The 50,741-nt window shown below is 45.7% G+C and overlaps 1 protein-coding gene across 2 annotated transcripts; it reads left to right on the top strand.

The window, feature by feature from the left end:
- The first annotated feature begins 17,137 nt into the window (after positions 1–17,137).
- Positions 17,138–45,212, top strand: LANCL1 (LanC like glutathione S-transferase 1). 2 transcript variants are annotated; one of them, XM_077829401.1, is made up of 10 exons: positions 17,138–17,191; positions 17,508–17,604; positions 21,132–21,249; positions 32,717–32,924; positions 37,227–37,362; positions 37,823–37,969; positions 39,974–40,156; positions 40,638–40,814; positions 41,338–41,410; positions 43,122–45,212. In XM_077829401.1, exons 2-10 carry the CDS (start codon positions 17,524–17,526, stop codon positions 43,196–43,198), a joined length of 1,200 nt encoding a protein of 399 aa, XP_077685527.1. In that variant the 5' UTR covers positions 17,138–17,191; positions 17,508–17,523; the 3' UTR covers positions 43,199–45,212. The 2 variants fall into 2 exon arrangements, with proteins under 2 accessions (XP_077685527.1, XP_077685526.1); XM_077829400.1 differs by having other exon boundaries at positions 17,163–17,243.
- The last annotated feature ends 5,529 nt before the right edge of the window (positions 45,213–50,741 follow it).

Genomic DNA, 50,741 nt, shown 5'->3' with positions numbered 1-50,741 from the left:
GACCAGGCCTAACAGAGTTTGCTAGTAGTGAGAGATATTATCAAGTGTTGTGAAAGAATAGGCCTTTCCAAAGATCTTCTGCTAAGTTCTCATGATTAACACACTGGTGGCGCAGGTAATGGCATGCAGCTGTGACTTAGTTTGTTTCAACCCTCCTTGCAGGTTTTCATCCATAATCTGATATTATAAAATGCCTGTGTAGGCAAGTAGTGTCACTGAATAAGAAAGATTCAACTGAATTAAACACAAAGCTTTTGCTGGGCTCTGAAATGACACAGGGATGCCCTTAACCACAAGGGTTGATTTTTCTAATGCTATTCATTTCTTTTCAGTTTTATGAGTTTCTGGACTTCAGCATGGAAAAGTCTCCTGTTGTGTACTCCAGTAATTTTGTTCTCTCTCTCTTTTGGACAGAATGCAGAATCCTCTCTCTCTCTCACCCTCTGTATCTCACATCAATCAGAGTTGCAGCCGTGGTGCACTGTACAGTGTTCTTTGCACCTTTTGGGGTAGATTAGTGCCCGCTCTTCCCTTCCAGTACCAATAGCCTATGGCACCTGCAATTCTGTTTTCCACCCCTCCAAGAATAATGAGCTTATGAACTCTTAAACTTCGTAAGGCTTTGCGGGATCTGATCCCACTCAGCTGAGTGGGTCTGTCATTTCTACCTGTGAACCCAGTGGCTGGAACTGCAGCACTAACAAGATTTGATTCCTCCTTCTTCCAGGCCAGTTTCCACCATTATCCTACTGAGGGCTCCCCACAGTTGGGATAGGGTGAGAGGCCTAGAGTATAGCAGGAGTCCGAAAATATTTATCTGAATAAGGAGAACAGCCACTGTTACAGTAACAAGGATTAAAAAAGTCTGAGAATTCTGGGAGACATAAATCCTCATGCGTATGGATAGAACACCTATTTGGTAATGTGCTTTACAAAAAATATTTCCCTGTAGACAGGTTCATCTACTGGCAGGTTTCTTGCTTCTTCACATGAGACAGGTGGTACTGGCCTCAGTTGGATATAGGATACTGGACTAGATATGCTCCTGGTTTGATCCAGTATGGGAATTCCTATATTCTTCTGCCTAGGGTTCAATCCAGCCTGATGGCACTCAGTGCAGGACCTCTAACAAGTAGTGTTTCCACTTCGGCTGCTCTGGAGAAATCAATGGGAGTTAAGAGACTAAATACCTTTAAGGATCTGAGCCTCAGTCTCCAAAACCATCAGTTTATAATCCTTGCACTGAGCTGCTGAGCAAGGGAAGGTGAGGATCTGAGCTGAAGTTAACCCCTTGTTCACTGGACACATGGTAGTACCACTAACCTTTGTCACATGACAATTAATTTTTAGCCAACAGAGCAAAAAGAACCTGTGAAGAATTCTTTATGCTTTGTTTTTAACTGCTGGAGGTTTTCCATTTCTTAACATTGGAAGTGGCAGTCTGTATCACTGCTCAATAGTAAGAGACACAGTAAACTCACACACATACCTGGGGTTTTTTGGTGGGCGAATCACAACTCAAAACTGTTAGCAGATGAATTAGTAAGAGTACCTTCTAATGCAGAGAATGTCCTTAATTACCACCACCATCTCCCATACCACATTTCATTAGCTCAGTCTCCTCTCCTGAACCAGACCTAGGTAAATACTGATGAAAGACTTGTTGTTTGCTCAGTTGGTTCCCCACCCCCACCAGCAATACCTTTGCACTCTAGTTTGAAAAACAGAGATAAATAACTAACCATACCGAAGCTGAATTAATCCCCAGAGCTCCCTCAACCAAGCATGTGTATTTTTAATATTGTATATAAACCTTGTGTTTAATATAGTGTATAATATTTTTAACTACTAGTATATAAACTTTCCCCGGCACTTACACATCCCAAAAGAACTGCCAGAAGACACACTTCCATAACGTTATTCCAGAACTGAGTGGTACGCAGCACTGCAGTAGCCTATGCGTTACTCAGTTATTCAAGAGGAGCCAGCACCAACAAGTCCATCCAAGACAGGTTCTTGACACTTCTGCAGTGGGAGCCATTTTAAGTGCTGGACCTTAAGTGCTCCTCCAAGAGTCCAATGGCCTTGTCTAGGCAGACTCCACTCCTGAGTAGGGGGGATTGCTCCTGGGAGGCCTAATCTGTCATTTTGTGGCTCCTAGAAAGGGGATGTAGGAACTAGACATGAGCCAAAGCTCGAAGCTGAACATCTTCATGTTTCAAGGAGAGGGGAATAGATGTGACTTTCTGGATCTGAACCTGTTTTGATTGTTCTGGTTCTAGGCCTGATCAGAAAGCCTTCAAGAGCCTGTTTTCTACTTCTGGTTCAGAGAAGACCAAAATCTTACTAGAACAGCTGATACCGAAAGATTCCCATGATTTGAAATGTCCATAATCTCAAGGGATCAGATGAGCAATCACGATACCCATCATTTGGCACCCATATCTCAAAGTAACTTTGAATGCCAACCTTAGACTGACTTCACTTTCAAACCAGATGCTAGCCTCGCTTTTAGCCCAGATATGGATCACACACTACCTCCTTTGCCCATTTCTAGTAGGCATCTTTATGACTACAGAGCCCAGGAATTTCACGAGGTCCTTAGGCATGAATTTTCAAAGCAGCACCGGAAACTATAGGCTTGCAGAATAATGCAATGGCAACAAATCTCAGCATCATGAAGCAGCAGACGATCTAACAAGAGGGAAACAAGAATTATTCCTCTCTTTGTGAAGAATTTTGTGCTGTGAGCAAGCATGTCCCCATCTTATTTTTCTCTTTCTCCATTCAGAAAGAAGGGGACTGTGCATCTTGTCCATCCTGTGTATAGCAGATGGAGGACACATCCACGTAACACGAGCCCTCCACTTTGGCCTTCTCAAACACGCTGAGTAACAAGGGTCAAAGGAACATTCACTAAAGAAAGTGAAAGTGAACTTGGATGAAACTCAGTAATTGCCAAGCGGAGAGATGTAAGGCAGAGAATGTAGCAAGGAAATCACTCGGATGGATTTGAATAGCACAGCTAGTTAACAGAATTTCCTCACTTTTCAATGGCTCAGCTTTCAGAAAGAAGATCTACACAATTCAAAATAAGATTTAAAAAATGCTAAAGAAATATCCTACTGCCCCTCCCCTCAAAAATACCACGGAAAGGGAGAGCAAGAAATCTTTTCACACGGAGAGCTTTGTTCCAGGCAGTGACCCATCAACAGATGTCACTCCCTGGAGAAGAAAGCAAGGCAGGATATCCTGGCACTGCAGCATGGCATGCGTCTGAATGATAGGCAGATGTACTGCATCAGGCCAGGAAGGGATGAGCAATCTCTTTGAAAATATCAGTACTACAACTTCAGTTTTAATAAAGGGGAGGGGGTAACACTGAGTGCTATTTATATAAGTAAGAGACAGTCTTTCCTGTTAGTGAGGAAAGTTACCCAGCCACGCATTCCTGTAGCACACTTGTAGCATGCTGTTGTCAATGCTGATTAAAACCCTGATCCTGCTTACACCTGTGCTTAACTTTATGCAGAAGAGTAGCCCACTGAAGTCAATAGGACTATTCACATTTCAAGTTTAGCATATGCTTAAGTCTCTGCAGGATCAGGGCCTAGTTGAAATTCTTTATTTTTGGGTTGATTCCATTTGTCATTAAAGTGAAACCTTATCATACAAAAAAGCAAGGGTCAAAGCCTGGCTAGTCATTACTGTTTGGTAGTGCTGTGTAGGCACTGTGGAAAAAACCAAATATGGCCCTGAGCCTGCAAACAGTTACACATGCACTTAACTTTACAGATGAGTTACACGCACGTTTAAAACTTCACACACACAAGTAGCCCCATTGATATCAATGGGACAAATCAATTGCTGGCACTGCTTGTGTTTGCCAGGTGTGCATGTGTAACTGCAAGACACTGGGCTGATTTTTGCAGGTGCTAGGCGACCACATCTCTCTTTGACTACAAAAGATGCTGCAAGAGCTTTGTATCTCCAGAAGAAAAAAAACCCACTTATTTAGATGCTGTCACCAAGCTTCCTGTTCTTCTCTTGGCCCATCCTGTGAGGCATGGCTGTTCATAATGTTGGAACCCACTGGGAGATGTGAATTGATTCTGGCTGACTCCCAGTAGCAGGTGTGGCTTGTTATCGCCACCCAAGGTGGAAATGGCTCTATAGGAAGAGTCATCTAGGACAGAACTGTGCTACAGGAGGATTTCTAAGAATACTAAGGGTATGTCTACACTACGAAATTAGGTCGATCTTATAGAAGTCGATTTTTAGAAATCGATTTTATACAGTCGATTGCATATGTCCACACTAAAAGCACATTGAGTCAGCCGAGTGCATTCACAGTACCGTGGCAAGTGTCGACATTCCGAGCAGTGCACTGTGGGTAGCTATCCCACAGTTCCTGCAGTCTCCACCACCCATTGGAATTCTGGGTTAAGCTCCCAATGCCTGATGGGGCAAAAACAGTGTCACGGGTGGTTTTGGGTACATGTCTTCAGTCGCCCCTCCCTCCGTGAAAGCAACGGCAGACAATCATTTCGCGCCTTTTTTCCGTGCAGACACCATACCACGGCAAGCATGGAGCCCGCTTAGCTCAGTTCACCATCACCGCTGCTGTTGTGTCCTGGGTGCTGCTGTCAACAGACGGTGCAGTAGGACTGCTAACCGTTGTCATACTCTGCTTCTGCTGCAATTCTGCTCTCCTGCTCCCCAGTGCCGAGCTTGGGGGATCCGTTCTGGTCCTCCTGGATGCTGTACGACTGCTAACCATCGTCATCCACCGCTTTCGCTGCAACTCTGCTCTCCTGCTCTCCTGCAGGTGCCATACCACGGCAAGCATGGAGCCCACTCAGCTCACCATCACCGCTGCTATTGTGAGCATTGTAAACACCTCACGTATTATCCTGGAGTATATGCAGAACCGAGCTAAGAGATGCCAGCACGAGGAGGATTATGTTGAGGACATGGACACAGATGTTCCTGAAAGCACGGGCTGTGGCAATTGGGACATCATGGCAGCAGTGGGGCTGGTTGATACAGTGGAATGCCGATTCTGGGCCCGGCAAACAAGCACAGACTGGTGGGACCACATAGTGTTGCAGGTATGGTATGATTCCCAGTGGCTGTGAAACTTTTGCATGCGTAAGGACACTTTCCTAGAACTCTATGAGTTGCTTTCCCCCACCCTGAAGCGCAGGAATACCAAGAGCTGCCCTGACAGTTGAGAGGTGAGTGGCGATAGCCCTGTGGAAGCTTGCAACACCTGACTGCTATTGGCCAGTCGGGAATCAATTTGGAGTGGGCAAGTCTACTGTGGGGGTTGCTGTGATCCAAGTAGCCAACGCAATCACTGAGCTGCTGCTATCGAGGGTAGTGACTCTGGGAAATGTGCAGGTCATACTGGATGGCTTTGCTGCAATGGGGTTCCCTAACTGTGGTGGGGCGATAGATGGAACCAATATCCCTATCTTGGCACCGGATCACCTTGACAACCAATACATAAACCACAAGGGGTACTTCTCAATGGTGCTGCAAGCACTGGTGGATCACAAGGGACGTTTCACCGACATCAGCGTGGGATGGCCTGGAAAGGTGCATGACACTCACATATTTAGGAACTCCGGGCTGTTTGAGGAGCTGCAAGAAGGGACTTACTTCCCAGACCAGAAAATTACCATTGGGGATGTTGAAATGCCAGTAGTTATCCCTGGGGACCCAGCCTACCTCTTGCTCCCATGGCTCATGAAGCCTTACACAGGCAGCCTGGACAGTAGTAAGGAGCAATTCAACTATAGTCTGAGCAAGTGCAGAATGGTGGTAGAATATGCCTTTGGATGTTTAAAAGCTCACTGGTGCTGTTTGCTGACTAGGTCAGACCTCATTCCCATTGTTATTGCTGCTTGCTGTGTGCTCCATAATATCTGTGAGAGTAAGGGGGAGATGTTTATGGTGGGGTGGGAGGTTGAGGCAAATCGCCTGGCATCTGATTTTGAGCAGCCAGACACCAGGGTGATTAGAAGAGCACAGCAAGGCACGCTGCGCATCAGAGAGGCTTTGAAAACCAGTTTCATGACTGGCCAGGCTTCAGTGTGACAGTTATGTGTGTTTCTCCTTGCTGCAAACCCACCCCCTTTGTTGATTTTAATTCCCTGTAAGCCAACCATCCTCCCCCCTTTGAAATAAAGTAACTTGTTTTCAAACCATGCATTCTTTCTATATTAATTAAAAAAAATAATGAGATAGCGGACAAGGTAGCCCAGGTGGGGTCGGGGAGGAGGGAAGGACAAAACCACATTGTTTATTGTAGCCATACTAAAAATCAAACTGTTTGAATGACAGCCTTCTGTTGCTTGGGCCATCCTCTGGAGTGGAGTGGCTGGGTGCCTGGAGCCTCCCCTCCACCCCCCAGAATTCTTGGGCGTCTGGGTGAGGAGGCTATGGAACATGGGGAGGAGGGTAGGCAGTTATACAGTGAATGCAGCAGGGGTCTGTGCTCTTGTTGGCTTTCCTGCAGCTCCAACAGACGCTTCATTGTGTCCGTTTGCTCCCCCAACAGATGCTTCATCATGTCTGTTTGCTCCCCCATTAGCCTCAGCATCACATCCTGCCTCCGCTCTTCGCGCTTTCCTTAATTCTTAAGGAAATTATTCTTTCCTGGCCTCTGCCACTGAATACCTCCAGGCATTAAGCTGTGCCCTATCAGTGCAGGAGGACTGCATGAGCTCGGAAAACATGTCATCGCAAGTGCATTTTTTTCACCTTCTAATCTGCGATAACCTCAGGGACGGAGATGATAGGGAGGGTGTAGAAACATTTGCACCTGGGGGGAGATAAAAAGGGAGAGTAAAATTGGGTTGGCTTCTTATGCCTTCATAACATGTGGGAATGTTTTCAAACTGCAGCACCCCCCTTTACCAGAGCAAGCAATGGGTTGGGTTTCACATTTAAAAGGAGGGGCTGCAGTATTCAGGTAGATGTGCAGCACACACCTACCCCCACCCCACCGCGTGGCTATTCTCCAGGATGATCCCTTCAACCTGCCTTCCCCCCCCACCACCATGTGGCTATTCTCTGGGATGATCCCTTTTAGCCAAGCGCAAACAGCCCAGCATGAACAGGGTCCTTTTACTGTTCCCTTACAAAAATTCCCCTATTTCAACCAGGTGACCATGAACACTATTGCTTTTAAACCCTGTACTGTAGTTACAAATGTGCACTCACCAGAGGTGCCTTCTCCGGCTTCAGGGTCGGGGATCCCACCCTGGGAGGGTATTGGCTCCAGGGTGATAGAAAGGACCTGGCTGCCGGGGAGAACAGATTCACCACTTGCCTGCTGCACATTCTCCCCCTCTTCATCCTCCTCCTCTTCCTCATCCACAAAATCCTCCTCCATGCAGCGTGAGACTCTCCCCTTGCAGGTGTCCACAGACAGTGGTGGGATAGTGGTAGGGTCCCCCCGTACAGCAATCAGACCCAGTGTCTCCCTTTTGGTCCATGCTGGAGCTCTTTTGCGATTCTGGGGGGACTGCATGGTCACCTGTGCTGCTGAGTGCTGCTGAGTTTGCCACACTGACCAAATAGGAAATGAAATTCAAAAGTTCACGGGGCTTTTCCTGTGTACCTGGCTAGTGCATCAGAGTTCAAAGTGCTGTCCAGAGCAGTCACAATGGAGCACTCTGGTATAGCTCCTGGAGGCCAATACCATCAATTTGTGTCCACACTACCCCAAATTCGACCCAGCAAGGTCGATTTTAGTGCTACTCCCCTCGTTGGGGAGGAGTACAGAAGTCGATTTTAAGAGCCCGTTAGGTCGACAGAATGGGGTTGGTTGTGTGGACACAGTCATTTTTAAATCGACCTAACGCAGCTAAATTCGACCTAACCCCATAGTGTAGACCAGGCCTAAGACTGTGGAGACAGCCTGGGCTGGAATTGATGCCATACATTTCTTTATTATTTAAGGCCAAACCACAATCAGTGGGGGAGTCTGACCCTCCACAGTGGGCCCAGACTTTGTTTGGAGAGGAGTGAGAAATCACAGGTGCCTAATTTCAGGCTCCCAAGTTTGAAAATGTTGGCCTTAGTATTCATGAAATATACCAGTTTCCATGTGATGTCCTTGGAAGAGGTCAGCTAAGCCCAGGGACAACCAAATAAGTGGCAGGGACAGAAGTAAGGGTACAGAGTCAAAACAAGGGATCCAAAGGGAGTCACTGGGTGGAGAACCCCAGACAACGCCCACAGCAAGAAGTCAAGGGGGGACAGAATATGCATGAAACACACCAGCCTATCTAAATGTTGAACTTGGAAACATGGAACCCACCAAACAACCAAAGCCTACTGTGACAGAATATACCCATGTGTTCACACCCTACACACTACTGTAATAATTTTTGTACATAGTATGCCTTATGAAGTATCATCCAAAAACTCATAATTTGCTCATCATTATTGTCCTGGTAAAATAGGTGTGGCAACATTGTATGTAAAGTTATAAGATTCCACTGCATGATATTACTAACACATGTTCCAAACTGAGATTAGTAAGCATGTCTGTCTTAAACAAAGGAATGGGTGCTCTGCTAAGTTGGCATATAAGCAGTAAACAGAGTCATCAAGCAGGAATGGAAACAAAGGAACCTCAAACTGGTGAGAAAAAAGCAGCAGGGAACAATCTTCCACATACACTTTTTGTGTCATGGTACCCAACTGGAAATGTTTTTCGTGTGAGGAACTGAAATTATAAAAAGGAGAAACAAACCCCCTAAGACTTGCCCCCCTGCTCTCTGCCCATGGATTCACTGCACCTGGAGGGATAAAAGAAGCAGCTGTTGGACTGGGGGAGGGGTCCTGACTTACAGAGTTTGGTCAATAAGACTACAGAAAGCATGTGGTAAAAAAACGTTGCTTTGAATTTAACAGTGTGTTGTTAGGCACCAGTAGGGTTGCCATTTGTTGTTGGACATATTCCTAGAGGTTTCATCACAAGACATAATCTTTAATTAAAGATGAATCTTTACTTCCTGGAGACTCCAGGACAATCCTGGAGGATTGGCAACCCTAGACACAAGTAGCATTTTATCATTATTTTTCTTGTAACCATTCCTGACCTTTATGCCTCATTACTTCTACTCACTTGAAATCTCTCTTTTTGTAGTTAATGAACTTGTTTTATTGTTTTATCTAATCCAGCGTATTTAAATGGAAGTGTCTGGGAAACTCCATTTGGAGTGGCAAGTCGTGCGCATATTATTTCTATTAAAGAAATAAACGACTTTATATAACTTGTATGGTCCAGGAGAGGGCTGGGCTGGACAGGACATACATTTCTGAGGGAAAGTCTGAGACTGGTGGGGGTGTTGGGGTCACCCTGCAGTGTAACTCAGGCTGGTGAGAGCCAGAGTGTAGCCCAAGCATGGCTGGCAGGTTGCAGTTACACATGGACACTCTGGGTACAGTTTGCCTGCTGGAAGGCTGTTTGTGAGTGCCCAGGCGGGAACTCCTTCAGCAAGGCATTGTAAGGCACCCAAGGTTGCAGGGCAGAGCTGATACAGCAGCTCATTAGTCTGGATTGTACCCTGGTATGTCACACCCACCCCCTTGGATGAGGGAGGAGCCAGGGGACCCCACACCAATGTCCCCTATAAGCTGCGTGGCCATGCAGCAATCTTGTATATAGGGTGCAGGCAGAGAAACTGTCACACGTCTCCAGCAGGGATGTGGGGTGTCCCTTTATGAACCTGCTCTGCTCACCCCCAGCTCCTGGGATGGGGCATGTGCAGCCCGGCTCCTCCCTGCGGCGGTGTGGAAGGACTTCCCATTCTGGGGAGGAACATGCCCGGCCTGGCCAGGAGCAGCAGCAGCAGCTCTGGGACGCTCCTTGCACAGGAGCTCGGGTGAGGGGCTGGACAGGGTCTGTGGTGCTGGCCTGGGGCAGCAGCGGCTCTGGAGCTGCGGCCTGACGGCCAAAGCACCAACCCCCAGCCTGGCAATTAGTGTTCAGAGACACAGCAGCTTCCACTGCCAAGAGGCAGTGTGGGAGGAAGCTATGGCCCAGGCCTCTTCCTGGGAATGCCTGGAGGGGGGTCTGAAACCCCTGGACTGGAGAGGTGTGGAGTGACCCCTCCCCCCAGCACAGACCCCTGGCCTGGCTCCTAAGACTGCTGCTGCAGAGCAAATCATCTCCCTCTGGCACCCCACAAATGGCAGGGACAGAGACTAGTATGTGATACTGAGGGGACCCACCCTGGTGCAGTCCTCTACACACCCCTCTTTTCCCCATACACAACTTCCCCTGCAAACCCCTCACCTCCACCACCTCAGTAGACCCGTCATCCCCCACACAACCTCCCCTGCTTACCCCTCACCTGCCCACACTCCCACCCCAGTTTACCCCTCACCCCCTCACAACCCGCTCTGCACACCCTTCACCTCCCCCCAACCCCAGTACACCCCTCATCCCCCTCACAACCCCCCCTGCATACCCTCACCTTCCTCACCACAGTACACCCCACATCCCCCTCACAACTCCCCCTGCATACCCCCATCTCCTCCTACCCACTATGCCCCTCATCCCCCTCACAATTCTCCCTGCATACTCCTCATCCCCCCTACACAGCTCTCCCTACACACAACCCTCTGTACGCACCCTTCAGTCCCCTTACACCCCTCACACACACACCACCCTCCCCCATAAGCAGCCCTCACTTACAAAGTATAAGCTTGCCCAAGGACAAAAATTAGTGCTCAGAGGAGTTTGTAGCCTGCTCAGTAAACAAGAAAAAAATTAGAGGGAACATTGCCCAGGACCTACCTAAATACAGGGAACAGCAAATGGTAAAAAACACGGATGGGAGAGAGGAGCAAAGGTTCAAAACAAGGATACCAGATGGGGGCATTGAGCCATGAACCCCAGACAGTGCCCACTGCTCTCAGAAAAGATCAAGGGAGTCAGTGACGCATGAAATCCACCAGACTGACAGCCCTGGAACTGAATGAAGCCCTCTCTTTACCCACTGAGAGTTACAGTGTAGGGTACTCATGTCCCATGGCTCTGGATGTGTCATAAATACCAAGGTGCAGTAACACACTCCAAGGTGTTGCTGCGAGTGCTGCAGAACACCAAGCCACTTGATATTTGGTAGCGTGCTGACTGTACCACGAGGCCAGGACTATAGGTGCTCCAAGCACTAAGTCCTTTGCAACCTATTCACTGGTGGGTTCCTCTGAGTAACATACACTCTGAGTAGCACAGAATTCCTTTATTAGGGCCAGCAGAAATAAAAGGTGTAAATGCCCTAAGCACAGTTGCTTTAATAATTACAAGAAAGCAAGAGAAACCTGGCCTTAGAGGCAGTCCTGATGTAACTCCTCTGCACAGTCCTCTGGGCTGCAGCCTTGCACCTTCACACTGTGCCTACGGGTGGCTCCTGGCAGCATTAGCGTGTGTCTTGACCCAGCTCTCAGGCCACCTGCTATCTCGGCTTCCCAGGCTGCTGCCTTTGACTTGTTGCTCCTGCTCACACATTGACCCCAGCTCCCAGGTTCCACTCTGGCATTTCTTCCCTTCTCTGTGCTGGAGGGAAGACAGAGTCCTCCACTGATGTTGCACGAGGTGCTAACACAGTGCTCAGTAAGAAGCCAGTATGATCATTAGCAATAAAGCACAAATGTTTAACAGCAAGGTGGTTAAATTAACCATTTGAACAATGTAAATTGTGTGGATTCTCCACCACCGCCAATGTTTAAATCACAATTGAATGTCGGTCTGAAAGACATGCTCTAGTTCAAACAGGGAAGTCCTATGACCTGTGTTATGCAGGAGAGCAGAGCAGATGATCACAATGGTCTCTTCTGGCCTTGGAATCTATGAATCTATGCATTACTATCTAGACAAAGCATAGCAAGGAGAGCAGCAATACAAGCTTCTCCAAACAGTCTCACCAAGATACATGACCTGGAGGGATCACCTCTGTCCCGATATCTGAAACCACAGACCTTCTTAAAAAAGACAAATTTATTTATTTATTTATTATTTTTCATCCTTTGAGATGGTTTAATATGAGAGAAAGTGAATCCACAATACAAAATTTAAAAACCAGCCCTTTGGTTTCCCCCCTTTTTTCTACCCATTTAGGAGATGACAAAAAATGAAATAAAATAAGGGAATGTGGCTGTCCAAAGCGCTGCATGGCAGTGGACAGGCCCCAGGTGGAACATCGGGATGACAGAAGGACTTCAGACAGAGAGAAGTGGCTTACAGAGACTTCTCCCATCCCGACAGTTTATCCGGATACACACATACAACACGATGCTGATACACAATTGGTCTTTTTATCTTTATCCCTTGTGATGTGGTCTGGATCCCAGCCCGGCCTGGTCCTGACATGCCCATCCTGGCCCAGGCGTGCAAGCTCACTTCTCTTTTTTATCTGTTTCCATCTTTGCGTCTTTGGAGTCCCCAGGCTCCTCCTTTGGTGTGGAATTCTCCTCATAGCTGAACATTTCAGTTACTTCTCCCTTCACCAAGGCCACGAGGAGAGGGAACCCAGTGCAGGCAGGGACCAGGTGCAGTAGGGCTGGCTGGACATGTTTGAAGATGTGCATGATGAAGATGGTCAGGTCCAGTCCAAAGATGTATTTATTAGGGAGTAGGGACCACAGTCACAAACGACAAACTAAGCAAACTGACTTCCGTTGCGGCGTGTGACGGGAAAGCACAGGTTATCTGGCATGCTCACTATAGCACAGTGACATCTAGAGGCTCAACTGGAAATCTGCAGGTAACTATTGCTACAACTGCCAGAGTCGTTCATTTTCACCCCCAATGGTTCAGTCATAGGAACAATAGACTGGAAGGCACCTCCTAAGTCCTTCAATCCAGTTCCCTGCTATCACAGAAAATTCACTCACATAATACCCTTTATAATCCTTGGCCGCTGTGCTGAGACTGCTAACTATTTATGCAGCTAGAGGTTTTTGTGCTGTCATCTCCTTCCCATTGGAAATCGGAGTGAGGCTGCTAATGAAGGACCTGATTTTCTCAACTTGGCGGTTTTCCTTTAAAACGAAAGGTTTTATCACTGCAAGGCCAATTATGATGCTCGCCTTGCCTGAAAACCTTCTGTTTTGCTTCAGAACTGCACTATGATTTCCAGTGTCTTACTATGTCAAGTTTTGACCAAGATCAGATACAGTGAGCCATGGCTCTAATCTTTAAGAACAACAAAGTTGCTAGGATCATTGCTGTTTTATGGATAGTTTTATGATGGAAATAACATCTGATTTTGTTTTATTTATATATTTTTAAAGGGGAATAAAATGCATTGTAGGCTTTGATCTATGAAGCCCACTCTGGACTGCAAGCTTTTGCATTTAATATCTCCAGCTGTGCTGTTGCTGAATAAATCATGAGTAAGAGAGGCGAATGATTATCACTGGGAGACTCCGCTCTCTTGTTCTATCCTTTCAGAATTTTGACTAGGGAAGAACCAATGAGGAAGAAGAAACCAGCAGCATTAGAGTCATGGGGAGAGAGAGTCCGAGTAAACATGATGCCAATTTTTGAAAAATCTATCTTCAGAAGACACTTAATGAAATGTTTGGGGCAGGATATTTCATTTCAAGGCAGAGGTATTGAAACAGCTTGTTTCAGATCAAAATGGAAAATCATCAGCAGGGCATTGTGAGGCTATAATTAACTAGCTAGGGTTGTGTCTGGGAGGATGGAGTGGGTAACACTTCCCATCTACTGGATGAAATCAGAACTGCTCAATTGTTGTAGGTCCCATACTGCTAAAAGCTAACAGGGATTCTCCTTTAATGCATGTGGTGGTGTCCTGTGCTTTTGGAGCAGGAGATTCTGTGTTCTAACCCCAATATTGCCATGAAGCTTTGAGTGCCCATCATGTACTGAAAAATTATGTCCTAGGTGATCACAGTTTGTTACAATATTGTATACATTCTCCGCTCAAAACCAAAAGATTAAGGACAAAAAGGGAGATGTCTCAGGCACTGAGGTACAGTGAACAAATCAAACCTTCTGTTTCTAGGTTGCTTTTCTTATTAATTGATGAAAACAGGAATATTTGTGATAGGATCATCAGCTGCTGGAGAGCGGTTTGACCTTCAGAAATATGATCTCGGCAAACCAAAAGAAATTAAAACCCAGCTGCTCTCGGCTAGCGGCAAGTTGTTCTGATGTTTCATAAATCACTGACAGGCACACTACTGGAGCTCCTGTGTCACTTTGTGGGGACAGTGACAACTGGACTGACTGCTTTCTAAATGAGCAGATTTGCACTGTTTAAGCTTTTCACTAATAAACCCAGAATGACTGGTATTCTAAAACTAACATGGCAGCAGCTTCTCTTTCTCATGCTGATTTCCGTAAGTTTGTTCCTCTACTCTTGTCATCATATCCACGTGGTCTGTGGCTTTGGGGAGATTAGTGGGGAACCATAGTACATTGCCTGGCCAAGTGATGTCAGCAGCAGGTCACACCTGAGTCATCTTGGGCACAGTCAGCTCCAGAGAGGCCTAAACTAAACTAAATGGGACATGGACCCATTAAACAACACTACATCCAAGTAGAATCTCTTGTATTGGGGGTTGGCTGAAGGGGAGAAAAAAGATGATAGTTTGGGGAAAGGATCTTTGGTATTAAGTGGCTATTATTTTAAAAGAACTTGAAATGAATAAGGGATAAAAGAAGTTCTGAAGATAAAACTGTGCTTTATGTTAGATCTTTGCTGTTGAACTGTAAAGAGGATATAATTCTAACATGGGAATATCAGACAATATTACAGGGCTCTCTATAACTCTCTGAATTTTGATATGAGCAAAAGTCCCAACACTATTTCTGCCAATACTCTGCTCACTGATCTGAATGCTAACATTTCACAACTTGTCTGGTTCGCCTTGAATTTAATGCAACGATGGCAAGATTTGCAGATTAAACAACCAGAACTATGTACTGTAGGAATCACTGTGTGGAAGGGGAGTTGAAATTGAAGGTTACTGTATTTTCCCCACTGCCTCTTTGAATAAATTACACTCTTTGATCTTTAATTTTATAAACTGTAATATAGAAAAGGACAAAAAGGACATATGGACAGAAAACTGGAAAGTACAATACACTATAATCCACTAAAAGGTGAATGCAAAAGCCTAATTTTTTACAACATATTCTCTTGTATGTTCCTATCAATGGCAAATGAAAACAGTTCCAGTAGACCCGTATGTCTGGACCCTGCACTTGGATCTTTGTGGGTTGCAATGCCACAGAGCCTGTAACAGAGTAACAGGTCTGTTAGCAGGGCTGTGCATGGGCCCAGGGGTTCAGCCATGTGGATCCAACTCCTACCTGGTGTTCTGCCACTCCATGCATTTAAAGCCCAGATGCATTTAATGCTGGCCTCAGCCAGCACCTCCTCGCTGAATTGTGAGACACAAGGGAGTCTGGAATGCTAGAGTTCCGGAGTGCACCACACTCAGGGTTGGCATGTCCAAGATTGCAAATCAGTGAGTCTGAAAGAAGTTGCTGTTGACACACTTCTGGCCCTAGCTGCTCAGATACCATCAGGAGAGCAGATTATAACTTTCCAGGCCGATAGGTGGTAAGAGCTGGACTCAGGAAGCTATTTGTAGTGTGTAACAATTCTATTGAATTTACATCTTATAAACTATATCACATATTCTTATTGCCAGCAGAGGGCAATCTTGATATGAACTGTCTCCATAGACACACAGACGGCTATAGAGTGATAGATAGATTTTATGCAGAACTCTTGTAACAAGAGATGCACTAGGGGATGTGGCCCTCAGCAGGGTTTGAATCTAAGATTAAAAGCATGAGCCTCGACTGCTTGAGCTAAAAGAGTAACCCCCGAGCTCGGACCAGGCCCGATGTTCAGTGAGTGTTCAGGTGAGGGGTATGATAAGAGTTTGACATACAGGAGTGTAGTGAGAAACTGCAGGTTATTTCCCTGGGTCCACCAGTCACATAATCTTGACAAAGGTCAAGCATCCATCGATTACAGTAGGTACTGTCACAAGGGGCAAAGGGCTCAAGAAAGTACTTCCCTTTGTGAAATGCTCTTTCAATCTCCTCCTCTTTCATCTGCCATCCCCTGGCTTTCCCACAGGACTAGGGTCAAACGCCCTCAGCAATCCACTTCAGAACATTAGATGTGGCCTGTGAACCCCATAAAATGTCATCTCCACAGCTACCACAACCATCAGCAGCCTCTCTTCCTGTGACAACACTAGAAACGGTGGCCTAATTCTCAGCCCCAACCTGGTTCTTCTGGCAGAGGGTGAATGATGAGAGAGAGTCAGGGGAGTGGGGGAGCTGGGAGTGCTGCAGCAGCAGATCAGCGGATCGTGGCCCAGGCAGGAGGGCAGATGCTGGAAAGGCCAACCTCCTACAGAAAATATGAGACATTTTCAACTTCAAAATAGGGATCTATTTCCTTAAACTGCTGCTGCATCTGCCACTGACCTGCTGGGTGACCTTGGGTGAGACATGTTGCCCCTCTGTGCCTCAGTTTCCCCTCGCAACCATGTCTGTTTAGACTGCACGCTCTTAAGGGCAGGTCTGTCTCCTAGTATATGTATGTACATGGTGCCCCATCTCAGTTGGGACTGCTATAATACAAATCATAACAATATTTTACAGAAAAATACTATTAAAACACCCCAGAGCAGGATTCTGCTAGGAAAGGGACAAGTGTATTAGTCTTATAAGCAATGTTAAAAATTCTGCTGTGGATGAGTGTAAGATCAGGTTGGCTATTTACCTGACTGTCTAAAAATAATCAACATATTATCTAGCTCTCTCCATTATTTGATATGAATTATTCTTAACCCATCTTACCCCTTAAAAAAAAAACCCTTTGGAACTTGGCAGAACACAATGTGCTGGGGAAAGCGCAGCAGAGCCAGGAGCTGCGCTCAGCTTCTTTCATGAGCTCAGCACTGGGAGCACTGCCCAAAAGTTTGGACTGGCATAAAAAAATGCCCTGCAAAAGTAGACTTCCCTCCCTGTCTCTTTAAGAAGCCGAAGGTGTGTGTGTGTGTGTGGCTGGGACTCCAGGCCCTCTCGAGCTCTCATTGGCTTGTGGCAGCAGGAAGTGGGAGGTGGAAAAGTCAGATCTGTGCTTGTTGTTGTCTGAGCTGCAGGGTGAGGTGGGGGGAAACGTGGTTTCATGTCAAGGATTCCTTCTGTTTTCCAGGTGGAGTTGTATTGTTCAGGAAGGGTGGCGGGGGGGAGGATGTTAGTAAGCTGTTGTGTTGCTTCTTTAGATCCCTGAGATCTTCTCTTGTGTGTTCGATTTGGGTGCAGCACGCTGGTGCAGCTGCAGAAGCTGGCTGGCCTGCCTGCTCTGCATCTCCCAGGAAGCTGGGGCCTGGGGGCAGGTAGCTGTCATAGCAGCAAGCAATAGCCTCAGTCTGCTCACATAACTGGATCCCAGCTTTTTCTCTTCACTCTCTTGCAGGTTTGCTGTTGCCATTATGGCCCAAAGGGCCTTCCCGAATCCCTACGCGGACTATGACAAATCCCTGGCCACAGGATACTTTGACTCTTCAGGGCGGGTGAGTTGGGGCTCTAAAGCGACTTAATTTTACAGCGCTGGAGTGTTTCTTTCTTAACAGGTGTCACGGGCTTGTGTGAGCTTAATTTTTCTTTCCGCTGTTTCTGTGGCATGGCAGCAGTGCCCGGTCGATCCGGAGAAAGGCAGGGATTGCACTCCTAACATGCCTCAAGACAGGGCTTGCGCATTCGATGTTAATAGCGTCCCGGACGTTTCTTTTTGAAATGTTTTTATGAGCTTCCTTGAGCCTTCTCGTAGGCTTACCTGAGCACCCGAGCCAGGTCAGCATTCAGGTATCTGCCATTGTCCTCTGGGACAGTTTCCCCATTTATAGCCGCCTCATCCAGTTACTGAAAACAACTATAGCGTCTAGTTTAATCCTATGAAATCATGAGCCAAGTTAAACTTTTGTAAGGAGTGGGGGGGCAAATGCTAATGGAAAAATCCTAATGTAGGTTAAAGGTTTGGATGCAGGAGAAAAAAGCCAGTCCATGCACCTGGGCAGTGGTGCTGTGTGACCAAAATCACTGGCTCTTGTGAGAGGGTTCAAAGGGGTGTGTTAACAGTTTGGAGAAGAGAATGTATATGGGGAGAGAACCAATTTCCGAAGCAGCTATCTGTGACATTGCAAACAGGATTCTGACTTCACTTATGTAATAAACACCCTGAGACTATGAGCAAATAAACAAAGCTTTTGCTTTCCCACTTGCTGTAGGTTTATTGGATATTGACAAGACAAGAAGCCACTCCATGTGGACATAAATCAGAAACACTGACCCTTTCCCCTGGGGACTTTATAAGGCCCCAGTAGTTCTGAGTAAAAAGCAGAGGGAGATTGTATAGTTTGTGTGTCTAAATCTCCCAGTCGATTCCCATACATCTGTTGATATGGATCTTGAGTTAGGAGCAGTGTTGCATTTTATTGTAATAGCGGGAAAGGTAAGATGAAAGGATCTTGCAGCCATTTGGGCGCAGGTGTGGTCTGAGAACATGTCTGGGAGCCAGAAACTCCTGCATTCTAGTCACTGACTCTCAGTGGCCTTGGGCAAGTCACTTAATCTCTCTGCTTCAGTTTCTCAATCAGTAAATTAAAATTTCCTGCACAGAGGTGCTGTGAAGCTTAAGTAATTAATGTCTTTGAAGATGAAATGTGCTGTGTAAGTGCTAAGTATTGTGAAGACGATGAAGCATTCAAACACCACAGGGGTGTTTGTTTTGGCAGCCTCTCATCCACCCCGTTTAGACTGGCTCTGTATTTTCTGAGCAACGCATCTCAGAGCCAGGAAGAGATGCCCTGACATGTAGTTATTACAGAGGGGCCTTGAGGCTTTCTGCTTCACTTTGGCAGAGGAGATTTACAGTCTCCCATTTCTGAGGATGCATCATATGCACAACCACAGAAGTCTTCCCAGTTGAAGGTGCAACATATCTGCTGTCTCATCACTGCTAGGAAGCACGTTAAAAGCTTTAACCTTATATCTCTGGATTTGGAAGTTCTTAAAGATCTTTGGGCATCTGGTGTTTATCTTGATTTGGTGGTGTTGCTACCTGAAGTTTTTATTCCACAATGTTTCACTGAGATTTGCTTCCAGAGTCTGACTCCAACAAATCAGTTCTGAGCCACTGCACTTTTATCCCCTCAGCAATTTTAGAAGCATATTATATATATATATATATATATATATATATATATATATATATATATGAAAAGTCTTTAGTCACACATTTAACAGAGCAGATCTTTGTATCTAACCCAGATTCCCTAGACTAAAAACAATAATCACAATTTATTGCACAAAGCACTTTTTGTGACATGTTCTGGAAAACAGACTCAAACAAGCAGAACTAGTTCAAAATCTTTAAGCTCAGGGGATTGGACCCACGAGATGTGCTTTCTTTAATGTATTAACCCAAAGACCACGGCATGGATTACAGTCTCTGAGTTACTTAAGTGGCAGGCTACAAAAAGAAATGAAGGGATCGTGACATGGTTAGATTTTTAAACTGATGAGTTGGATCTGCCTAAACTGCAGCAGTCTTTTCTAGCCTACACAGCTTAGTACAGTGTGAATGCTTGTGGCACACAGTTTAATAATACTCATCCACATCATACCATCACTTTTACTACAAACGGTCCAAACAGAAAAATGCTCTTTCCTTCAAAACATTGGTCCCCCCGGGCCTCTGCAAAGGTGTGTAGGAAGCAGACTGTATGTGTGTGTGTGCATACATAGCCAAGCCTTGGCATGAGACATTCTGATGCATCTGAGCTCTCAACTACTGTTCAATCTTGTTAAAACAAAACCTTTTGTTATTGCTTAAGGCTCTTACTACATTGGTGGGTGCTGCTGGAATTATCACAAAAGCATGTACCCACACAGTATGGTAGATGCTTTATCATAAGGTGATGCCATCTTGTGACATACAGTACCATATCACAGCCCTTAGACTGTCTTATGCTATAGACCTGTTCAGTCAGTTGTGGTGATCCAGAGGTGGTGATCCCAACGGTGCTATGAATGGACTGCAGTTATAGTAGTAAGTATGGAACTAAGCTCTACAATTTAATTTCATTTTTTCCAGCCAATTGCTTAGTTTCATTATCTTTTTTTTTTTCAGGACAAAGCAATTAAAATATGCCTGTAGGGGAATGAACAAAATGTTGCAGTTCACGTACCAAAATCCAGCAGCTTGGAAAACCACAGCAAATAGGCCTTGATGAATGCTAGGTTTTTAAAATATAAAAAAGTCATCATGTAGCATGTTTAGCCATATGGGAGACGGGGTGTGGAAGGTTGAAAAGGGAAGGATTTCCATTTCGTGGATTGCTCCCTACAACCCATTTTATTAGTAACAGCTAGGTCAAGCCTGGCCTGGACTAGCCTACTTAAATTAGGGCCTGAATTCTTAAGATCTTATTTTGCCCTGATGGACAGCAGGAGTAACTCCTTTAACATCAGTGGAATTTTTATGCTGGTGTGAATGAGGAGAATCAAGCCCATGCAATTTGTTATTATTAAAGTGAGATCTCAGTGCTGGGCAATCTATCACCTCACAAATACAGGGATTAAATCGTAACACCCCAGTCACTCCTGCAGTACCACAGCTTTAAGGACAGAGAATCTAGGTAGCTAACCAAGGGCGTTAGTGAAAAGCCAGCCCAAAGAGCTGCACCTTGCACCACATTCTGGATGGGAGCAGGCTGGAGCTGAGTTGGATTTCTTTTTGGAGCAGTGGCTACCCTGCTCTCAACTTCCTCAAGCCTCACCTGTGGGCCAGGGCCAGGTGGCGTGTTAGAGCTGTGGAAAAAGGCTGCCCCTGAGGTAACAGGCCGAGGTTCCAGTCCATTTTACTACTGCCAGCCAAATACAAAATTGAGCATTTCTGGCTACACTCGCTGACTGAGAATCCCAGTTCCCCAGTGTAATCCCTGCTCTCCGCCATGCAAACTCGCAGCAATTTGATGAGCCCTCGCCCAATCTGTTTGCTGATATTTACTTATGTGTGGTATTTCTTTTCTATCCACAGCTGACTCCCGAGTTCACTCAGCGCCTGAACAATAAGATCAGGGAGCTGCTTCAGCAGATGGAGAGAGGCTTGAAATCTGCCGACCCCAGGGACTGCACTGGCTACACTGGCTGGGCAGGTAGGGCAATGACATGACAAGGACATTTGAACTAGCCGGCTGCGTGGGGAAGAGCAAGTCTGCTTGTTAGCTGCCTTTGAGGTTAGGCTCATCCAGTCTCTGCCTCCTCTAGTAAAGAAAAAAACAGTGCTGCTTTATTGACTATGATGCATGGTCTCAGTCAGAAATGATCAGTGTAGACTAATGCCATGAAGCAGCCCTGGCACTTCTTGTGATAAAAAAGACATCCTACATTTGAAGCTGGGGTCCACCTGTCCTCCCCATTTCTGGCTGCTGTGGTCGGAGGGTGGGAACATGGTATCCTTGGCATTGCACTGCAATATAGGGCATGCTCTTGATCCATTCTGCTAAGGTGCTCTTACAAATAAAGCTCGGCGGGTTAGATGCCTTGCGGGGCTGATAAACATCAGAGCCTTTTAGTTTTAAGGTGCTGGCTCAGATCCAACCCATCAGTTGTGACAGAGTTGTTGGCTCCCTACCCACAGTTAGGTGAACATGAAGTGAGCAGGTGGGTGTCAGTCCAATTCCTGGTGGACATGGATGCCCGTGACAAAAGCTGCACTCGGCACTGTATAGGCAGGCTCAGCAGAGAGGCTCCATGCCTGTGGAGACCGAATTCCTCTCAGCCTTAACGGTGGCCCTGCCAGTTTGGATGGAACCATCTGGGTTGGCCAGCATGTGGGAGCTTCCATTGCCACCGTCCACAGCTACCTCTGCCTGCTGTAGATAACGGGTAACTGGCTTGGTTACGGAAGATGCCTCAGCACTGAAATCAGAGTATATTTATTTCCCAGTAAATATTTCAGGGTAGTTTATTTTTTACCAGTATTATGTGATGTAGCATGATCACCAGGCTGTTCTTGCTCTTGTTCTGGGTTACCTGTTAATGCCAATCGACTGCTCCAAAACTGGTTCTGGCCCAGTGTCTTTGAGAGGGGGAGGGAGAAGAAATGCAAGACAGCATCTAAGTCAGGAGAAACCCTGTCCTTGAACTGATTTTTCTCCTCAAAGCTACCAAAAATAGCTCTACCTCAGATCTGGAATGTAGCCAGACTTGCCATGACAAGCACCAGGGGCTGCTTCAGGTAACTGGTCCTCAGTCCCTTGTTCATCCCAAGCTTCCCTACACGAGGACCAGGACTGGCTTTGTCTTCGAACCCACTGGTCAATAAGCTTGTCCGGGTTAACAATAAGAAGTCAGAGTCTAAGGTTACGTCTACACTTGGAGGGTGTGATTCCAACCTCAGGTAGACCTACTTGGGCTAGCTCTCGTAGAGTTAGGGCAGCAAGGAGCAGCTGCCCCGAGGACAAACCCGCCCAGACCCCCTTGGCACACATTCAGGACAGCTAGCCCATTCTGCTGCTCGCCACTGCCCGTGCTTCTGCGGCCACACTACAATTTGTAATGTGCTGGCTGGATGGTGCTTTAGTATAGTCGCAGCCTAAGACCATTTCCCCCTGGTATTGCAGCAGCCTGTAGTGTTTAGGACGAAACCCTGCCTGCTCCCTTCGTAGACAGCATTAAGAGAGAATGAGCCAAGGGAGAAGACTGCCACTATCCCTGCCCATTTTCTCCGTTGTGTGACTGTTTTTGCTTTCCCTGTACTCTCCTTCTCTGGACCTAACCCAGACTCTCTGTTCCCTGCCAGCTGGGCCCTCCATTGCCACCACATGCTCTCCCTTCCCCAACTCTTTCTCTTACTTCTTCCTGTAGCAGGCCCCTCTGCAGAGAGAAGCCCTGCATAGCACCCCGATGGTGGAGAACCTGACATCACACACACCTGACAGCAGTGACATGGTTTTTGGTGACAATTCAGGGGGTGCCAATTTCTCTGCAATGCCCATACTTGTACCCATATTGCCTTATCCTGAGATCTTCACGCTGGCCTTGGTATGGCTAGGTCTGTGCCTAGGTGCTACAGAAAGTGGTACTAAAGAGAACACTTCTTGCTAAATCACTACTGGTCGAGTGCCCAAGCATGGTGTTAGAAGGCATAGTAATGCTGAAGGTGCCAAGCTTTTGAATGAGTTGGCAAACTGGGGCCCAGACAACTTGTGACTATTACTGATCCCGAGGCACTTTTATAAAGCGGTGAATTGTGGCCTGCTGGTCAAATTCCAACTCAGGAGGCCTTGCCCAGGTTCCTTTTGGAGGAACCTGTATCCTTCACTTCCTGTCCAGCACTGATCTGTGATGTCGCTGTTCAACACCTTCTGCATTTCTTCCTGGTGGTGGCTGATCTGATCCCCATGGACAGCCTGTATTTCCATCTGCTTGCAGATCCCTTGGGATGAAAGGCACTGTGTGCAAGAAATCTACTGTTAATGTGCCAGTCTCATAAGTGAATGGTGGCCTATGGAGTGGGGCATAGGCATGTTATTTGAAGTTCTATTGGATTCTGCCTATTTCCGGTACAATTCAGTATGGAAGGTTGGAGGATAAATAGCTCACATGGGCAAGACTCCTATAGTTTATTGGGAGGAAGAGCTCAACTCCCGCTGCAGGGAAGGCTTCTACCTCCATAGGGTAGCCTTAAGGAGCATCCTGCACACCTTGATTAGGAAGGAAAATGACTCGAGGGATGAAGTAATGAGCAATGCTATGGCTAGGACTTCCACCCATTTTTATTTGGAAGGGAGTTACACAAAAGGGATTCTTCCTTCTCCCCTTTCCATTCCTTCCGGGCTTGTCATTTAGAAGACTATGAAGATTTCCTGTGAGTCGCAGCCAGAGAAATGGAACATGCTGATATTATTTTGTATCCGTTTTCCCCCGCTAATCGTCGCTAGATTAATTTATTCAAAGTTGTTTCTGGATAGAAAATTAATTGGGCCATGACAGCAGCTTTTCCTCTTAATTGCTTATGTAGAAAAGGCTTGTTGAGTATCTTCTCATGTAAATCATCTCATGTAAATCAGGCATCTGAAATCAGTCGGCACTCTGTGGCTGCTAATAAGAGATATTTGAAATGAATAGCTGTGGCTTTCAGTGAGCATTCTTCCTCTGTATGATGTAGCACACCTGAGTGTACTCCATTATGCCTAGGCATACATGGCACATGCTGGAATTGAACTTCAGATGTGTTCTGTCTGTTCCTTCCACTGTACATGTGCAAGAACCCCCATCCTACTGGCCTGCATTAGTGTCAGGGGATCCCTATTTCTAGTGCGAAGAAGCACTAGTGTAATGGGGAGGAACTTCACTGCCTCTAAATAACAGAAACTTACAACTCACTTAAGCTGCTGTACTGAGCTAATCCAAAGTAATGAACAAACGCCCTTGGAGCACAGGTTTAATGTGTATTACAGTAGCACCTATAGTCTCCAAGAGAGATCAGGGCACTGTACAGACACACGAGCTGGGTCTATATCCAAAGTTGCAGCAGTTCATGGTTTGGGGGGTTTTTAACCAATTTAGCTAAGTTGATGCAAAACTCTGTGTGGACACTTAAATTTAAAACCTGACTGATATCTGTATAGCCTTCATGTAAGTTACTGATCTCAGTTAAACTGTGGTAAGCCCCTTTTGAACTGATACGTTGGTCCTTAACTGAATTGTTCTTAAACCACTGCAATTTGTGTATTGACACAGTTCTGAAGAGTGTACAATCGAAACAGGCAAGACATGGGTGACCTCAGACAAGTCACTTCACCAACTGGCCAGTGGTAGAGCTGGGACTAGAACCCAGGACACCTAAGTCCCTATCCTGCCCCCTGTCCACTGGACCATACTGTATCTCTAAGTCTATGAGCCTGATCCATAAGCTGAAATGGAGCAAGGAAAATCTGGCCCTCCAGTGCATTTGCAGATCCTCTAGCCACCTGTTCTCCAGGTTCTTGGGCATCTCATCTATTTATATACACGGTGCTACACTTGCCTGAACTAGAAGGAGACAGGGCGAAGATTTATGTGCCTGAAATGTGTGTTTGTTTCAAGATTGTTAGGCAACATGTTAAAAAACGAGGGCAAGTAACTGTAGCCCCAGGATGCTAGTAATTTACATGTTGACCTTTCCAAGCCATTATTATGGTTTCAAGCAGTTGTTTACTCTGCTGCTCTGAAAATATATGCACTGTTTGAGCTGCTAGTTTATCATACGCTTCTCAGCTGCCTCTGGGACCCTGAGGTCTTCTGAAACAAATAAGACCACAAAGCCCATGTGTCTCACCTATGTTTTGCTGGTGGGGAGGAAGTATGGAAGGAAGGTGCATTGTATGCCACCAAGAAATGGCTGTCCCTCCCCAGAGTGAGAAACCAGGAACCTCCAGAGCTAGAAGCATCTAGAAAGCCAAGCTCTCTGGATGGGGGCTGTAACAGACTCACATCCTTTGCGAGTCGGGCACAATGGGGACACGAGCTGACTGGTGGGCTACATCTGGACCCAAAAGAGAGGCTACCAGAGCTATGTGGGGCAGGTTGAGGAGCAACAATGGGCAAATGCGTGGGGAGGCTTGAAGGTGAGTTACTAGGGGAGTGTTTTGAGGGGCAGTATAACAACTCAATGCGTAAGATCTCTTTTTCCAGGGAGAAATGTATGTCTTGATCCCAGAAAAGCAGATAAGATGCCAACATAAAATGCACAAGTATTCCCCAGGTCAGGGGTTGTTCCCCAGACCCACTGCTCCAAGTGTCAGCAAAGAGCCTTCTTCCCCACAACCTCTCTCCTTCCTGTTTCTGGAGTAGCTGCTTTCATAGCCCTCCTTCTGCTCACCTGTCTAGGCTTGCAAGTCCTTGTTTGCTAGTAGCAGGGTAGGGTTTCTACACCCTGTCACAAGTAGAGTGCAGGGGTTGGAAGGAAGGGTAAGCTGGGGTATATGGAGGGAGTCTGGGTTCTGATAACTACTGACATGGTATCTCTGCGGGTTTCCCATCACCAGTGTGTACTCAGACAGCACTGTGCCATGGCCACTAAAGGTCTAGGAGCGCATGAGCTGCAATGATTCTGAAGCTATCCTTTGTTTTTAATTTAGGATCTCAGGCTCTTCGTGGTTTGGGAGGCAGTAAAGTCAATATAAGGAGCCCTATTTAAAATGGTCCCCAACGTATTTACTAGCTTATTAGTCTGAAAGCGGAGGCAGAATCTAAATGACTAACGCCATTTTGTGGAGGTCAGGATGAGTTCTACCGTCCTTTAGTCACATCACTTGAAAGGAAAACTGCTACTTGTTAAGAAAAATTTAAAACTCAGAAGTCTTAAGGGGGAGAAAAACATTGGCTCTTTAGACTGAGTGTTTAAAAGTTAAAGTACGTATTTAAAACAACCACCGCAGACTGTCCCACAATGAATAAATATATGGCTGAACTGTTCCTATACAATTCACATGTCAGGTGAGCCCACCGGGTCACCCCTATACAATTCACATGTCAGGTGAGCCCACCGGGTCAGTTATAGCTGGTCTCTGCTCCAGTCACACCTATTACCCTAACATTACAAGGGGGGGTTTCAAAGGTGCTCAGCATTGCCGTCACTCTGCTTCCATTGAACTGACTTCGGAGCGGGGGTGGGGGAGCAGAGCTAGGCCAACACTTATCACTTTTGGGAATCCCACCCTGTTGGTTTTGAGGCAAGGGCTGGTAGCAGCGAGGACTAGAAATGGCACAGTCAGATCTCTCTCTAGCCGTCCATTGCCCCTGTCGTGTAGTATCTGAATCCCTTGCACCATCCCTGTGAGATATGATAGTACATGCTGTCTTCACTTGCACATGGGGACCAGAGGCCGCAGACAAAGACCCAGATCTGCAAAGGTATTTTGGCTCCTAACTTCTATTGATTTTGCTGGGAGTTAGCCCCAGATCCACAAAGATATTTAGGCTAAGTGACTTGCCCAAGATCACACAGGAAGGTGTCCTGGGTCTTCCAAATCCCTAACCACTTTCGCTTCTGGGAGAGTGTCTTTCCTATGGCTGAATTACCACATTTGTCATTTTATCTGTAGAGTGAAGCTATAGAGGAGAGATACAGGTACATCTATTTGTATGAGCATAGGTTTGTCACACATTGATCACTTCTCCAAATCCATTGGGTTTGTGGATTTAATGGGCTGGTGGAAAGGGAGGATGATGCGTTAGCGTTTGAGTTGCAAATGGTACAAAGGGGGGGTCTTATAGTGCATTTCTGCTCTGAAGAGTAATGATGTGAAAATGGCACCTTTGTACACCACAGATTATATCCTTTGTTTTCATTCTTATCCACTGTCTTTAGCAACCTATATCAGCCATGATATTTTTTAATTTCTCTTCCTATTCTCTTGGATGAGTAAACCCAGCCAAGAACGCAAGCTTGGTTCTATTCCTTCTGATGTGGCAACAAATTTGTAGTAAATTCCAGTCATTTACATCCTTATAATCCCATTGACAGCAAACAGATTGCACAGCTGTTAGTGAGGCCCTGGTTTGGCCTACAGAACTCTTCTGAGTGGTGACTTTTTGTGTGAGATGGAAAGAATACAGTTTGACTTTTGGAATACACGTTGTGTTGCAGGGCCAACCATAAGAAATTAACTGTCACACTTTAATATAAAGTTCCATTTATAAATGGTTTTTGAAAAGGGTTAATAAATGATTAATAGATGTTATAAGCACATTAGACATGAGTAATACATTATAGATGGCTGTAAACACATCACTGGTTACAGATGATTATGCATTTTTGTATAAGCAACCAAGTGAGCTGTTGGACTCTTTGTCAATCTATGACAATTGAGGAATACGTAGAAAACATCTAATCATTTCTTAACACTTGTATATACTATTTATAAATAGGACCTCATTATAATGTGTGATCAAAAATCTTTTTGAAAACTGAGCACATAGGGAGACCCGTAAGAAGTAAAAAATATGGATTTTCCCCCCTGTCGTTTTACAGAGTCACTTTTCAGTAAAGGTCTATGCTTGCAGGGCATGATTCAAAGCCCACTGTAGTCAGCAGAAGTTTTTCCATTGCCTCCCGTGGGCTTTGGATCACACCATAAATAAGTAATAATGAAAATACTAAATACAGAAAATATTCTGCCTGAGTGTAGTCAACTGCAATTTTGCCTTTACTAACTGTATCTTGGAGATAGATTGGTCAAAGGGTGTTTACCTTTCTTCTGTCTTCATGGTGAAATTAAATGGCATTTCTACTTGACGTGCTCCAAGCACCAAATATTAACTAGCCCTTAGTCGGCCCCTCTCCAAGGCCCCAGCCTCTCCAAGATACCTGTGTATCAGAGACAAGCAAAAGGAGAGAATTTTTGTGAATTTTTTCACCCCTGAGATGCAGCAGGGCACCTGCCTGTATGAGCTGCAGCAAAGCTGAGGCAGAAGAGGTAGCAGGCAGGCATGTGCATCAAAAAGAATGGGAAGAGGATTGCGTCCAATAATCTTTGAAGGTGTTACTTTTGAAAGACTTATAAGAACAGAGCTGAAAACCTCTAGTTAAAAAGTTAAAGATTTTTTTAAAATTCTGTACATACCAATGAAGGTGTGCTCCTTGAGAAACGCTCTTTGAAAAACTCAGTTACTTTAATAATAATACTTACCTAAGTGCTAACACTCTTCTTCCATAGATCTCAAGTTGCTCTACAGAGGAGGTATCATCATCTATTCCCAGTTTACAGATGGGGAAACTGAGACACAGAGAAATGAAGTGACTTGCCAAAGGTCACCCAGAAAACCAGTGGCAGAGCCAGGAATAGAAGCCAGGTCCCTAACCTCTGGACCACACTATTTAAAATTCAAGTTGCTAGTGTCCCTTTAGGAGAAGTCAGCTAGTTCTCCTCTTTTCCCCCAACTTCACTCGCATTTGGTGCCTGTGGATTCTGGTGCTGAGAGGTGTTACAGAACATTACAAATGCACATGATCTTGTGAGCTCAGCAGCATGCTCTGTATGCCCAGTGCATGATCCCCCATCCTCAGTTTAATTAAAACAACTTAATATTTTCCATTAGATGGCAATATAGGTGGGTTTTCCCGCATTTGTAGCTTCCTGCTCTGAGGACACAGGATGGTTTGCTTTTCAGGGTTGATGGAGGGAGTGTGAAGCCTTTTCTCCTTCCAGTTCGCAGGTCTGAATCTGGCCCAAGTTGGCAATAACCAAAAATCTCCTATCTCATGGCAGTTGCATGTCCTTTGTTACACGAGTTCACTGCAGTTCAGTTCCTAGTGGACTGCACGCTGAAAACCACCGTCTAATTGGTGTCCTTAGCAGCAGTCTGGATAAAGAGACTAAGATTGAATTGATATTGAAAGTATGCTATCCCCTTGCCTTCAATCCCTTCTGTTCAGGGTTGGCGTGGTTCAAGTCAGCGAAGTTTGCATTGCTACTGCTTATGCTGTCCCTTAGCAGTGTATCACAATGGCCTGCAGTTTGCAGGTTGCTGACAGTCCAGCATCAGTCACAAGCCCTGAACTCAGTATATACCTAAAGCAACATCTCAGCCTCTCCATTAACTAGTGTGTGTGTGTGGATGAAATAGTCTTTTAGCTGGATGGGAAGATCGAACTATACGCACCCTATACTGTGACAAGATTTTAAACAAACTAAAACATCTTACAACTCTGGTGCTGCTGCAATTAATGGATTTAGCAGGTGCTAAAGTAAAGGTCATAAGCACTAGATCTCCCGTGTCGCTGTACAAATGCACCACTGTGCCAACACAACCCCCCACCACAAAACCTGAGCACTCCACTGGACACACAGTTCGTCCCCTGCGGAAAGGATGAGAGCGAGAACCAACGACACGTGACAGATGTTAGCCAGGTTGCTGAATGCACAACAGGAAGATGCTCAGATTCGGACACCACCGTTATCGCCATAGTGTCTATCTAGAACAGACCCTGCAGATCCCCTGCTACGGCAGGCCATCGACTGCCGGCTGTGTGGTAGTTCTGAGGGGCACAAATGGGAATCGGAGTGAGACAGCGACATACGTTTGAAGCAATTCAACTGGATCCAGGTTTCCAGAGATGCAAAGCTAGGGGAACTGACCTCTCTGCTATCTAGCCCCCCGCACCTCATTATGTAGTAATTATTTGATATGGTACTTTACGCATTAGAAGCATATTTGAAATATTATCTAGCTCATCTTCAACCCACCATGCACATGTGGGAGGTTAGTTATTTACCCTTATTTTACAGATGGGGAAACTGAGGCAGGGAGGCGCAGTGACTTGCCCAAAGCCAGACTGAGTGTGTGGCAGTGCTGGGATTATCATTTAGGACCTCCTGATTCCCAACCCCATACTCTGTCCTCCAACCATGCTGCCTCTAATATACATTGACTAGATATTAATCATGGGTCAGCCTACATTTGATGCTCTTATTTTTTTAGTCTATCTACTTAAACATGCTTGCTTTCCATGTTGGGTGTTGCTCTTCACAGTTCTAGGGAATGGTTTGTATACCAGATTATAAAAACTTTTTGGTGTAGAGAAAATCTTGCCCCATTTGGGAAGTGATGCCAACATTCCAGTTCTACAAAGCCTCTCAAACCTAACTGTGTTTTGATGCTTTTGGAGCTTTTAAGAGCAGTCATACTGGGTCAGACCAAAGGTCCATCTAGCCCAGTATCCTGTCTTCTGACAGTGGCCAATGCCAGGTGCCCCAGAGGGATTGAATAAAACAGGTCATCATCAAGTGATCCATCCCCTCTCCCTCATTCCCAGCTTTTGGCAAATAATTGTTCATTGTTCAGGATGGGGAGGGAGGGAGTTGCTAAAAGAGATTTTTGTGGGAAAAGGGGAAGATGGGATTGGAAGAAAAACTCACCAGGTAATTTTATTTTTCCAGACTTCAATCCTGGCATTATTCTTATCATGGTAGGTACATAAACAATTAAGCTTGTTCCAGTGGCAGCTGCTTATGAAGTGAAAAGCTAAACATTAAAACAGGTAACTCCATAGTCTGAGCTGTTTAAATGGATATCAGGCCTATTGAGAACCTAAAGATGGTGATAGGTCATAGAAAGACCTAGTAGGTGAGTATTCCCCTTTAAAAAGAGCTTCATGCCCACATCCTTACAAACATGAATGATAGTACTGTACATCTGAGCTTCTCTCTGTGGAAATACTAACACTGAACTGCGTAGAGCGCAGACAAGGTTATTAACTTTGGCAAGAAATGGAAATTTGCCCTTAATATACATATGAAATTGAATTGTCTGTAGCACGAAGCTTTGGAGATTACCCATGGAAAATGAGAAAATGATCTAAATTTAAAATTGTCCCCAGTACAGTGGAAAGTAATTTTTCAGGCTGCCTTTTTTCTTTTTTTTTTTTTTTACTGGATTGAAATCTGCAGAGATTGGCTCTATTAATTTAGGCTTAAACACAGGACCTGTGTCTTCTTAGAAACGGTTAATGAGATGGAAAGCATACTGTAAGGGGCAAAATGAGATTTTTCTGGAAGTGATGCAGGCCGCTAGCTTCTCTGATACATATTCTTTGAGGATACCCCGAGACCATATAGCGTTTTGAGGGTGCCTTCTGATTAGCGGGTGTTTAGAGGGGAGATTCTATCTACTGTGACAGACCTTTTGAATAACGACATGCTGATGACTCCTCAATTATGTATAACGGGCAGGATGAGAGAGGGACAGAGCAAGGCTCCGGGCAAAACCAGCGACATAGCCTTTTAACAGAAGCATTGTTTATGTAGCTGGATGCCTGGTATGAAAGACTCAGAGGCAGAAGAATGCATTTTCCTGACTCTTGAATAGCTTTTTATGTTTCAGACAAGGGCTGCACTTAGAATTAGTGTGTGGTGTGTGCTTGCAGGAATTCTCTTTGTTTACAATACTTTTCTTGAAAGCAGCTGATTCTCTGTGCAGAGAGAAATAAAGGCCATTCTCAGTCTCTCCCCTTTTCTATGAAGGTCCAGTTTAGTCTACCGCTCCTCTAATTTAGGAGTCACCAACAGGTGTCAGGGGATTGCAAGCACCCTGCCATTACCATATTGCTCGATGGGAGGGATGTCCCAGACAGATGACAGGCTGGTGGGGGTGTCCTGCTATGGAAAAGGGGGTCCCAGGATGGTTGCAGTTGAGAACAGCTGCTATAATGCAAATATTTTCTTGTCTATCACTAATGCTTATATATTTGTCTTTGCTTTTCGGCAGGTGGCCTGTTTAATAAAATAAATTATAATGATACCACCTTATAAGATGCTTTTCAGCAATAGAGCTAAAAGAACTTTACAAAGTTACACTTTGTACACTTCACAATTATTACTATTTTACAGATGGGGAGACTGAGGCGGAGAGGTGCAGTGACACATCCAAAGTCACCTAGTGGCCAAGCAGGGAGATACTAATGTCCCAGTACAGATAAGCTGATCAATAAATCTGTTTCATATTTTTTGTCTCCACCATAAGCAGCTGGGATTTTATGTTTTAAAGTTAGAGCAACAAAAGTATATAGTGCCAGGGGAGAGCAATAAAACAGCTGATCCATGCCCTGCGCTTAACCCATTTATTTCTTTGCAGGCATTGCTGTCCTTTACTTGCACCTCTATGATGTGTATGGAGACCCTTCCTACCTCCAGGTAGCAGAGGCGTACGCGAAGAAGAGCTTGAATTGTCTGACAAAGCGCTCCATCACCTTCTTGTGCGGGGATGCTGGACCTTTAGCAGTGGCTGCCGTAGTGTACCACAGACTGCAGGATGAGACGCAGTCGGAAGCCTGCATCACTCGGTAACATTTCAGGGTTTGTTTTTGCCCACCTGTTTCTAAAGTTGTTGCTTTTGGGACGCACGAGCTGGTGTCCAAAACTACTGGGCTTTTCCCCATGTTGAACATCCCTCTCAACCTTGTTAGGGTGTGCTGTGGTGCTCTGTTTGAAGGAGAGCGTTCACTAGCTGGACAAGAAGCATGCAAGAGAATCTTCACATCCTAGAGAAATGGTTGTCATTAAGGACGTAAACCAAGCTCGGGTGACTAACTGGCCCTTTGTTACAGCCTTCTTTTCTGGATGGGAGGGTAGAGTGGCTGTACTGTCATTCAGCAGGGATTGCCACAGCACTAGGGCTGGCCAGACAGGCTGGGGGAACTGCATGTGGTTGGTTGGTTTTGTTATTAATGTTTCCATTTTTCAGAGTCTTCAACAAAATTAGATTTTTTTGAAAACTTTACACCAGTTCTATAGTTGGTTGAAAGTGGGGAAAATCTTGGAAATATTTAGTCTGGACTTTTCCCCATTATCTTTTTCTTGGGGTGGGGGGTAGAGAGAAGGGGGAGATTTGGAAATTTTTTACCAGCTCCACCCTTACAGTCAAAGAGACATTTTGTCACGGTGAGGCTTATCTTTTCCATTTTATCTTATGTCTTTTTTCATCTGTATTTTTGTTGTTATTTTTTAAACACAAGCCGCTGTACGCTACCTGAATAGTGCTAGCATGTGATAGAGAAAAAACACTTAGCAGAGGAGCAGATTTCAATTGTAAGCTTTCAAGGGTATATGATGGAAGGAGTCTTAAAATGGTGAAAAATACCTTGGGGCAAACTTTCCATTTAAAGTTGACCAGTAAACAAATCTACCCAATCCTATCAACTGCAGAAACATATGCTGAATTATCTGGCTATGAGGGTCATACAGCACAATTGTTTAAAAATGAAGTGGGGGGGGGGTGAGGTTCAATTGCCTAAAGGATTTGGAAACCCAGTTTCCATTAATTTTAATTGAGATTGAGATGTTCTTCTTTTTGGTGTGAATTTAGTGCTCATGAAACATGCAGCTTGGACCAGTCTAGAGACAAAAGTCCCTTTTTTTATTCTGGAAATATGTACATGTGATCTTAACAATACTGCATTGGTCAACAACATTGCATCATATTGGTGAAGCTTGCTAATATGATGTAGATATATTTGCCTACAAAAGGGACATCTGGAAACCATTCTTTCAAACTGTGATGTACAATTGTAGGGGGAATTAAACCCCAAATTGTAACAGATCACAAACCATGTCCCTTTATTGTAAGTGTCCCTTGCTGCATCAGTTTTGTGGCAGAGCAGAAATTCAGATTAATTCTGCACTGCCATCTAATGGCATCTGGAGGACAAAGCACTGGAAATGGGTCACTTCTGAAAGGCAAGCAGAGAAAAGAAAATGGGGTATTCAAGAAGCAATGGTTAGGTCAAACTCTCCTACTGCCTGCCCCCTGATTGTTCAGAGCAGGCCATAGTATCCTTTAAACAGGAAAAGCTGCTTTCTACAGAAATATTTCCATTAATCAAAATGCGGAATGGGTTTTCAGTTTATTACTGAGCTCCCGAAGAGTTTGCTGAGTTCTGGAGTGGAAAGCTCTTAGCTTCTCCTGTGGAGAAGGATAGCAATCGCTGTGCCTGTTTCTCTTTGGTTCCCTGTGCTTTAGAGAGTGCATTCGATCTGTACAAGAGCTGAAGAGGGCCTCTCAGCAGAGCTTTCTCTGCAGCGGAAGACACACAAACTTCTTTTTTTCTGGGCGGCTAGTACTTGCCTAAATGAGTTCATGACCCCAAAATGTGCTTTATCCCCCCAAGAGGCTCCAGCACTTCAAGGTGGCCAATTTTCCAACTGCCAGTAAAAACCTGGACTACATTCTTACAGACTGCGTTCCACGGTTTTCCTGCCATCAGGAGATCAGGTGGTTGCTTCTAGAGTAATTGGCGCACAGAATCCTGTCCCACTGCTGCATTTTCCCTTCTTCCAGAAACTGTTACTTTTCAGCCGTTAATAGATTGGTTTAGTATCCGTGGTGTCTAACTGTCAGGAACCTTTACTGCCGTCCCCATGCTGGAAAATGGCATTCTGGGTACTGTCAGAGCTGCCAGGAGTCTGGCACCTTGTGTGATACACCCAGGATTGGCAGCCCTGCCACTCTTGACCATATTACCTTTGATTCCCCTGTTTACTCTGCGGTTTGGTCCCCCAAATGCTGACTGGAACTGCTCTGTGGGCTTCCTCTCCTCCTCCCCTCCCTTCTCCAGCTGGGGGCAGCAGCTTGCAGCAGCAGTAAAAACACCGGCCGTAGGTGCTCCAGACCATCCCTCACCCACCAAACTGCCCCAGGGAGCTCGTCACACGCTCCCCAAAGACCCCTGCCGTGGCATACCATCTACCCACCCCCTCACCCATCCGGTTTCCCCAAGCACCTCCACCCAGTTACAGTCCCGCAGGCTCTGGCATCTCCCCCAGCACTGCATCAAACCCCAGGCATTCCCACTCCACCTGCCATAGGTATCCCACCCCCTACTACAGCCTCCCAGCCCAGCTCTTCCAGGCACCCCTTTCCTCCCACACAGCACCCAGGAGACCACACTCCAGCTGCTTCTCCCCAATCCTCCCTGGAAATAGGGTCACCAGGGGATTGTGGGCAGCGGCATGAGGCAGGGAGATCTCCTCCTGCTGCCTGATTTGGGGGGAGTGTGTGGGAGACCGGCTCCTGCCCCCTACTCCCATCCACATTTGCCTGCACATGCTTGGGAGGCAGGGTGAGAAGTCAGCGACTTGCTCTCCCGTGTGGGAAACATCTTGCGGGGAGCGGTGCAGCACTCAGTTGCCACCTGTTGTGAGGACCTGGACCAAATCTGCCTCGAGACCCTCGCTCTCTAAATATCTCTAGTCACAAAGAATTCAACACCAAGCAAAGATTTGTTGCTGCAGGGGAGCCGGAACACAGCGCCTTCCATCTGATCCCAGGGGATTCGGGACAACTGGCCGTTGCCTCCTTTTAAAAAAGAACGGGCTGCCCAAGAGCAAGTGCAGACACTGTACCTTTGCTGTTCCCGCACGCGGCTGTGACGGGGAGCCCTGCACCAGAGGTTCCTCGGGGCTGCTGTTCTTGTGCCGGTCAGAGTGGCAGCAAGAGGCGCTGAAAGGCGCAGCCTTGAGGAAATGCAGCACCCATGCTGTCATTTTGAAAGTGACCGTGTTTTCCGGGCTGCTGATCTGGGGGAAGGGAAAAAATACGACTCAATGCTCTGACAGGGAAGAACTTCTGACCTTGTTGGAAGAGCGGCGAGAGGCAAAAACGGAGGGTAATTTGCATCTGGTGCGACTGGGCTGCAAAGCACCCGAGTGAAGAGTTGTCAGTCGTTGTTAGCGCTGGCGGGAACGTCACCAACTTCTGGTGCAGTCAGGCAATCCATACGCTCACTCCTATGGTAGGTGACTGCACTGAAAGAAGCCAGTGGTTAACCCAGCCTAGATGGATGAAGAGCGAATGGCTGCTTCTTTTGAACCCCATAGAGGCTAGTTATTTCATAACCACCCCTTTCCCACTCCACTGTGCACTGTTGCCTAAGTGATTCACATTCCTTCCCTCAGCCCCCTCGCCTCCCCTCCTCATTCAGATGACCCCAGCTGTTTTGGAACAGCACAAGAGAGCCGTTGGGTTTTCACAGTCAAGACCCCTAAACATAAGGGATGGAGGACCTTCAAAAATGGTCAGCCATGGCTTAGGTCTGCTCCCATTTTGGTAACACTCCCTTTGACGTCTACGAAATTAGAGTGAAACTGTTGCCGATCACTTCTGGAAGCGCCTCTTGGCACAGAAGCTGAATTTCTGAAAGCACGGCTAGGGCTGTGATGGGGGAGCTGGGAACGGAGGAGAAGTTTTCCTTGCTTTAAAGGGTCATCCTGCCTTACCCATGCAGTTATCAACTTGGGTTTGACTATCAACGTTATTATCTGGATTCCAGTAATGCCTAGAGTCCCCAATTGACCCATTGCACTAGGCGCTGTACAAATACATAATAACTGACAGCCCCTGCCCTGAAGAGCTGACTGTCTAAATAGACAAGCCACAGGCAGGATTATGTCCATTTTACAGATGAGAACTGAGAGATTCAGTGATTTGCCCAAAGTCACATAGAGTGAGCCTGTGGTGGAACTGGGATCTGCACTCAGATCTGCTGAGTCCCAGTCTAGTAGCCTTCAACTGGAGTTACAGTTTGGGGGTGTTTTTGTATAGCTCCATCCCTGTCAATCTACTTCCTCACCTGAATCTTTCTTTCCAGCTTGATTCAGCTGCACAAACTTGACCCCCGAGCACCCGATGAAATGCTTTATGGGCGCATGGGATACCTCTACGCACTGCTGTTTGTGAACAAGCATTATGGAGAGGAAAAAATCCCTCAAAACTATATTCAACAGGTACTCTGTCATCTCTCCAGTTGCTCTCCAATGTAGGCTGAATTAGCTTCCCGCATCCTACTCGTTTGTCCTCTGTGTTTTGTCGCTTCTCACCCAGCACATCCTTGGAAGGGTTAAAATAGATGCCGGTCTAGATAACTCTGGCATGTGTGAAAACCTGACATGACACGTGTGAAGGCCACAGCACGGAACCTCCAGCTGTTGTTGCAGGCCCCATTCTTCCAAAGGGATATTGTGCCAAATGGTCCTTCCCAATCCTAGGATTCTGTGCCTAGCGTCGAAGAAGCCCCTGTTCCTCTCCCCCATTCACAAGCTAGGATTTCCACGTGCAGAATAACAAAGGTGCATGACTGTATTTTGCACTGTGATACCTGCTGCGCTGGCTACTGTCTGCCAGGCTGGAGGGGAGAGATTATACACCTCAAAGCTGTCGTCACTCACGCCTGCTTTCCACCTGCAGGTCTGCGATGCAGTCGTGGCGTCCGGGGAGAGCCTGGCCAAAAGGAGGAACTTCACAGCCAAGAGCCCGTTGATGTATGAGTGGTACCAGGAGTATTACATAGGGGCCGCCCATGGCCTGGCAGGAATTTATTACTACCTTATGCAGGTGAGAGACACCTGGAGAGAAAAGGCCTTCCCAGCTGTTTCACTTCTAATGTCCTCCAATTAGAACGTGGAACACCTGGGGAGCTTTCTGATTGGCTATTAGTGATGTCACACTGGTGTCAGTCATGGTCAGTTGTCCATCAGATGCTCTCTTTTGTTTGGTTTAAATCCTATTTCAAAACGGCTCCAAAATGCTCCAGACTCTGTGTTTCTAGGGGGCTACTACACTTTTGCGGTGGATAGTCACTCAGGGCTAAATTCATAAAGAAACTTAAGTGTCATCATGCCTAATTTTTAGGTACCTAGAAAATCATGGGGATTCAGAGAGCCTGAGTTTGACATCTTGGCTCCCTATACAGTGACGTTACAAGCTGAATCTGGACTGCATGGGATATAGAAAAGAGCAGCCAAGCATAATGCACCATACACTTACAGGGAAAGCATACCAGGGAAGGTACATTGGAGGACATCTGACTCTGTGCATGTCTTTATCACTGGTGGCGTTACAGCACAGGTATTGATTTTCAAATTGCACATTAGCAATTCGGGAATGAGATGATTCTTAGCTCAAAATGCTCATTCCAAGGGGCTCAGAGCTGCCAAGTTAAAAGAGAACTCTGTCTATATAGATTTTGGCCAATGCAGTGCAATTAGGGGAGGACATGGAGGATCCACTCCTGCTTTCAATGAGGTCAGTGGTGAAATTGCTCCCTTAGTTTTAAACTAGTTTTTACCCTTGAACCTGTTTACATGATCTGTGTACAACTAAGAATTGAGATCTTCAAGTTGGGCTGGCCTTGCAGCTCACTATGGGCCCGTGGTGCTCTGCCTGGGTAACACTGATCTGCTAGGTCTCGGTGTCTGGGAATCATTCCTGATAGTCATCCTGAGTTTTTCTCTTTGCTTCATTTCACCTCACTAATCCTGATCATATCCTGTAAGCAATTCCTAACTGCTTCAGATTTGTAGGATAGGCTTTTCCTTGCCTCTTAAAATCCAAAGGGATCCCCTTAATTTTCTCCCTGTAATGGGGTTCACTCACCAATGGGGGCACCCCCTTGTGGCTGGGTCTGGGGATCAGCCCTTGTCGAGTCGAGCACCCCCTTCTGTTGCTCGCCTGCCCCACAGCCCCTCTCCGGGCCTGGGAGGTGCTCTCTCTTTGTAACTCAGCCTTCCAGCCAGGTGACAATATAGTTTTCCCCTTCTGGTGTATCAAAGTCTCGCCAGACCAGTGGTCCAGATGCCACTTCACCAGTCCTGCACCACTTCCCATTGGCTGGTGGGAAACCTGGGCCACCCAGCAGACAAGGTCTACACAGTCTGAATCCTCACTGCTCCTTCCTTGGAGCTTCTTCCTACTCTGCCTTCTACAGGCTTTCTTCTCCACACCTCCCCTGGGTGAACCCTTCTGTCAGGGACAGGAGCCCAGGTCTTTTGTCCCCCGTCGGGTTTCCCAGAGAGCGACTGCAGACTCCCTCCCTGCAGCACCCTTCTGCTGCAAACTTCCTGGCTTTATATCTTACCCAGCTTCTCCCCGAGCTGGGCTTTTTCAGCAATTAGTAATTTATCAGTCAAATCTGACTCTCTCTGAGGTGCAGCTTAAAGGTTAATTTGTCCCTTCTGAGCTACTCTAACCCCTTCAGGGCTAATATAGGGTGAACACTCCATCACACTCTCCTTGCTGGGGACTGGCTGGGGCACCCACCAGAGCCAGTCACTGTTGCTGCCGACGAAGAGGCATTAAAGGATGACCAGGTGCACACCCACACCCGAGGCATTGAGCAGCCTGCCCCCACAGTTCTCCTAGCCTATCTGTAGAGGAGGAAAGATATGAGCCAATGTAGCACAGCTGAAGAAGCTGGAAGGAATCTGTAACGCCAAACTCTCTTCTCATCTTTGAAGCATAAATTGCTTATGCCTCTAAAACTAGCACTGCTGGCTGGGGGAGGAAATAGTACAGCACTTCTTTCCCCGTTTAACAGCCTCTCTTGTCTGTCTCTTTCAGCCTGGCCTTGGCGTGAGCCAAGTGAAGTTGCATAACACAGTCAAACCCAGTGTGGATTATGTCTGCCAGCTGAAGTTCCCATCAGGCAACTACCCCCCTTGTATTGATGACGCCAGAGACCTGCTTGTCCATTGGTGTCACGGGGCACCTGGCGTGATCTACATGCTCACACAGGCCTATAAGGTACAGGACGTCCTGGGAAACGGTGACAGGAGAGCTTTAATATGGAACTTGATTCCAGAGCATCCTCTAGCCAGGAGTCCCTGTCAGGGCATGTAATATTCTAATGAAATAACCCACCAGCACCTCCATGCATGCCCACGCTTACACACCAATCAAAATGCAAATTAGACTTTTAATGAATGATTTCTGAACATGTCCCAGTCTCTTGTCCCAAGTGCAGGATGCTCTCATTGCTTGAGGAGTCAGCCATGTGTTGTATTCTTTCTGTGGCAGGTGACTAATGGTGACAGCTCGTTGTGAGTTCATTTATCACTTTAAAAATCTTTGACAGTAGAAGGCAAAGTCACGGTGCCATTGCTTAAATAGGAGAGGTCACTCTCGATAGGAGCTAATTAACCAAGTAGGTGGGGGCCTGCTCCACCCCAGCATGGATGCTGAGGGGATAATTGCAGTGAGTGGAATCTCTCTCTTGTCTCCACAGGTGTTTGCTGACCAGCAGTATCTGAGTGATGCGCTGCAGTGCGCAGAAGTGATCTGGCAGTGGGGATTACTGAAGAAAGGTTATGGGTTGTGCCATGGGACAGCTGGCAATGCTTATGCCTTCCTAATGCTGTACAACCTCACTCAAAACATGAAATACTTGTACAGGGCCTGCAAGGTGAGCATCCAAATGAGCAACAGACACAGAGAGAGACTCCTGCCACCGGGTCATGGAAAGACTGGATGCTGGCTGGGATAGCTCACCTTTTAAAAAAGTTATCTGATAGAAAATCATGGGACCATCTTTGGTGAAGGAGAGGAACCAGTCAGGCTAGTGTGGCATGTAACTAACATTCTAGAGCCAGTTACCCTGAAGGATGGTTTGATTCTGCACTCTGCGTGATGGTTCTTTCCTTTGTAATCTAACTTCTAGCCTGGCAGAGATGCAGCTAGCACTAACCAGTTCATTTCACGTAGACCAGGATGGTCCTTAAACAGTCTCTCATTACTGTCCGTCAGACCAACAGTGTGCTGGGCTCCAGTCAACAGCAGTGCCTGGCAACCGCCTGTGTTCTGTTCCATTGTCATGACTAGTTGGGAGATGGAGATCTGGAGGACAGTGGGGTAGGGGGGCATCTGTATTTTTAACGTCCATGTCACGTCTTCTACAAGGTTTGGACGCTTTGTTCTTCCTTCCTCAGTTTGCAGAGTGGTGTTTGAGTTATGGGGAGCATGGGTGCCGGACTCCAGACACACCCTTCTCTCTCTTTGAAGGTAATCCCTGTCCAGCATTTTCTACATCATATGTTCTGAATTCTGAGTCTGATCTCATGCTGGTGTAAATTGAGAGTGATTGCATTAAAACCCCATAAAATCAGTGTCAGGAGAATCGCACCCACTGTTTTGACCCCCTCTGAATGAGGTTTTAACAACAGTGGATAACGGCTACAACTGGAATTCCTTGTTCTGTTGCAACCCCAGCTGGGAGGGCTGGAGGTTGGCATAGCACGGAGTCCTCCTGCACTCAGCTCTGGTATGGTTCATAACACTCACTGGAGTAATTCTTTATTGGGGACAGTTTAAACCTACAGTAATTGCAGGCTGGCTGCCCAGACAACCTCTGCACTCAGAGTGCTTACTATTTTGTGCAGATCCTTTTCTGTTTCCCTCCAAAGAACAATGAAGCAGCCATAAAAAGCAGCCATAGATCTAGTCCATGATTGGGCAACAGAAAGCGTTCCCAAATGCTGATACCTATGCTGCTCCATAAATCTGCCAGCAGGGGCACCCTGGGCCAGTTCCACAGCCATCATAAATCACAGAGTCACTCCCTGTCAATGGAACTAGGACATAAGGTTGCCAACTTTCTAACTGCGCAAAACCAAACACCCTTGCCCCACCCCTGCCCTGAGGCCCTGCCCCTTCTCCAAGGCTCCACCCCCACTCACTCTATTCCACCCTCCCTCTCTTGCTCGCGCTCCCCCACCCCTGCTCACTCACTCATTTTCACTGCGCTGAGGCAGAAGGATTGTGGGGGAGCTCTGTCTGTGGGTGCGGGCTCTGGGGTGGAGCCAGGGATCAGGGGTTTGGAGTGCAGGAGGGGGCTCCGGGCTGGGACCGAGGGGATCGGAGTGCAGGAGGGCGTTCTGAGCTGGGGCAGGGGGTTGGGGTGAGGACTCCGGGAGGGAGTTTGGGTGTGGGAGGGGGATCAGGGCTGGGGCTGGGGGTCAGGGCACAGGAGGGAGTTCGGGGTGTGGGCTCTAGGCGGCGCTTACCTCAGGTGGCTCCCCGGAAGTGGCGGCATGTCCCTTGGCTCCTAGGTGCAGGGGTGGTCAGGCAGCTCTTTGCGCTGCCTGCGCCCACAGGTGCCGCCCCCACAGCATGGTTCCCAGCCAATGGGAGCTGTGGAGCTGACGCTCGGGGCGGAGGCAGCGCGCGGAGGCCCCCTGGCCGTCCCTCTGCCTAGGAGCCGAGGGACATGTTGCCACTTTCATGGAGCCAGGTAGGGAGCCTGTCAGCCCCGCGCCAAACAGACTTTTAATGGCCAGGTCAGCAGCGCTAGCCGGAGCTGCCAGGGTCCCTTTTTGGCCAGGCGTTCCGATCGAAAACCAGACACATGGCAACTCTACTAGGACGGTTTACACCAGCTGAGGATCTAGGGTAAAAATTTCAAAAGCATTGAAAGGCCAGATCTTTAAAGGTATTTCAATGTTTACAACTGCAAATAGGCGCCTAAGGAGATTTACTTGCATCTTATTTGCATCTTAGGCACTTACATACCTTTAAAAATCTGGCTACATCCCTTTGGGAAAATGGGCTTAGACTCCTGAGTCACGTAGGTACTTTTGAAAATGGCCCCTGGCTCCCCGTTTTCCATGATGCACACTCACACTCATTATGATTTATTCTATAATAATACTGACGTGCAATGAGAATCTCCCTGTTACATGCTTTGAGAAATAACAATTTTCTTTTTTTCCTTCAGGAATGGCTGGGACAATATATTTTCTTGCTGATCTTCTGGTACCAAAAAAGGCCAAGTTCCCAGCATTTGAGCTATAAAACCCTTCCCAGCTGTTCCCTGCACGAATCCCACTGCACTCCACATCCATTGGACAAGAAGATAGAGCTTGCTTGAGTCTCTTTTCAAACTCATCTCTTGTAAAGTAAAGGCGTTCTGTTGTTGATGGTTTCAGTTCTTTTCCATATTTAAATTTCTCTAATGCTCTTTTTGCTTTGTTTAGATTTTAAAAAAACATGATTTTTGTTATTGGTTCCTAAAGATGGGAAATGTACAGTATTTTGGTGGATATGCAAACTCAGAGCTTTGCTTATTTTATGTATTTGAATTCCAGGGAGAAAATTTTTTCTATTGAATGTAACTTTGTCCATTTAACTTTGTCATGAGTAACAGTGATAGAAGCTTAGAGTATTGTCTTTGGAAAACAAGAAATGAAATCTTATGACTGTTACCTCCTATTGGCACCTAAGTATTCTCTCTCCTAATCATGGAGGTAGGCAGTTCTAACTGAGCTCCTCCTTGGGCAGTTGACTGTGATGGACTGTGGAGACAGAAGGTATTTTTTATGCCATCCTCTTGACAGACTGTAACTGTCACAGTTATCACTGACATGCCAGAGTCCTCTCTGAAACCTCACACCTTTCTGCTTTTATAAGCAGACTGTGTTTCACTCTTTGTGCATTTTGTCAGTGACAAGAATACAGGACATAATCCATAACCTATTGTTCAGATTCACCATATTCTGCTAAATGCTGCAGGAGAAAGCCCTCAGTCACTGAAGTGTCAGTTCAAAAGAGTTAAGTTACTGCCAAGTGTGATCTTTCATGTTCAGTTTTGAAAGCTTTCTGCGGTCTTGACTTAAAATTATATATAACACTGCAGCTGTTAGCCTGGTGAACCAGGCCTGGAAACAGAAGTTGTGGGAAAAGAAACCTATTTCTTTAAGTTTTGTCAGTGTTTAATGTGTTATGTATGTAGGAGCTGTTTGTAGCTTTACAGGCTTCTTAATCCCTCCTACTTCTTTAATCAGCTTCCATGAACCTTAGTAACTTGGCTCGCTTGTTACTACTCATTGTAGCCTAGTACGTGAACAAGAATCCATCTGACCAGTAGCTGGAAAATCTGCCCCAAATTGGTATTGATTGAATACCTTGTTCAGTCAATGGGCAAGATCTTCGTTGGCTGTAAATCGGAATTAATCCATTGATGGAGCTTCACTCATTTACACCTGCTGAGGACCTGTCCTAGTAAACTCTTGTCCTGCTAATGAAGGTGCTCTGGTAAAGGAGCACTCTCCATAGCTGCTGAAGTTCCTGAACCTGCTTCATGGCTCTTCTATTGGCCGCTGGAGGTGACCTCTTCTTCCTCACCTTGCCCCAGGCCTGAAGAAGGGTGGAAATGGTTTTGATATTTCAAGGCTGCTGATAGTGAGTAGCTAGAAACACTAATAGAGCCTAAAGACTGCATTTCTCTTAGAAAATCATCTCCAGCTCTCTTCCCTGAACTGCCTGAGCAAGCAGCGTAAACTGTATTCTGCACACAGTCCTTTGCCATTGCAGGCAGGGCTTTCATTGACTTTCTCACAAAAGGTTTCAGCATTGATTGTGTGGACAGCTAATTAGAAAAATTGGAAACACAGTGGAGCTAATTTGCTGTTCGCTGGGTGTCCCAGTTAAAAGCATCAAGCTCATTTGGACTAGTGAAGACTCTCACTGCAGTGTTTCTCAGCGTTTAACACTGCAGTGAATAACCAAAAAAAGTGACCTCCAGGAAGGAGGGTTTGACTAATTGAATAGTTCTGGGGAAGTGCTATAGATGAAGCCTACTGTAAGTTAACTTGCATCTTGCCTGTAGTGACAACTGACTTGAGACCCCTGTCTTGGTTTTTTGGCTTTCTGTTAAACATAATTCCTAAAAAGTTCATGCAGCCCGGTGCAGAGTATTCCAGCAGCATGTATGCGACTGTTCTTGTGTGTGTACTATTTGAAAAGAGCTGGGGACGTGGGGTACAACTCTTAGGTTGAAAGCAGTTTAATAAAATCCTGAAACAAACAAGGGGTAGGTCCTTTTTTCTTAATCCTATTCACTGATAATGCCCAATAATTGTATCTTGAGAGGGCAGCGTATGCCAGCAGCTTCTGGGACTCTACTTTGGATGGCGCAGTCAGAAAGACCCAAATGGAACCTGTTTGTAGGATGCTGCCGACGTGGTGTGAATGCCTGCAAAGAGAAGTCCACCTGTGGCTTCACAGAAGTGTGTGAATTTGTCAGTTTTGCCAGCTAAATCCCATCGCTGTGGTACTCTGGTCACAGCCATCAAACGTTGGCTTTATTGCGAGCCTCTGACTATAGCATTTCCAACACTCACAATTCTCTCACGTCTCGCTTTCCTTAAAGCCCCAGCTCGTGTAACTGAGAGATTTCAGGTTTCATTTTGAAAAGTTACCAGCCCTCTAGAAAGGTTTGTCAAAAAGCCTGAAAACATGACTGAGTTTGACCTAAGGGCTCAGAAAGCAATAAAAAAGGAAGCCAAAACGTATGTTCTGAATCTCACGGTTTCAACACTCCTGATTTGCTAGGGGGAGGAGAGGGTGTCTGATTCATTTTTGAACATTTGGGGTTGTCAACACTGTGACCGTAACACCGCTGGTTTATAGATACAGTACCTACATGGACCTGCGTACTGGTCTCCACTGGGGGCCCAATTGCAGCTGACAAGAGATTTGCATGGCTGAGCTACAACTCCTCTTTCCCCAGTTTAGTTTGGCTTGCTCCAGTAACCATAAGGCCCTTTGCTGGCTGTTGCTTTTTGCAAACTAAACTGGAGGGAAAAAAGCTGAGTAGTTGGTCCTTTTTCCTTTGTGATAAATAGTGTTTTGGGGCTTTGTTTTGCTTGCCTCTTATCCTGTCTGGCCTTTTCTGTCCTGTTAGCGAAGGGGGAATGGAAATGCTCTCACTCTGTCTCTTGAACATCTTCTCCCCCACCCTCACCAAATAAAACATGGTTTTATTTTATCCTGAAGACAACTCTCTCATTTCAGCTCTATGTACTCTGTACCCCCTGTGGCTTTCACATAAAGTCCAGGCCTGAACTAGTCTTTATTCTGGCAAAACTCCCTTGTAAGCAGCGTTAGTCTTTACAGACTGTGTGCACTCTGTTAAAGGGACTCCATCCGTTTGAATATCCTGTTCCCATTCTAGTTTAAAGGAGTGCTGTCGAGTGATTAAAAAAATTAATCACATGATTAATCACACTGTTAAACAATAATAGAATACCATTTATTTAAATAGTTTTGGATGTTTTCTACATTTTCAAATATATTGATTTCAATGACAACACAGAATACAAAGTGTACAGTGCTCACTTTATATTTATTTTTGATTACAAGTATATGCACTGTAAAAAAGCAGAAATAGTATTTTTCAATTCACCTAATACAAGTACTGTAGTGCAATCTCTTTATCATGAAAGTTGAACTTACAATGTAGAATTCTGTACAAAAAAACCTGCATTCAAAAATAAAACAGTGTAAAATTTTAGAGCCTGCAAGTCCACTCAGTCCTACTTATTGTTAAGCCAATCGCTCAGACAAACAAGTTTGTTTACATTTGCAGGAGATAATACTGCTCAGTTCTTGTTTACAATGTCGACTGACAGTGAGAACGGGCGTTTGCATGGCATTGTTGTAGCCAGAATTGCATGATATTTTTACGGGCCAGATGCACTAAAGAGTCATATATCCCTTCATGCTTCAACCTCCATTCGAGAGGACATGCATCCATGCTGATGACGGGTTCTGCTTGATAAGAATCCAAAGCAGTGCGGACCAACACATGTTCATTTTCATTATCTGAGTCAGATGCCACCAGCACAAGGTTGATTTTCTTTTTTGGTGGTTTGGGTTCTGTAGTTTCCGCATTGGAGTGTTGCTCTTTTAATGACAGGTTTCAGAGTAACAGCCGTGTTAGTCTGTATTCGCAAAAAGAAAAGGAGTACTTGTGGCACCTTAGAGACTAACCAATTTATTTGAGCATGAGCTTTCGTGAGCTACAGCTCACCTCATCAGATACATACCGTGGAAACTGCTGCAGTTTCCACGGTATGTATCTGATGAGGTGAGCTGTCGCTCACGAAAGCTCATGCTCAAATAAATTGGTTAGTCTCTAAGGTGCCACAAGTACTCCTTTTCTTTTTGCTCTTTTAAGACGTCTGAAACCATGCTCTACACCTCGTCCCGCTCAGATTTTGGAAGGCACTTCAGATTCTTAAACCTTGGGTTGAATGCTGTAGCTATCTTTAGAAATCTCACATAGGTACCTTCTTTGGGTTTTGTGAAATCTGCAGTGAGAGTGTTCTTAAAATGAACAACATGTGTTGGGTCATCATCCGAGACTGCTATAACATGAAATATATGGCAGAGTGTGGGTAAAACAGAGCAGGGGGCATACAAGTCTCCCCCAAGGAGTTTAGTCACAAATTTAATTAACACATTTAATTTTTTAAATGAGAGTCATCAGCATGGAAGCATGTCCTCTGGAATGGTGGCCGAAGCATGAAGGAGCATATAAATGTTTAGTATATCTGACATGTAAATACCTTGCAGTGCCGGCTACAAAAGTGCCATGCAAATGCTTGTTCTCACTTTCTGTGACATTGTAAATAAGAAGAGGGCAGCATTATTTCCTGTAAATGTAAACAGAGTTGTTTGTCTTGGTGATTGGCTGAAGAAGAAGGACTGAATGGACTTGTAGGCTCTGAAGTTTTACATTGTTTTGTTTCTGAGTGCAGTTATGTAACAAAAAAAATCTACATTAGTAAATTGCACTTTCACGAAAAAGAGATTGCACATCAGTACTTGTATGAGGTGAATTGAAAAATACTGTTTCCTTTGTTTATCATTTTTTCAGTGCAAATATTTGTAATCAAAAATCATATACATTTTTATTTCAGTTACAACACAGAATACAATATACATGAAAATGTAGAAAAACATCCAAAATATTTAATAAATTTCAATTGGTATTCTATTGTTTGACAGTGCAATTCAAATTGTGATTAATCAAGATTAATTTTTTTAATCACAATTAATTTTTTTGAGTTAATCATGTGAGTTAACTGCGATTAATTGACAGCCCTAGTTTAAAGTAATGCTTAAGATACCCCGTCACTGAAAGAAAGGAGAAAACAGACAATATTAGTTAGTTTGGGTGCTTGTCAGTTGCACTTCCTGTCTCATGCAGTACCATGGCATTGCTCATGCCCTCTTGCAGGGCCTGGGGGAAAAGTGTGAAGCAGGTCTGAGTGAGTTCAGTGGTGGTGGTCCCATGCCTGTCAAGGCTCTTCTAGAGGTTAGCAGGAGACCAGAAAAAAAGTATGTGTATGTGTGCTGGGCAATGGGGGGTGTTTAAAAGATTTTTTTTCTGTTTTCTCTACAAGCTACTCGAGGAGTGTGCTGTCAGGTACACAGACTTCAACAAGTTAGTTTACAAACCAGTCAAGTGGAATGTCCCATTCAGAAAACACAACTGGTTTTCACTTTGCCTCCATCCTAACTTAACTTGGGTTCAACTTCTATGTTTGACCAATGCTGGTAACATGAAAAATGCATGTAATATTGTTAGCCATGAACCATCCTCCGTTGTCCAGTCCCCCATCAAGAGCCAACTCTAACTAGCTCTTAAGAGCTGACAGTCTGGGCTGCTGTTAGCAAGCAGCAAGCACAATTATGAAAGAGGTGAAATAAAGACAGAGGGGGCGTCTCGGGGAGGGACAGACCTGCTATTGCTGCTCATGGCCAACTAGTTTCTGCATTATATTAACTTTTCAGAGGCACATAAATAACCATCTGCACTGACAATAAGCCAGCCGTTAATGTTCTAGCACCACATGAATAAGTGTTAGAGAAATGTTTGTGAGGCATCATATCTTTATGCAGTCAAAGGGACAGCTCCTTTGATAAACTAGTTTTTAAACCAGCTTCACAATCGTGTAATAGATTTTAGGTGATGGAGCTTGACTCTCTTTGAAAACACTTAAGACTAATGTGGTCCACAGCAGACTTTGTGCTAAATTTTGTACAATCGTATTGATATATTTGCCAATATGAATTACTTATTACATGCACAAAAGCTATGTTTAAAGGACATAAAGATTGCAGAGTCAAACACTCAAACATTAGGAAATGCCTATGCATCCTTAATTCAGCCCCCTTTGTGTATGCATTATGACACAGTCTTCAATTACATGGTCACAAACTATTTTTCCCATAGGACCCCTGCCTCATTCAGTGCACTGGATGGACGGTGCTCCCGGAATAAGCAGCAATTTGATATTTTGTTTTCTCATTGTTCAAGTTATGACATCAGGTCTTATTGACTGCTTACTATTCAAACCCTGCTCTGAAGACAGAATTATTAATCTCCTGATGGTTATTTCTATGGTGCACAATCACTACAGTATCTTAGGGCTTCACAAACATTAATGTATTTAACTTCAGAACACCCCCATGAGATGAGTGGATGGTATTCTCCCTGTTGCGCAGATGGGTAACTGAGACAGAGAGAGTAAGGTCAAAAGTGTGTCCACTAGTTTTGGGTGCCCAGCTGAGATGCTCAAGTCCTGATTTCACAGAGCACTGAGTATTATTTAGCTCTGTATATGTTCTACTCCTGTGGGAATTCTGTGCCACTGTGCAGGCACAGAATTAACGTCTCCCGCACAATAATTGATTCTGACAGGGAGGTGAAGGGAAGCTGCAATTATACCTTTTGCCCACCAGATGTGGTGCAGAAGAGAGGGCAGCTGCAGAGAGGGAGGGAGCAGAGGCTGCCTTCCTCATAGCTCCCTGCTCATGGGGTCAGGTGAGGAGGCATGGGATAGGGGGGTGGGCGCACAGGGAGGGAGGGGCACATAGGGCTGCTGGGGGGAGTCACATAGACTGGGGTCCAGAAGGGCTAATGGTGGCCGACCTAACAAGTCTCTATTTATCATGTAGAAACTGAGATTTTTCAAAGGCTATAGTTTGGCCAAATGTGAGTGGTTTTTCACAGGAACAACAAACAGAATATCCCTGACACCACAGCAACTACCCTGCCAAATTAAATCCCCACTCCAATGCATGGGGGTGCTAGACCTTCACAACAACAGGTTGCAAGAGGTTTGTATTTAGCATGAACAAAACTACATCCCCCACCCCACCCCCCAATTAATTTTCTGACATGCCAAACTATTTTAGCTGAAGCTTTCCAAACAAAGAAAAGGAGTACTTGTGGCACCTTAGAAACTAACAAATTTATTTGAGCATAAGCTTTCGTGAGCTACAGCTCACTTCATCAGATGCATGCAGTGGAAAATACAGTGGGGAGATTTATATACATAGAGAACATGAAACAATGGGTGTTGCCATACACCCTGTAACGAGAGTGATCACTTTAGAGACTGTCCAGTTTGACAAAGGTACATGGCACTACGGTGTAAATAAGCGATGGTCACATAAACACCACCTTATACCGGAAACCTACTGACCGCTATTCCTACCTACATGCCTCCAGCTTTCATCCAGATCACACCACACGATCCATTGT

Source organism: Eretmochelys imbricata, chromosome 11 (genome assembly GCF_965152235.1).
Source record: "Eretmochelys imbricata isolate rEreImb1 chromosome 11, rEreImb1.hap1, whole genome shotgun sequence".
NCBI lineage: Eukaryota > Metazoa > Chordata > Testudines > Cheloniidae > Eretmochelys > Eretmochelys imbricata.
This window is presented reverse-complemented; position numbering and strand designations above follow the sequence as displayed.

Coding starts and splice junctions, on each gene's coding strand:
- LANCL1 (XM_077829401.1), top strand. CDS start 17,524: ATGGCCCAAAGGGCCTTCCCGAATCCCTACGCGGACTATGACAAATCC. Junction 17,605..21,131: donor ACTTTGACTCTTCAGGGCGG/GTGAGTTGGGGC, acceptor TTCTATCCACAG/CTGACTCCCGAGTTCACTCA. Junction 40,815..41,337: donor ACTTGTACAGGGCCTGCAAG/GTGAGCATCCAA, acceptor TTCCTTCCTCAG/TTTGCAGAGTGGTGTTTGAG.